Source organism: Watersipora subatra, chromosome 10, assembly GCF_963576615.1.
Source record: "Watersipora subatra chromosome 10, tzWatSuba1.1, whole genome shotgun sequence".
Taxonomy (NCBI): Eukaryota; Metazoa; Bryozoa; class Gymnolaemata; order Cheilostomatida; family Watersiporidae; genus Watersipora; species Watersipora subatra.
Genome location: NC_088717.1, coordinates 25,269,250 through 25,341,338, shown reverse-complemented (window position 1 = coordinate 25,341,338; position 72,089 = coordinate 25,269,250). Strand labels below are relative to the sequence as shown.

Here is a 72,089-nt window from a genome sequence, read left to right as displayed (position 1 = left end):
AATTTGCAGATTTATAGGCTTTTATTTATAGCATCATGGTTGTAATCTGATCTTACAATTAATCGATGCTCGTAACTCTCCTTCGATTGCACATAAAAAGCTAGTTTTGCTTGCAAACTGTAGCGTACATATGCATAAGTGCAATGAGCTTTTATGCAACACTAGCTAATGCTCGGCATTGCTCTGGTAACAAATTTTTTTTGCTCAAATCTGTTTTTTTTTATTAAATATATACAACAATTACCATTCTAACTTTTAAATTTAATATCATGAGTAAAGCGTTTTGTTCGATTGAAATTAATTGAAAAATAATTCAAAAGAAGGATTTAAACAACTGTAAGGGTGTTTGAATGTGAATAATTAATAATTAGTTGCAAGATAAAGGCTGTTTTGTTGAAATGATTACCAGGAAAAATGATTTGATCCTGATTCAATTAACATGAACTAAAAAAACGGGAATAAAAGTAATGAATACGTTGAATTAACAACATCAATCTTGTATTATTCCATGGAAAAGTGTATATAAAAAAGTTACTGTTGCAGCAAAAGCTATACATCTAAACTTTGAACACTATATTACTGGTTCTTCTTGATACAGGTATAAACTTGGTATAAACATAAAAGTAAGATATTAAAATTTTAATAAATGAGTGAAGCTTATAAAAGTACTTTGTCTGAATAAATGAAAAATGCAGAGACAGACTGTACTTAAGAGTTTCCATGCAAACCATTTTTAGTTTTGCAATTTCTAGTAAACTTTCTTTAAAAAAACGAAAATTGAAGTTTTAAATTGTGTGGTTATTGTTAACATTTAAAATTGAAACACAACCTTTGAAAGTCATAAATTAAAGAAATTAATTATTATAGCATAAAAAAAAACTTATATAAGAAAAAGACAGGCAAAAATTAATTTATATACAGAAAAGAACCAGATTTTGTTCGTAGTTAATGATTGTGGAATGCAAAATTAGTACCAAGAAATACTTATAATTTTAGGGGTTATAATCAGAATTCAGGCAATCCTGGTGTAGCTAGAAAAAATTATCTGAACCAATAAAATAAATTAAGAGAGCAATTAAAGGTAAATTAAAAATAAATAGTGAGCATAGTAGTTAAACTACAAAACAGGTTATTGGGCAATGATATAATTAATACAAACTGTGAAAATCAAATAAAAATTGGTATTTCGTCGTGATCAGTTCAAGAATCACCATTTTACTTTCAAAAAAGTTTTTGGTCAATATCCTTGAACAGAAAAAACCTTCGCTCTAGTGTGGTAAGGACGAAAGATCATTGTGTTTTATACACTTTGGCAAAAAATAATTTATAACAGAAGTATTGTAATTCGTAGGCGCAATATATCAAATAGTACATCATTTACTGTGTGAATTCGGAAAAATGGTATACAATATATAGTAAGAGCAACGGTATCGTAACCACAGGTGTCCTTTAGCGGGGATATTGCCGAAGCCGAGACCGGGCCGTAGTCTACACACACAAAAAACAACAAAGGTCCACGTAGTTCTGAGCAAAAACAAAAGTATCCATCCAAATATCTCACCAATCCGATGAGCCGCACACACAAAAACTAAACCAATCGACAGCGCCACCCATCATGTCAAAATATTCCAAGTTTCAAGTCATGTCTTGCACAACTCACCTTATGGTTTGTCCAAACTTGTCCCAAAGTCCCTATTAATTTGAGACTGTCCAATATCCGTTTTAGAAATGGTTGCCGCTAGCCTAGCCTAACGTTCTGATTCAACATCTTAGTAACTATCGGGGCATTGCTGAGTGCTCCTGATCTTTTTGAATCTTCCTTAAACATGCAAGAACCAATCAAAATTGGGTTAACGCTATTGTAAACAAAACTTAAGAGGGACTCAAAAAGATCGGGAGAACTCAGCAATGCCCCGATAGTTACTAAGGTGTTGAATCAGAACGTTAGGTTAGGCTAGCAGCGACCATTTCTAAAACGGATATTAGACAGTCTCAAATTAATAAGGACTATGGGACAAGTTTTGACAAACCATAAGGTGAGTTGTGCAAGACATGACTTGAAACTTGGAATATTTTGACACGATGGGTGGCGCTGTCGATTGGTTTAGTTTTTGTGTGTGCTGCTCATCGGATTGGTGAGATATTTGGATGGATACTTTTGTTTTTGCTCAGAACTACGTGGACCTTTGTTGTTTTTTGTGTGTGTAGACTACGGCCCGGTCTCGGCTTCGGCAATATCCCCGCTAAAGGACACCTGTGATCGTAACAACCTTTGTAGACTTGTGGTTAGATGTTCGTTCACAAATTCAACAGGACAGACCGAAGTGAAGACAGAACCACAAACACTCAGATTGATATACATCTACAGTATACATATTGGTAAATATAGGTATAATGTCTTTAAATTTAAAATAAACTAAAAACTGAAAGCTTCAACTAATTGCAAAACAGGACACAGGCTATAATATCTTTGCAAGATAATTGTTAGCATTAGACGTCAACTGGTAGTGAAATTTCTCAGTTTTTCAATGCATATTTATTGAGAGATGCTTGATAAATTAGAGGTAAGCTAGCAGATTTATTGCATATAAAAGGTTTAATATTGTTCCACTGAAAAAAGAGGGTGAAATTTAGGTGACATTTGCTTCACCCTTTAAAGCACCAATTTGATCTTCCCAAAATTCTGACTGTTTAAAAAAAAACATCTCCACCTCCAATTGACCGTCACCATAGAGCAAAGATTAAAAACAGAACACAATGACGTTCAATTAACGATTTTATAGTTTTTGAAACTTGATTAAATTTTTTCAAGATTGCTTTGCTTCAAATACGGAATAAGGTTTGAAACTGAAACTCATTGAGATAAATTAAGGAAGTCTGACAGCACTGCTAATTTGCTAGCTGTCAATATTCTAAACCCCTCCTTTCTTTTCTTTCCTTTCTCTCTCCCTCCCTTTCTGTCCTATATTTCTACCTTTATTTTGGGTTCTCACTCTTTCTTTAGTTACCTCTCTCTATCTTTCTCTCTCTTCACTGCTTTTTTCCCTCTCCATTGCTTTCCTTTTTCCTCCCTTTCTCTTGCTTTCCATTTCTCCTTTTTATGTCCCTCTTTTTTCTATCACTCTCCATCTTTCTCTTTTTTCTCTTTATTTTTTCTCTCAGTTTTCCTCTTTTGATTTTTTTCTTTCTCTTTTTCTCTATTTTTATTTTCTCTCTCTTTCTGTTCTCTACAATTTTATCTTTTTCTCTTTTTCCCATTTTCCATCTTATTCCTCTTTTTTTTCTTTTTTTTATTCGCCCTTTTTTCTCTGATTCTCCTGATTTCATGATTTCATGAACTGTTTTCACAAACTTCTGAAGCAGTTTGGGTTTTAAACCAACGTCAACCATTGTTGGTAGAATCTGCTAACCAATATTCGCTTTCCTGTTTCATATGTACATGTAAGTATTGGCTGTTATTTGAAATATGCTCTCCATCATGTTATGCTAATACTACAATTTCTAACTTCTTAGTTAGTTTGCTAAACCTTATTTGACAATTAATGCTATTTTTAATTTAACAAGTAAAATGACTAATGTTTTTTATATCACTTGTATTTTTAAAAACCAGGTTTGATACCAAAAAATTTGCCAGTAAAAATGAATTTTGATTCATGTTTTAATTTGAGTGTTGAAATATTTGAATTATTTCTAAATATAATATGAGTTCATGAAACTACTGACTAGCTAAGAAAACTGAAGCTAAACTTTATAAAGTGCTCGCCCACTGCAGTCAAAAATATTCAATAGAAAACTTTTGAAACAAACAGCTTGATTTTAAGCCACATACAATAAAATTTCACAAATTGGTAACTGGAGTGAGGCAGTCATGCTTATACGTGTTTACATACTATTTTTACCTGTGACCTGGGCGTATAAAGTCGACCACTTCTTTTTCTCTTGACAACAGCAGTGTTTGTCCTATGGCTGGTTTACTATAAATATCAAAGCCACTATCAGTATTTCGGTTCACAACCACAAGTACCGAGCCTCTCCATTCTGGTGAGCGTAAAGAATAGATAGTCAAACCAGCTTCCCAATTCAAAACCTAAATAGTCATTACTTGCCTTTATTTGTCATCAGCAGACATACAAATTTTTACTGATCAGTGACATGTAGTTTTATTAGTCATGCAGGATGTTTGCATGTGACTGCAATTATATGATTTCATGGCTTAAAGGCTTTTCATGAAAGTCAGAGCATTGTAGGCATAAACAGTTTAATGTTAATTTTATAGTTATCTAAGCCATGCTATTGTTTTGCCTTGAGTTATGTGTCAACTCTCAGACTGTGAACAACACACAATAAATACATTATCTCAAGCACTACTCAATAAATCTATACTAATTGACATGGTGTCAGGAGTGGGATCATAGGATTGCAACCGTTTTATTACAAGTGTGACATGGCTGAAGGAGGCTTAAGACCGCCAGGCAATTTTAGCGTACAACAGTTTACTGGCAATCCAAGTGAGTCAAGTCGCGACTGGTCAGCATGGCTACAGCAATTTGACCTCTATTTGATAGCTGCAGAGAAATCTACGAAAAAATACAAGTAGTGACATTGCTCACACTGCTTGGAGCACAGGGACAAGAACTCTTTCGTACATTTAACCTATCTGCTGAGAATGCTAAAAAAATAACACCGGTCAAAGAAGCTTTCACAAAACATTTTGCACCTAGAGTTCGTGAGGAATTTGAAAGGTACAAAATCTACAGTTGAGTCCAGCAAGAAGGTGAGCCTTTTGACAACTATGTCACAGTACTGAGAGACTTGCGGTCAACATGCAATTTTCATAAGGCGGAGAGTGACAAGGCACTAAGGGATAAGATTGTAATTAGAATAAATTCTGAGCGAGTGCATGAAGAACTGCTGGGCGTTGATAATGATTTAACATTAGCCCAATGTTTGAATATGCCAGAGAGCAGAGGCTACTACGAAATACATGCAAAATATTAGAAATCCGCCACCTGGTAACAATAGTAACAATTGCCACCTGCAATAGTCAACTGTGAGTCAGATGCTAACAGAACACATTCACAAGGAGAAATGCCTGATCTCACTGTAAACGCAGTAACGAGCAGACACAGCACCAATAGAAATTGGTGGCACGCTGCAGCTAGCAATAACAGCCCCACTACCGTGTCACTGGAAATCAGAAACTGTAAGTTCTGCAGAGGAAACCATGCTCGCCGTAACTGTCCAGCTTACGGCCAAGCGCTGCAAAAGCTGCCGAAAAATTGGTCACTATGCAAATTCCAAGGCCTGCAATGCTGACATTAAATCTATAGCCAGGGCTAACGAGGTTTCAATGATGACAATGTTGCATACACAATCAACACTGCAGACGTAACTGGTAAGGAATGGTTTATTGACGTTAAGCGTGAAAATCAACTAATACAGCTTAAAGTTGATACAGGGGCTGCATGTAACGTCATGCCAAAGTCTGTTTATTATTCCTTACAAGGTCAAAGCTCAAAGCTTCAGCTGAGAAAACATAGCCAACTACTTTTGTTGTTAGTGGACATAAATTGCATGTACTAGGGGTAGTATCACTGTGTATTGAATATCGTAATGTTTTTTCAGTGGATGATTTTGTGGTGACAGACTATGGACAGGTAGCTCTGTTGGGTTTGCCTAGTAGCAAAACATTGGGTGTGGTGTGCACAGCTGATAGCATTACAAATAGCGTTGCATCACAGTATCCCAGCGTTTTTGATGGGATAGGCAAATTTCCTAGTAAACACGCTTAAAGACTGAAAGATAATTGTAAGCCTGTTGTACAATCTGCTAGGCGCGTGCCTTTCAGGCTCAGAGAGCAATTTAAGGGTACACTTTCTGAGATGGAAGACAATGGTAATATACATGTAGCTAAAGCGAGGGTGTCCACCGACTGGGTCCATCCAATTGTCAATGTCCCTAAACTAAATGGCTCTCTTCGAATTTGTTTAGACCCTTCAGAGCTAAACAAATGCATTCGTAGAGAACATTTTGCTTTGCCGACAGTCACGGAGATATTTGCTAAACTGTCAAAATCTCAAATCTTTACCAGCTGGGACTGCACATCAGGGTTTTTGCAGCTTAAGGACCATAGTAGTAGCATGCTAACCACTGTTGCCACACTTTTTGGCCGATATAGATTCTTGAGGCTTTTCTACGGCATTAGCTCTGCGCCTGAGGTTTTTCATAGAACAGTGAGTGAGTTGTTTGGTGACATTGAGCGTGTCGAGGTGTATTTCGACGACCTACTCATGCATGCTCCTACTAAATCTAAACATGAAAACTTCTGGCTGCAGTGCTTGAGCGATGCAAGGCTGTCAATCTGAAGTTGAACTTGTCCAAATGCTTCTTTGAACGCACTGAACTAATATACCTGGGCCATATATTAGGCAATGTGGTTATGAAAGCAGATCCTGCAAAAGTAGAGGCCATAGTTGCTATGCCTGATCCAATTTGCAAAGAAGATGTTCGGCGGTTTTTAGGAATGGTCGCTTACCTTTCAAAATTTTGTGATAATCTAGCTACTTTGACTACTCCACTTCGGGAGCTCACTAAAAAGAATTCTGTGTGGGAGTGATCAGAGGTTCATAAACAAGCTTTTGAGTGCATAAAGTCAGTAATTTTAAAAGGGCCAGCTTTGAGAATGTTTGACACGGAGAAACCAGTGACTGTTTTGGTTGATAGTAGCCAAAATGGGGTTCGTGCAGTAATTCTGCAGGAGGGCCAGCCAATAGAGTTTGCTAGCTGTGCACTTACTGACACACAGAAGGCTTATGCCCAAATAGAAAAAGAGTTTTTGGCTGTACAATTTGGCCTTCAGTGATTTCACCAGTATGTGTATGGGCAAGCAGTGACAGTGCAAACTGATCATATGCCACTTCTGGGTATCATGAGGAAAGGCCTTAAAGACTTAACAGCACGGTTACTGCGAATGAGATTACGCATGCAGCTTTATGACTTTGAATTGGTCTACGTGCCAGGCACATCATTGTTTTTGACAGACACACTTAGCAGGGCATACTTGAACAGGGTAGGTAAAAATTCTGAAATCTATGATTTGAGAAACAATGAGCAAATACAAGCTGTCGTATATGGAATTTTGCCAAATGTGTTTTTCAGAGATAGACTGGTAGATATCACCAGCAAGGACCCTTCTATGGAGGTTCTCAAATCATATATTACAAAGGGGTGGCCAGCACATCAGAGGTTTTGCCTAGATGGAGTCAAACTATTCTGGAATCTGAAAAATGAGCTCACGTGTAACAATGGCTTGATATTATGCAACAACCAAATAGTTATTGCTGCAGGAATGCGAAAAGAAATTCTTGACATCCTGCACATTGGGCATCTGGACACTGTTAGTGTATTGAGCGTGCAAAGAATTCAGTATTTTGGCCTGGCTACCTCGCACATGTAAAAGGCATGGTTGATTCATGCTTTAGCTGCCAAGAGCATAGCCGAGCCAAATCACAACCGACAGTTCAGCCTTTTGAAGTGCCTGAATACCCAATGCAGTATGTGGCCACAGATATTTTCAATCTAAATGGCAAAGAATACCAGGTAACTGTTGATAGATACTCAAAGTCGCCAGATTATTAGGAGCTCAAAAATGGAAATTCTAGAACTGTGATCAAACTATTGCAGCACCAAATTGCAAACTTTGGTAAGCCTGAGATCCTGCTGAGTGATAATGCACCGCAATACGGTTCCTACGAGTTTAGGTGTTTTGTTGAAGAAAATGAAATCAAACACATAACCAGCAGCCCCTACTTTTTAAGGGCTAATGGGCTAGCAGAGCGCATGAACCAAACCATAAAGAATAGCCTCAGAAAAGCTTTAGAAACAGGCCAGATATTGTTAGACGTTTTAACAACCATTCGTTCAACACCCTTTGGTGATGGGCTGCCCACCCCAGCTGTGCTGTTGCAGTCTGGGAATTTACGAAACGAATTACAATTTTGCACTGAGCAGCTGCGCTATAAAAATCTAAACGCAAAGAACATTGATAATCTTTTAAGGAAGGGCCAGGGTCAAGATGTTTTTGGTAAAGCTAGTGATAAAACAACTGATATGTTTAGTGATAGGGAACATGTATGGTACAGAGTGGGTCATAGGCAATGGATTCCAGCAAAAGTCGATGGCCATGCTGGGACGCCTCACAGTTTCCATGTCGAGCTGGAAGGGGGAAAGGTGGTTAGAAGAAATCAGTCATTCCTCAGGGCAAGAAAACAAAACTTGCTTCGCTATGATGTATGCTCAATGCCTAGAGCTAATGAAAATTCTGGCCTGAACCACGAAATTCATAGACCAGCAAGTAGTGCTCCAACAGCCACCACACATCCAAGTGAGACTGTTCCAACCAGCGTGGCACAAATTACACACAATGCAAATGTCACTGTGACTAGGTCTGGCAGGGTATCGAAACTACCAATACGATATGGTCAAGACACTTCACATTAGCTATGGTTTGCATTAAGGATGTTTTATTATATTACATTACTTCTACACAAACTGTACACATACTCATTATATGCTTCTTGTAGTTTTAATGTATGATTACTCTTTCTTTCAAATCTAATAGCAGTTGTGGTTTACATGCTGTAATTCTGAACATAGCTCCTGTTGTTTTCTTTGGGAAAAGTATGATGACATGTAGTCTTACTAGTCATGTAGGATGTTTGCATGTGACTGCAATTATACGATTTCATGGCTTTAAGGTTTTTCATGAAAGTCAGAGCATTGTAGGCGTAAAAAGTTTAATGTTAATTTTATAGCTATCTAAGCCATGCAATCGTTTTGCCTCGAGTTATGTGTCAACTCTCAGACTGTGAACAACACACAATAAATACATTATCTCAAGCACTACTCAACAAGTCTATACTATTTGACGAACAGTATTGAACATGATGACTGTACACCATAAAATACGCACCGTAGAAGTACCTCGAGCTATGACCATTCGGGATAAAATATCAGCCACAACAGTTGGCGCATAATTTTCTTGCTGAAGACTGACTTTTTTTTCAGATTGGCACACCAGAGTCACCTTTGCAAGTTCTTCATATTAAATGTACATAAAGAGCCACATAAGAATGTTAGGTTCACAACCATTAATAAAATATGAAAAACGTCAGATATGTTAAAGGCCTACATATAGACTAATCGCATACAGATAATGTACCGTTATATGGTACTTAAGACCAAAGTAAACTTTAAAACTGTCAGTATGGTAGTGATTTTAGTAATGTTTCTATAACAATAGAATGATGGTAGGCACAATAGTTTTATATAAAGACCCAATATTATGCTATTGACAGTGACAATATTCATTGCGGGCTAATCTGTGATTTGCACTTCTAGCTAGACTTTAAAAACCTATCGTTATGGTAAGAAATAACAATGACCTACCATGAGCAGCAGTAAGAAGTAAAATGGAAGATTTAATCAACTGTATTCACATACACATAGTTAGTAGACTTTTCAACAACAATTGAGATTTGATTAAAGGTAATAAGTAACACGGTGCATTGGGTAGAAGCACATAAATGGTTACAAAACAACTAGTAACATCACTAACGATAATAGTATTAACTACTGTAATCAATAGTAAATAATAATTAGTAAATGAAGACAGTTTAAAATAAATGAACGCCCACTAATTTGTTGCCTACCAGATAGAAACTGCACCAATCAATAACTCTGAACAAAGCTTAGAGAGAGCTACTGCCATAAGGTCAGTGCAGTCACAATTCTATTGTTCGCAATGTTCATCCAGTTTTAATATTACTATTACTATCCAACGTCCTTGTTAGCTCTTAGTATCTGAAGATAAAATAGATTTTTAAACTTTGATATTAAGTTAAGTGGAAGAGATATCTCTCTGTTTCTCAATGCATATTTTTTAAAAGATGTTTAATAAATTGGAGGTAAGCTAGCAAATTTATTGCATATAAAAGATTTAATATCGTTCTACCAAAAAAGAGGGTAAAACAATACTTAATAATTAATACTTAATACACCATCATCTTGTGTTAATAATTCTAATGCACTTACCATCATGATACTGCCAGGCTGAATGAGAAAATATATATATGTAATAGAGACCAGCCGGCAGTGATGTGTTTGACCAGGATATAAGAGAGCAGCGTCTGTATTTAGTACAATCTATAAAGTTATACTGAGCATCATGAATCTGTAGCACCACTCCATCACCAGTTTTTTTCAGATTGCTGCAAAATTAGTTATTCAATTCTGTTTTGTGCCTAATAAAAGAAAATATATTTTTAATGGTGTTGACATCAGCACAATTTTTTGTTTGCTTATAATGAAGTCTATAATTGGAGAGTTTCTTTAGCTCTTTTACTGGAATAGATTTTACCAGTTTAGTTTCTGACTTGAAATTGAATTTTTTACTGATCATTGAGTTGCGGTAAAGAGCACTAGAAAAATGTAGAGTTTGTGTACATCTAGACAGACATCTTCAATTAGTAAGTAGGTGCAAACTTTTGTCATGTCAAAAAAGTGTTAAGTTAAAATCAAATTTGATATTCATATCAACATATCTAACTGAAATAAGCTATAGATAACGTAAAATGAGTACACCATCTGATTTTAGATGACAATATGGTTATACTCTCACCAAAAAAACTTAGCCACCTTAAAATGAAATTAAAGTTTTGATTGAACAATAAAGTTTGATATTCTTTTTCTTTTCAACGTGGTTTTAAAGTGACTTTTGTTGTTAAGGATAGTCTTACAACTACAAACGATCTGTTGGTTTCACTTTGGCTCATTTCCAAGTTTACCTGATACTGAAAGGGGCAATATGAGAGAATGAAAAAGTGAGAGAATGACAAAAAGAAATAGTGAGAGAGTGAGAGAGTGAGAGAGTGAGAGAGTGAAAGAGTGAGAAAGTGAGAGAGTGAGAGAATGGGAGAATGAGACAGTGAGAAATTGAGAGAGAGAGAAAGGTAGAAAGAGTGAGAGTGGAAGAGAAAAGTTAGAGTAAAAGAGACATTGAGAAAGTAAAAGTAAGAGAGAAAAGGTGAGTGAGAGGGTGAGACAATAAAAGAGAGAGAAAAGATAGAGAGAGAGAGGAAGGGTGAGACAGTAAAAGAGAGAGAGAGGATGAGAGAGAGGGTGAGAGAGAGAGGGTGAGAGAGAGAGTAATTTATTGAAGATAATTGAATTAACTGTGGTAAAAAAATCAAATCATAAAAAGTGAGAGAAAACGTGCTCACTATAATTTATTATCATCTGATGTTAGAACAAGGCCATTGTGCTAATTGGGTTATGTTATGTTCTTGCAAATTTTCATCAATGAAACTGTTGTTTTGCATTACTTACAGTAGACACTTTTAGAAGCCGTTTATCTGGCAGATTTATCTTTCAAAAGTTCCATGTTATATCCCAATGACAAATAAAGATTTATCTGTTTGAAAGACCCTTTGACCTTGAGAATTTTTTTGAAAAGACAAAAAAGAAAACTACAGCATTAAATGAACAAAGCAAACTAACAATGCCATTTGAACTAATTGCATTTATGATATTTTCTCTTGCTTTTGTTTTAAATATTAAAATCTGAAATGCACTTACCCATGTTCTTGTTGCAAGTATATCTGAATAGCTGTATCTTCTGTAACTTGTAACTTGAACCTTTCGTATTCTAGCTCACTTTTTCTAGGTAGATGAGTCCTTAAACGCTGCTCAAACCATCCGAGTTGCATTCTGCATATGCATACTTGGTCAAAAAACCTGAAAAATGTATGTTAGTTAATTTTAAGATAAGTTTGGTTATTTATACAAAGATTAATACTACACAAGACATGGGCTCACAAATGACTTTTACATGTAATCATGTGATGTGATGGAGAACGGCTAACCTGAGCCCGAGCTTGCTTGGTCGGGTGACTCGCTTATTGTACATAAGTAGTTGGCCACAATAATGTAAAAAAATAGTAGACAAACAAAAAGACTGGCCCAGCTCTACAAAAAGGGGCAGAGCTTGCTTCGTCAACAGAAATATGAAAGGTAGCGGCGCACTATGAAGTCATCGAGCCGTTTACACCATCTCTATATACATAACTGTGTATCTTGTATACAAAACTGTTCATGTAAAAAATGCCTGTGAAACGCATTTACTAGCTCTGCCCTTAATCTAGCAGAAAGATTGCACCATGTTTAACGTCATTAAGTATATCGCTTTATTTTAAATACAGTAGAGAACATGCATTATTAAGGAGGTGCAAAACCATTCCGCTTTTATGCTCTTACACCTGGTTTTGATGTAGTGTCTCAAAGACTTCAGCTCTGCCTTTTTCGAGTCAGTCCAAGATTGGTTTTTTGGCTATGCTGACCTAAGTGGAGCCAGTCATTTGTGTCGGAACATGCTTACCTTCCACCACGCACACCCTCCATTCAAAGCATCAGCTTCTAAATCAAAAACATTGACGATGAAATGGCCAGTTGAGCCACAGCTCTGACCTACTAGGCAACGCATTCCATTTTAGTAGTTTTTTATGCAAGAGCCAGTTCTCCTGTGTATTAGCGGTGCCTCTAATAATAGCCGTTTAAGTTTCCATGACTGACACCTGTCAGTCATCACTGTTGTGGTTCAATCCTTTGAGCCCTATCAGCCGTTATTCTAGCATTGCGTAAGGTGTGTCCAAACCCCTAGCGGCCTGATTACCAGTACTCACGTGGCTCTGTTTACAAAAGCTGTTTCTAAGTAGCAACATAAATCAATCAAGTTAATGGTTGCACAGAATGTTAGGCCAGAAATTTTACTTCTACATATTTCCCACAGTTTTTAAATGTCTTCATCTAGTTCCTTCGTCTTACAAACAATCTCATTAGAATCTTTCTGGTAGGTCATGGATGATAGTGATGTAAATGAAAAGTTTTATAATACCAACTATACTTTTCCAGTTTATCTGGAGTCATGAAATGATGATAAAAATGTGCTCGATAGATATGATGCTACTGTAAAGATTGTTATGAGTTTTTGAAAATTGTGCTATTTTAATAGTTTTAGCCAGAACAATGGTAAAATACTAGTTTCTTGTTTGATAAATTTTTCGGTTGGTTGCCAGTCTTTTTTTGCTAGTGCTTTACCAGATAGCATTGGATTATGAGCACATTTAGATATATTTAATAAAAGTTTAAAAATTTTAGATCATTGGAAAGATTGCCCAGGGCTATTGACACACATTGCCAAGAACGGCCAGGGTTCAAATAGCTAACTGCAGGGCACAACTATTCCTTTGTTCGCTCAGATACTGGCTAGCGGGGCCATTCCTATTACTTCCGCCAGTGTTCTAAAGGTTGCCATGCACTGAAGGCTGCTCTGGGTAAGAGAACGTTAAGGAGGTAACATTTTGCAGCGAGAAAGATAAGACTATAGAATCGAGTCGACCTGTTCATTTGACAGCTAAGGAAGGGCACGCTAGGTGCAATGTAAGCAGTTCTGTGTTGTGAGTGTTGGGCTACATAAGATCATCTTTGTTTGTTGGTCGTATTTTCTATTGACCAAAAATATATTCTACTCAGATTTATTCACATAGTGAACTATCTGACTACTTTCTTGAGGTTGCAGCTTCTGGTCTCTTGATGCATTCTGTCAGGAGCATAGGCTTACAAAAGTCGCAAAATGTTGCACGACATGGAGACGACAATTGCGTTGGCTCGTGGTGTAACAATGCAGTTTACACTATAGTTTATGACTTTGCAGTGAATCTACTGTTGTGTATATTGCTCCGGGTGATAGATATCAAATAGGTTGCAGTGTTTTTCATATTGTTTAATAAGCGACTGGCTGTTATCTACTTTTACTATTTTTGCATTTCTTTGCATTTTTGGAACTTGAACTAAAAAAGGCTCAACTATCTTTTTAGCCCAATTTGTATGTGTAAAGTTGATAAGACAAGCTTTGTCTGCTGAGTTTACCACTTTTAAATTAAGAGCTTTTAGCAGTGCCACTTCTATTCAGTTGTTATCCTCATCTTGAGTTTCAAGTTGTGTATTGTCAGTTTTGTAAGTGAACTTCTTAAACGCCATCATTCTATTAAGTCGACCATATAGTTTTGTCTGACTTCATTATGTTTTCAGCTAATAATTTCCTGACACTTTCTGTCAAGACACCTAGCTGACTTGGTAGCTCCTGCAGATATGTTTCTAAAATGATGTCTACTTCAATTGATAGTAGTTGATAAATTTCAGTGTGTATGTTCTTCGCATTTTAATTCTCATTGAGGATTGGAGTACTATTCATGTGGCAGCTGTGCTTACTCTCCTCTCCCTTTACATAGGGTTATTGCTGTCTATCACTCTGATGTGACTCTTTGTTGTTTAGCACAGAACACACCCAATCACCAAACTCATTCGGCTTCCGAGAAGTTCTTGTTGGCCTTGGATTGTCTCAGAGTGGATTAGGTTGGAATGAGCCACTCTGAGACAATCCAATGGCCAAACTCGGATAATTCTAGAGTTTTATTCATCATTGGGCTAGATATCTTCTTTGTGCCATTAAGTTATTCCCTCGGTTTTTTGTTTTGAAAGGCAGTGCTGGAGGTCAATAAACTGGCCAGGTTGATTCTATTTTTTTTCTGTTTGAACTGGTCTTGTTCATTTCGGGCTGGATTTTCTCAGGTGGCTGGAGCACATATTAGCTTTTTGGGCAAACTCACTATGATTTGAGATGTTTTTCACTTTGAATGGTAGACTACTCTCGCCACTCAACCAAGATTGTGTTGCAGGGCTATAAGTTGAAACTTGATATTGTTCCACAAACTCGGCTTGCAGCTTCAGGTTGTCCCCCTCTTTTTTTCTTTGTTGTTGAAGAGCCAAACAAAGTCACCAGGAGTGTCAGAGATGGCTTTTTTCTGTTCTCTTACCTGATCTCCATATAGTTTTACCCAAAGCATCATGTTTTACTAAGCACTTCTTTTTAACTTATGTACATGCTCTCCGGCAGGAAAAAACTCCGTGAATAGAAAATATCTCTTTGGTTAGTCTGGTAACCTTCTCTCTTCTCTTCCAAGCTCTCTTCTCAGCATCAACATGTTTTGTACCTACCTACAAGCCTATGCTTTTTTATTCAGCCCAAGCTGCTAAGGTGATTGCTTAATGGGTGAGATGTCCTCCTCAAGAGGAATGAAGTGTTTGACTTTCTATGTCCCTCCCAAATCTCTATCAATAATACAAAATTACTGGCATGGTAGTTCAGTAGTTTGGTCATCAACCACATCGCCTGACTTGGTATAGGGCAGTTAGAACAGTCTGTCTTGTACAAGTCATTCCAGTGTACTGGCACTTCATCTTCTGGTATCTGGCTAGGTTCTCTCAACAAGGGCTTCCATCGTTGATCGGGTGGTTTCTACCTTTGTGTGGAAGTTTTCATGTTGAATTGCAGCACCTGGCTATGATCTGGCTGTTTGGCTCTTATTGGTTTAGGCTGCTTGCCAGGGAAGTTCCACCAAAGTATTACTTAATCAAGATCATTGGGAGATACATGTAGTTCTTAGTGGTGTTACAGCAGTTGAGAGTAATGTTTGTTCAAACCAGTATCATAATGTTTCTTAAGACTCGCACCTTGCTTTGCAGTAGCATTCTGGGTTGATCCGTACAAATCAATTGCTTTCCATCTATTTAAACCATGAGTTTCCCAAACTCCAAGAAACATTGGTGAGCCAGTAACAATGGCTTTTTCATAATGACGTCCTTGCTTAGGTGGCTTACTATGATGACCTTCTTTATCCTAATGTCTCTTAATCAAATGGGAGCATAATTATTCTATCAAAAACAACCTTTTTTATCTGCTTACAGCACATGGCTGTTGCCTTTTTAGGCCGGTCTTGCACAGTTGATGTTAACCAGTCGAACCCTTAACAAGTTTGTTGTATAGCCTGTGCTCAACAGAAGCTGGATAAACCAGATTTCCGACATCCTGAAAAGATCATAACTAGTGGAATGGGGTTGGATCAAACCCTGACTTATGGCTGGGTTTTTTATGTTTCTATAATATTGAGCATTTCTTGAATCTGCAGTCAAGAGATGTCCTTCCGGCAAGTCTCTTTTGGTCCAAGTTTGACCATAGAGTCCCGGTGACTCAACTTTTTAAATCGGGAGAGTCAGTTCTGCCACTTTTGCAGCAGTGTTCCAACTGTTTCTGCTGAGAAAGAGAGGCTCAAATGTTTTGTATGTTTGGAGGCTTGTAGAGAATGATTGAATATTTCATTCTTTTTGTTTTGGCTTATGCCCTTGCTGCTTGCAGTCAGAATAAGAACGTTAGCAAATTGGTGTTTCATGGTTAGGGTGACATTTGTTTCATTTAAAGACTAGTTGTAAATCTGTGCCTCTTCTGGTGCATCATGTATGGTATATTCTTTCTGTTCAGTTTTTGCTGGTTGGCGCCACCTGTCGACTTCCTCTGGGCTCCATATGACCTTGTCTCTTTTCTCGAGAATGAAGGCGTCAGTACAGCCAGTAACTGGAAATACATGTAAATACTGTTGTAGCCTTCTGCCATTTCCCTGAGCTTGCTTCCTGGTGCTGGGCAATCCTTATGGATGTGCACTTGGCCACAACATATCCAACAAAAGGTGGCCTGAGAGCTATTTTCTTTTTTGGGGTGGGCTTGCTCCTAAATCTGGTCCACTTGGTGGGAGAGCTGTTGGATCAGCTAGACATGCTGGCAAATAATATATGTTTCTGCAGTCCTTACGGTGTTTGGTAGCCCTTATTCTACCATTCTGATTGTAGTGCCAATAGGCTGGCGTTCTTATCTCTGTATCTGGAAAAAATTTACCCCTCCCCCCTAACTGCGACCTCCAGTCCGAGTGTGGGCATGGCCAGAAGCTTTCTTTACGGAGTGGGGTGACTGAGCAAAGAGCAAAGAGCCTTTACCAATGTGTTGTCTTGGCTAGAGTTAGGGAGGTCTTTGTGTGTGATACAGACTAAACTCACCACTTCCATAGCATGTTTTTGAAGTGTAACTATTTTTTTCATTTCAGCGTATTGATTCAGCTTGTTGCTTGTTAAGTGGAGAGTCTAAACCCTTCACTTGATGTATCATACACAGCTATCCATTTTTTTTCTGGCTCATGCGCAATCCTCAGCCTAGTACTTTAGTCATTTTCCTAAGTGTAGTAGATTTGTTTGCTCTATCTAGTGGTTCACATAAGCTACTTTTTAGAACAGCTTGATGGAGTACTCAACATGCTTAGTTTTGGTATACCCAAACACCTTGAAATGGTGTGGCTGAGCTGGTAGCAGAGCACCATCATGACTCGTTTTAAGCCCTCCACCAGCTAGTTGATGCTTGGGTCGGTGTTGTTGTCAGACTTGTTTGCCATCCATTCAAGTGATTTTAGGAGTGTCTGCCATTTTCTGAGAAAATTTTTTGATGACACCCTCATGTCACCTGTATTTGGCTTGACAAGATGAGAAGCCAAGCCATATACAGGTAGCAAGTGAGATGCAATCAAAGTTGAGAGGCTTTAGGTACAACACGATCTTTCCAACTAAATTACTCAACAAAAGCTTGCCACTTGCTAAAGGTACTGTTACAATAGACATACCAAAAAATAATGCACCAAATGAAGGAAGCCAAGGAAACATAAAGAAACAATGGAGTAAAACTGATGAAAGCAACAGTTGCCTATTACATGCAAAAGGACATCAAAGAGAAGTGAGCTCACATACCTGAAAACTATGTTACAGGCTGCATTTTCAATTTGCCAAAAGTGAGGCCAGGAAGAGAGCATAACAAATCTACTGACTTGGTACAGTACTATTTTCAGCATGGGTAGACAGGACATGAAAGTAACATCCCATTTACATTCGATGGCAGCTTCCTCCAGTCTGCTTCAAAAAGAGAAGCGAAAACAGAAGGAAAAAAAGACCTGATGAAAAATTGTCTCCTCACGCCTGCTGGTAGACCCTTTAGTTTGACGGTGGTGCTGTTCCAAAGATGACCAAAAGTAGCGATTCTCCCCTGAATACCAGCAATTAAACCTCATTAACCAGCAGGATGTCAATCTCTTCTTTAGATAAATAATATCCTAAAGGGATTATCTGACAGCTGGTTCATTAGTATGCTCAACATAGTCAGTGGATATAGAAAATGATCCCTATAATCAGCCTTCTCCACATGCTCCCGCCAATAAAAATGGAAGGTCATACAAACTGGGGGAGACCACCCTGGCTATATTTTAGAGGTGTACCCTTTTGCTATACCGACGTTACTGTGATTGTACTAAACTTTGCCCTGTTGCAGTCCTGCAAAAAAACTTTCTAAAGGTTGAAAGAAACTAAGCTACAGCTGGAGCTTTCACAAGGCAAACTGCTGCAGACTATTGCTTAACTGCTACTAAAGTTACGATTAGAGAATAATGCCGCCAAAAGGTTATTGTGTGATGGGAGCCAGCCTGCCTGTGCTCGAGCCAGCTTGACCATATAATTTTGCTAATTTATCGTGCAGTTTGGTACAGACAAACTAATGGAATGACTGCACAGTTTGCGACAGAAGGCGGAGCTTGCTTCACCAACAGCATATAAAAGAGAGAAGTTGACAGCAAGGCAACAGAAGCACGTTTGTGCCTCCTCTATATATATTGTTGTGTATCTCATAAATATGAATATATGAATCTGCTCACAGCCAATACAAGTAATTCTGATATGGGTAAAGTGCTGCAAAGGAGTCAGTCATTTTTATCTACAATATAGGCACACAATGAATAAGTTTTATGCTAAATTGAAAGATTGAAAAGTTCAACTTGGGCTGTGAAGGTCACAACACGTTTTAGTACTTAGTGTGCTATGAAAACTGTAGCAAGTACTGATGTTGTTGGGCAACCGTTCTACAGCATTTAGCAATAATATGTGAGTTCGTTTTATCTGAGCTGACATATAAAAATACTGTATAATTGATTTGTAGTTTCACAAGTAAAGGTAATGTTTATGAAAACAACGGATTCACTCTGCTATCATAGACCTTTTCTGACAGATAAAATTTGGTATTAGGTAGCTATCATAGTTTCAAGTTGGATTAGTCTTTATGTTCCCATGAAAAACTGTTACACAGAAGATCAATTCATTTTTACAGACAACGAACTTAGTGATTTAACAATGTTTCTTGATGGAGGTTTATACAGGAAATTGTTTAACTGCTGGATTCCGGAACTTAGTGCTACTAATTTGTTGTGCTGGGTATTTTTTGTACTAAAAATACAAGGTTGAAAGTTGTTACACCAGTTGTTTGACTGGTGCAACTCTACCAGTCAAACAACTATCAACCAAAAATTGACAAAAAATGCAACAATATGCAAAAAAGTTAGCAAATAGTTGAGGTTGTTTTTTGTACTAAAAATACAACCTCAACTATTTGCTAACTTTTTTGCATATTGTTGCATTTTTTGTCAATTTTTGGTTGATAGTTGTTTGACTGGTAGAGTTGCAATGAACCGTTTGCTCCTTAATAAGATAAAAATACAATTTGACATAAGTCCTCAAACAAGATTGATGAGAAGCACTAAGCACATAATAGTGAGTAGAATGAACTCACACTAGTTTATATCACGATCTGGGAGAGAGAACAAAGATTGACAAATATTCCAACTCCCAGTAACACAAACATGTATACAAATTGCATTGAATTAATTTTTAAGAAAAGCTGGTTAGAATTATTTCTAGTTCAAACAACCAGAACCAGCTTAGTGCAACTACTATTTTGCTGTAGTTGTGTGTGCAATATTTTAACAAACCTTATCTAGTTTCTTACTGTTTTAAAAAAATGTTTTTCTACAGTGTACAAATATGAGACAAAATAATATTTTGTTTTGATCTCAAATAAGTTAATCTAATCAATCAAAACTTGTACATTAGTTTTAAAAAACCTAACAGAACAGCAAGGTAACTAGCGCATTAAATGTATGTTTGAACTAGAATACTTGCTTTATAAAGTCTTCCATAGAAATCCAGAAAATTCCGGCTTGTGCATCACCGATTCCATTTGCTGGTCGTAACTCAGGAAGAACATCATTCCAAGCAGGTGAATGCTCGCTCCAATTACCAATCCAGCTTTCTGTTCCCCAGACATCACGCACAAGAAGAAGGCTGTTTAAAAAGTTGCAAAGCCTCATAATTTGGTGATAAGAATGCATTTACAATTACTAACATTAGGGATGCCACGGTTGAACAATGCATTTTGGCATCCTTAATTTTCCACGTAATATATATACACTATGAGCAAAGGGTGTTAATAGCTTTATAAAAACATTTTTAACCTATAAAAAACACCAGTTTAAACAAAACACATTTAATAAAAAAAATTGTAACAAAATCATTATGAATTAAACTTATTTGGTCACAGTTAAACACAGGTTTTACTACCAACCTGTTGAGAAAGCAAGTTTTCGACCTACTTCCCATGGTAGTGAGTGGTCATTTAAAAGTGAGTACACTGTAGTTGCCATAGTATGTTGGCTGATGGCACTCGGTTGCTCTTTTTTATTATTTCAAATGCCTTTGGTTAAGAAATGTTGAAACAGAAAAATGCCTTGTGGTAAGCTGCATCAGCAATGAAACCATCCTAGTGATGCCATTCCTGATGGCTCACTAGTGCTTCTAAGAGTTTTTGAAGTCGGTGACTTGAATGGCCAAAAGATTTGCAGGTCTACCCTAATCAACGTGAAAACTGGTTACAGAGCCAGGTGAATGCAGTTGTGAAAGACGCATTGACTCCGGACCAAACAAAAATGCTCGTTTACTGTCAACCGATAAGCAAAACTAGTACTATTTTGAGCTATTAGAAAGATAACTGTTTCTTGTTGGGCAAGCAGGGCCAATAGGGCATTTGTTGGCAACCAGCTGGAACCAACTGAGATGCAACAAAAGAAATGATCGCTATTTCACAAAACGGTGACATGTTTGCATAAATTTTCAGTGTTTAGTGCAATTCTAAAAAGTAATTTTTCCCTTTTTCCTCGATAGATCAAAATCTGGACTAGCCGTCTGGCAGTGAACTGTTCAGCTTGGTGGTCCTAGTTGTTGTCCACTGAAAAGCTTCTTTGGAAAAAACAAGAAAATTTGGCTTTGCAACTTTCTCCAGCCTGTGAAAGTGGAATGTTCTTTTATTTGAATTAACCTCTGCACCAACAACCTTCTGAAGGCTCTTAGAAAGCGTGTTACCAAAGTGGTATGAATTGTGACGACTCACGCCATTGGAATCCATTATGGAACAAAACATGCCCTGGCACACTCTGGTGTGGCAAGGATAGCTAGCCATATCTTACCAACATAGTATTAACCTGGCCTGATGGTAACTAGTCAAAGATTGTGAGATTTGCCAGACCGGTATGTACGGTGCAAACAGGATGGCTGGCCACATGCAAAGGATGTATGCCAACAGGTTAGCAAACAGTTGGATGTCAATTTTGTTGGCCCTCTTTCTGCCCACCCACTTGGCAACAAATGGGTGTTGATACTTATAGACTATTTATCAGATGACAAAATGCTCTGACCATATCAGAAGCTGTGTCACTAAAGTTTGCAAGCGCATCAGATGTTAGGTTCTGGGACATATGATTGCCGGAGCGAACTCTCACCGATAAGTCGGATCAACTCAAAAGCCAAATGATGAGAACTAAGGCAACCATAGAGGATGATCAAGTCTCACATCAGTTCCTATCATCTCCAGGCTATTATGGCACTGTTGCTGACCAAAGGGATAAAATGGGAGTCTGCCTTTTCTAGCTGATGAAGGCCAATTAGAATACACTGCACCAGGTGGTCAATGAGACTGAAAGAGCGCTCACTTTAAACCAAAAGCAACAGGTTGGTTAATGCTATATCGCCATATTTCATTGTTGATGCCACAATACTTTGCTGATCGCTGATGATAATCATATTCGCCCTATCACAAATCCATGACACAGTGTTTTCATTTTTCTATTGAAATTTTTCCGAAAAAATACTAGTCCTGTAGCCACTATCATAAAAGGATATGAATAAATCATGCTAGTCCCAATTGGGAACTGCCATCGCCGAAATGGTTTGCATTTGAACGACAGTTGTCGACAGTTGGTGAAGTGTCAAGAAAGTTTGACAACTGCAAACTTTTCTAGACGTATCAGCAATGCTTCATCGATGACTTCGGTCCAAAGTTCACATAAGCGACAGTTAACGCCAAAAGAAAAACGCTGACTTACGACAATATAGTGTGAACCAACCTTAAGGCTGCGGGCCCAACTTGAAATCTTTACCTTCCTTACCGAGTGCTAGTTTGCACATGAATGAAGCTAAAAGATGCAATTAAACTAGAAAACCGCAAGCAGCCCTCTGTACGCACCAGAAGGTTTAATGGAGATGGTGACTTAAAGGTGGCAAAGGGAGGACAGCTCCAAACTTGCAGCAACGTTTGTGATGCCCTGCTATGAGGTGACAGCCTGGCAGAACAACACTTTTCTTGTGTAAAAATATGCACATTTCTTGATACAAAGTGAGAACAGGTTGGAGCTCTACAACACATGTCCAGAGGAATTGGGCTAGGCTTAAGTACTCTGGAACCATTGAGCCAAATCTACCAAGTTAATCTTGCAACAAAATGCAATCATGGCAACAACTGATTCTCAAAAATTGCTGAAGAAATGGCAAAGAAACAAGATATCAAGAGATTTCAACTCTAGACATGGCCAGAGAAGAAATGCCCTAAAAGCTACTAAACATAAAGAGCCTTTCTCACAACCACAAGCTGTGACACTGAACCTGGTCCCAGTGGACATTTGGAACAACCCCAGGCCTGCACAGACCACAAAGAGGTGTAAGTTGTATAGATAGTGGGTGTCTCATGTGGTCACGCTCATAGCAAATCTGTTGAAAATCACATCCCAACTAGTTTACAGCAAAAAGTCAAAATGAAAGAAGTGGTATTCGCACCTTGAGCAGCCAATCCACATGACACACTTTTACGCAAATGCAACATGAGCCAAACTTTTCTACACTAGCTTCTGTAGTATTTAGAATCTGATAAAGATATGGAATAGCTGGAGAGCTTTAGGGATACAGAAAAAGAGAAATTAGGGCCATTGCACCGCTAGCAGATCATTAAAACTATTTTGTTCCTGCTGGTTTGGAGTATTAGGTAGAAGCCGAGGGAACTGGTTAGTCTGATTTAGTTAGCTGGATGAACCAAACTTACCTAGTAAAATAGCAAAATGAAATCATTCAAAAAACATTTGGCGGAGCTTATACAAAAAAGGGTGATTTACATGTATAAAAAGAGCCAACCTACTGTAAAGACAAATCTGCCAAGCTGTGAAAAATGCTATCATTTCAGATTTTTTGGAATAATTTTTGCAAATATATTGTCATAACACAACCAGTCACTATATCGGGTGACAGCTGGCGTCGATAATTAATTTTTAAAGTTTTGGTGGTTCCGCGTCGATAGACTTGCCAAAATAAAAACTTCTTTTACACCATCATACACATTACGCAAGGTAACATAAAGAACAGTTCATATAATTTATATGAATAAGATGCATCACACAACAAACAACTTACAATACTATTCAAAGGATTATAAGTGGTTTATCACGCAAACAGTTATGATTCCATCTGACTCAAAAAAATACATGTTCACCAGTTTGTTAGGTTTCCGCATTTGGCCAACCAAGAAAAGAATAACTAACATTCTTATTACAACACTGGGTACACAGTTTGGCAATACAATTTTTAACCACAATTTGAGTATAACATGAGACGGGTTTCATACACAATACTGGGAGATATATGAGATTCATAAATTTTAGTGACAGCAAATATAAAAATGAGCTGCAAAAATCACATTTTATATTTGGATGAAAAGTTGATTTATTCTGAATTGTGTAATTCTTATGCTACTGAAAGCTGTTTTTTCTAGCAGTGCATAAAATACCAAGCTTTTCAATTTGAAATTATTTTTGCAAGAAATACTTAACTAGAATATTGAAACAAAACTTTGTTAGGTTATTAGAATTGTGTAAATTATTGACTACCACATTTCTACTTGCTCATTTGGTAAACTTGGTGTGTCTATCTGCGCAGTGATTTGTCTGTTTTTAAAGTTGAAATATGTATATGCCTTGACGTACTCTGAAAACATGACTGTCTGTACATCTTCAACTGTGTAAGCGTGTCCAGGTCTCAAACCCAATGCTTCATAAGTTTCAAGATTGTCTTCATCATAATTCGTGTTTACACTAATTGGGAAGCCTTGGGCGTGTGCGTCACTTATATTGAGATACAGTTCACTTCTATCCAGTGGCAACATTTCTGATTCATCTGTTAAATTACAACAAAAATGTTTTGTAGCAAATAGCTTGAATACACAACACGGTATAAATCCTAAGACACAAACTGAGGTCTTTTTAGTAAAATGATAGTAGTTCACTAGTATACTACTACCATACCTGTGAGCATAACATGTGCCTCATAGGATATAAAACATTCTATATTAAACATTTCCATGTAACACCGTCAACAATAATTTGATGAAAAGCCAAGTTAAAGAAAAGTTGATAAACTGGTAATGATAGCTGTGATTTAAATCATTTGGCTAATATATTTACTTTTCATAGCTCAGCTTCTTCCCATTGTCCAATGAATAAACAATATTTTAGCAAAATTAAACTGCAGGAGTTGAACGATAGCTGAGTGTAACTTTAATTCATTTATATAATTGCATACATTGCCATTACGACTGCTGACAACTGACTAATGACCGTGATCTGATTGATTCATTTATTTTATGTGTCTTTTTTGATAGGGTTCATTATAGTTTAAAATTGGCCTTAACTTCAGTACTTGTTAATTTAAAAAAAATGTCAGCATTAATCAAACTCATTAAGTTAGAACTATGATGCATAACAAAAACATCACATTAAAATTATTGAAAGGCAGAAGAATAAGCAGTTCTCTAAGCATTCTCTTGAAGTAGTGAATAAAGTTTTTTGCGGGCATGCAATGTTCAATCTTTTACATTTAACAGGTAGAGTACTATTACTCTGTCTAATAATCGGTATTTGCATAAAATCTTTCCTAAACATAAAACTGACTGAAAGGGCTGCTTTATTTTTAGGATATAAGTCTGTTATGGTAGTTTTGAAAGTGTGTAATTGGGAGCCATGATGCACGCACACACACGCACCCACACGCATGCACACACGCACACATTTTCTTGAAAGTAGGTCAGGAGTATGATGACTCGATGTTACGAAGTCATAAGTAATACAATACTAACCTGCACCAGTTACAGTAACAGGGTATCCTGTGAGGATTCGGATTCCATTTGCAATGGAGCCATGTGTTAATGCTGAATAACCCCCAAAGAGTTTAGCGACGGCTTTTTCTATCAGTTGAACAAAGAGCTGCTTTTTCTTTGACTAAAGGAAAAGCCAACAAAAATGTATTCACCTCTATCTGTAGTTTCTAAATATTGTAATATAGCATGAAGTTCAATCGGGTTGAAATACAAGTTTTTTTAAGCTGAGGTAGCTTATGGTTGCAATGAATAAAAAATCAAAGAAAAAACATGCCACTTTCAAAAAAGCTTAATGAAAGTTTTCAATATAAGCATAAATGGTAAATTTTTGTTTGTCAGCCGCACTGGTAAATTCAATGAATTGCTATGTTATCTTGCCTTATCAGATATATATATATATATATATATATATATATATATATATATATATATATATACATATATATTCATATACATATATATACATATATATATATATTCATATATATACATATATGAATATATATGTATATATATATATTTATATACATATATATATGTATATATATATTCATATATATATATACATATATATATGTATACAGTAGATGCAGTATGAACAGTCTCTTGCATGAAAGAGACTGTTCATACTGCTAACAATTTTATCTGATGATTATTGCATGGCAATATGAAACTATTAGTAATAAAGTTGTTTTAAAACTTAACTTTAACTTTCATTTTTACTCAATTTTACATATATATACGTATATATATTCATATATACATATATATATATATATATATATATATATATATATATATATATATATATATATAATGGAGCTTACTTTTTAGTAAGGAAATTTTTTATAGCAATTATAAGTCACATAAAATTAAATAGTTTTAAAGTTTACTGCATTAGAAGTTCATTGTAGTTTATTTTTCAATCCTATCAAATGTACTATGAAAATGAGTTTTACTGCAGGATTCAAGTTATTATAGCATTTAATACATTGTTTTAGTGTTAAACAGTAGTGGATAAAACTTTACGCAGATGATTTGCACTGTTTTAAAAGATTTTGAACTGCTTTGCGATGTTTACGCGTAAACTTTGAGCTACTTTTGTGAAAAAATGTTGAAAAACTAGCAATTTTCTTGCAACAACTGGCATAATAGATTTACTGTTTATTCCAACAACCCCGTGCGTCAACTGCACCAAAAATGCAACTGAACTGCATTTTTAAAAGTCTGTTCATTTTCAACTTTTTAGTTTGGATAAAATGATGAATTCAAACCAAAAGAGATGAACAATAAGACTAAACATAAACAATAAAACCAAAGCAGTAGTTTTCAGAAGGAGAGAGAACAATTGTTTACATATAAAGTAAGTCAATTGAGCAAACAGAGAAAATATAATAGCATGTCATCAGCTAATATATGCACAAAATTAATAGAACAATCAACAGCAGGCGTGATTGAGCTGTGATATGAAACTAATTAAAACTAAAGATCGGCCACTCATGAAAATTACAAGGTATAACATATCATATCTTGATATTGACATATTTCCATAGTTAGTAAGCGTAAAGGCGTCATTGGATTGTCTACTGCAAAGGTTCAGTAAGTGATAGCGTTTGACGCTGGAAAATCTGTTTAGTTGAGACATCTGTACAATAGCAGAAATGGTAGAAACACACTGATAACTCTTCACATTGACCATCAATATGTTATCAGAGTTGTGAAGAACACTTCTGATTGTAAATATAGCTGACATAGGAAAATAAAGTTTTATAGTATGTGTGAGGAGACTGTTTGCAGGCAAATCAAAAGTTTTCAAAATCACTCACTCTCCCGTAGCTACCACGAACTATGATCAATGATAGGCATAGCTTGAATCATGCTTTTGTGTATATAAAAATTTGTGTGAGATGCTTTGCCATTTGCCATTTGCCATTTGCCATTTGCAAATGATTTACTTCTCAAGTTTTTTTGTACAGAAGCTTATTACTTGAAAAAGAGATATGTTGTGCATGACCGTTAGTTAAGCAAATTTGTTCATAAATTGTCTCAGTTTTTTTTAACTGTATGTTTAAAGATTATATCACTATGTTTAAAATTTCTATAAGTAGCCTATATTGTTTTGTACTACATTTAAAGTACACTAAATAATAATAAAGGAAAATGCTCTATAAAGCTGTGTAAGATTGCAGAGAAACTGCACTTCTGCAAAAAAATGCTACCATATTTTTCCAACTCGTTGCTGTACGCCACAAATTCATTACCTTTGTAATTGCTTATAAAGATTGAACGGCAAACTGCTGCTTATTTAAAACTCTTAATTTAATTATAGTTGCAAAAGAGATAGAAAGAAATGTGGTAGTGCAGAAGAAGTGGAAAATAAATTGCACTGTAGTGCGGTGGAAAACCGCATTACTTGAAAAAAGTCGTGCTTTATAAAATCTAACTTATGACATATCTGTACAAACACTTTTGACAAACCCCCTACACCAATCGTGTCAAGATTTTTTACAAACATTTTTTATATGTTTTGACATACACACAACACTGTTTGTATTTACTGTTGTTTTTAGTACAGTTTTTTGCAATCAGGGTAGAGTCAGTATTTGTTATAAAACTCTGTAGCCGATGTGATGTATGTGGAGGTTGGTGCATTCATGGTAAGAGTTACTACTCTCTTTTTTATAGCCATCATGCTTTGCTCTATTATCTTGTTTCTCTATGTTGATTATACTGGTAGACAATCAAACCGAAGAAGTTCATCATAACAAATAGGTCGAAGGCATATAAATGGTATTTTTACTGTTTCTAAATTTTAAGCATACTTAATAGTTACATGATATTTGAAAAATACATTAAACGCTAAGCAAATCACTGATAATAAATCTATTAATTTAAAAATTCTTCCTACCAGAAAAAGCATTGATGCTTCATATGAGTTAATTCTCAAAATTTTAATATTATAATCCTATTTTCTGTTGATTCATGAGTCTGTGATATTTTGGGCCTTATTATTCTTTTATGACTAATATTGCCAAGATACAATAAAAATGTAGGTTTTTTCATTATGCTGTAAAACTGCTTTTTAACTTCTAATAAATTTTAACATACTCATAAAAGTTTGAGCATTCTTCAACACGTTTTAAAATTATAAGTTTTCATTAAGTCACCTCGTTTATGAAGGGTTGGGTTTATCAAAGCTTGACTTGACTCACCTCTGCAAACTTTAACTTTCCTTTGTTATTGCATGGAAAAAAGTCATCAACAATGACACCAACCCATTCTCCATCCAGACACAGCTGTACACCGTACACTCCATTCTTGTTGTAGCTCTTTGTGACCAGAACTCTGTCAAGCAATTCTGGTTTATCAGCTAGAAGGCTGATACCTGTTATCAACCTTCAAATGAAGTTGATCTGCAAGTTAGGAGTGTTTCACCAATATTTGTAATGTGCGCATTATTTGCATACACAGTGGTCCCCTGCTATATGAAATTTATCCTCCTGTTGAGGTCGAAATCTGAGAGTTTTGTATGGAGGAGTATAGGAACTAATAGTAATAACGTATGGCAAAGATTATCTAATTTTCATTCTTTTCTGTTGAAAATTGTTATAAATGTTAGAAATTATAGCTAACCAATTAAAGTTATACTGTTATATTTAACGAATTAAAGTTTACAGTAAATATTATATTAAACACAGTAAATAATATTATTATATTATTATCGATTGACTCATGCAAAATCGAACGTTTGCGAAACATGAATCATGTTTTTTTAGGCATTGTGGGAGAGATTTTGGCAAACCGCATTTTGGCATTTTTATCACTCTGAGGCATGCATCACACTGACCACCAAAGTTGAATTTTGAGTAAAATTTTTGTTGATATTGCTTGGTGAGGAAAGCTCTGTAACAAAGTGCCAGAAAAACTTTGTGTTCTACATTGCAAGACAAAACAATTATGAGGCAGGAATGTGTAACCTGAGGTCCACAGCTTGTTGTTTGGTACTTCCACATGCAAATTTGCAAAATTTTATATGAAATCAAAAGGTTTGAACACAAAAATTTTAAAGGACTTTTGGCTGGCTGTAAATATATTTAGCATTATACTGTATTTAAAGTATTCATAACATTCCCTGTGCTATATAGTATTTTGGGCATTAAATAGTATTTCTACTACTTATGGCATGTGCATAATCATATATTGTTAATGTTATTACATTATACCATATGTTTGTACAGTATTTTATATTTTATATAAAGACACCTTGTCTCTAATGATTAAAGTTATACATATAAAGTGTTCTTTCTAGTGTTACAAGAGCAAACTATATAAAAACCAATCATTTCATTTAAAAAAATAGAAACATTTTTCAAATCAATTCAAAAACATTTGACGTGTAAACTGAGCTTATATTTCTACCGTGCTAGTAATGTTTTTTTGGCAAACTGTCCATACTTGAGTTTTGTTAACTTTGGCATTTTCTGCCACTCTATTATCTATAATTACCTCCAAATCTTGCACAAAATATTTTTTAATTATTTAACATCACACTTTTTAGTTTGCAGTGTGCAAGTTAATTATTTCAAGCTATAGTGCTTTTTGGCTATTCAGGCTAGATTTGAAAAGACCAGTAAAATTCGGTATAGTTCAAAGCCCTTCAGATTAGCTAATATTTGAATCAGCTTCTCTGGTTTGGAAAAAGAGTACTGATGTGCTTTATTGCACATTTCCTGCTTTACTGGTTTCTATATGCACAAAATGGGCCTTCTTACGCTAGTCAAAACATGTATGTATAATAATTCATATCTCATAAGTTTGTGTCAAAACGTTTTGACTGACCAACACTACTATAGTTGGTTGGCATCGCACCATTTTTATATCAAGGTTATAATTTATTTTCTGTTAAAAGTTTTGCCATCTAGTCTACTCAATCTGAATTAAATTAAACTATGATGACTCTGCACAGGTTCGCATATGGTTGACGTACATGTAGTTAACTGTTTGACTGAAATCTACTGAGTATGATGTTTACGAATGACACCTTTTTATTCTTCAGTAAACCACTTCCAAATAAGTTGAGTTAATATAAACAATGTTAACCTATCTGAGTAATTTTTGTACGTTTTGCGTCACAGCTTTTTAGAAATAAAAACTCATACAAGGTATCTGGTTCATAGCCTTGAGTTAAAGCACAAGTTCAAATTTTTATTATCTTCCCATACCTAGAGGTGGAACGAGACAGGTTTTTTAAGTTTGAGACGAGACTCAAGACACTGTCTTGTAAAAATTCGAGACTCGAGACACGAGACAGTATAATAATGAGCATTTGGTGATGATTTCACTACAAGTACTGGGGGTCCTCCCATGTTTTGTGACGATTCTGACGACCCGACGACAGGGATATTTAAAAAGTGACAGACGAGACGACCATTTACCAATGTAGGTGACGAGGATTGCGTAAATAGGATTACTAAAGGTACGGCTGCACGTAACGAATTTTTCGTTGGTTCGGAGTTCTGGCCGAAATCACGAAAAACGCAGAATTAATCGGTCAAAATTCACAGAATTATTTGAGCTGTGCATGCCCACCGAGTTCGTCGACGAACGCTTTTAACAGATTAAACAAATTATTAGCGAGCACGATTCTAGCGGCTTTAGCAATTAGTATAGTCCAAAACATGTACCGTGACACACAATAAAAATACGAAAGCATTTCAACATAGAACACACGATAAAACTGTCTAAGTCGCGCTATTTTTAGTTAGCGAACCGTTTTTTAGTTAGTAGTCCGAAAACATAATGCGACACACAAGAAAATTATTACAGAAAGTTATCATAGTAAATACGATGCAACTGACTTGTTTGCGCTAGAGATGTCGACATTCTCTACCGCAAAACTTTTGCTGCTAAAAAGGAAATATAATTAAAAAATAAACAAATTGTAGCTATAGCGTCCAAACAATAAATGCATTCAATAACGCAATCTAAGCAGTTGCATCGTGTGTACTATGTTGATTTGCACTTATACTTTTACTATTGTGTGTCATTAAACGTCTCTTGGACTATACTAATTGCAAAAGCTGCTGAGATCGTGCTCGCTAGCACGATTCTAGCAGCGCAGAATAATTCTGTGTGTTTCAATCATTTCGTGATTTTGGTTAGAACCAACGGAAATTTTGTTACGTGTTGCCGTACCGTTACTAACTTATTATTTGTTCATAAATCACCACGGTCAACCGAAACTTCACTAGTTTTGGTTTGAAGCATCTGGCCCAGCATTTACAGACTGCCAAATAATTAAAGCAATGAAATGCCACGACATTGACAGCAAATCCGTTTCCAAGTCTGTGACTGACAGTGATTATTAAAGGCAATCTCGGTCTATTTTCAGTACAAGAAATATAGCTCTAAAAACCTAAGACGGCTGTTACTCTTCGCGGAGTAATCAGCAACGCTCCCAAACATCACTAATATGCTTGTGAAGGTCGCTGGTTGAGCCATGCTTTTGGTTAGCAGAAGTTTAAACCTAGCGAGTTTCAGATTTTTAACGCAACCCAGTGCCACCAGTATAGATATTTGTATTAAAATAACGAATGTGAAGAAATAGGTTGTTTTGGTTACCAATTTGAAAAAGGTGACAGCGATTTTTAAAGTGACGACAGTGATTTTAAAAGTGACGACAGTGATTTTAAAAGTGACTATTCTGACGACAGCTTTGTGTGGTAGGACCCCCAGTACTAGCGTACTTAGTATATATAAAATGGATTAACCTCTTTTTAAATTGAAATTTCACCTGGTGTAAACGATTTAAATACAACATTTAATAGTGATATGCATGTAGTTTTTGTAAACAAAAGTAACACAAACAGCTCTAAAATACCGAAGTTATATATTTCTAAGAGATTTGAGCTTGATTGATAATAATTATTATAAACATATCGCTTTGTACATGTATATTTTTACCATCTATCGAATGGGTCTTACTTTTTAATGTAATGTGTAATGAAACAGATAGACGTTGCTCTACAAAGAAATACCGCACCTAAAAGAACACACGATCACGATATTTCCTGTCTCGAGTTTGGCATTAGTTAAGTCGAGACGAGACCGATACGAGACGAGACAGGTCGATATTCGAGGCGCCTCGTGTCTCGTTCCACCTCTACCCATACCTGATTATTAGAAAATGGCTGTCTGCGTCAGTATCTACCTTTAGATTAACAACATTAATTAATTAATTAAACGGACCATTTTTTGGGCGCTGTATACATTATATATATACACAGCATCCAAACACTAAAATTGCTCGCCTGAACCAGTCGTATTATCAGTGCAGCTGAAATTTCCATATTTGGTCAATCCGTCACATTCACCAACTTTAAAAAGTAACGCTTACTGATTAAAATTTAATTATTAGATATTTCATCACTGTAGTTGGGCTGCTAACTGTTTATATTTTTGGTTATTCTAATTATATAGCAACACTTTTACTCTCACAATATAGTCATGTTTTTTGGCACTCGAATACATTTACTCTTATTAATTTACTTTGTATATTGGATAGCAATGTTTAATGTGTATGTGTATCCTTCTAACATGAAAGATTATAGCACATCATACAGAAAATAATCTTCTGGCATATGTCTCACAACAGATTGCTACAAGGGCAAAGTCTTGAAAAGTGTAAAGATATTGCTTAATGAGCTATCAATATTTTCATGACTTCTCTTTAGTCTGCAAGTTGTCTTAAAAGTGAAAAACTTGTAACACACAATCAAAATCCAAAAAGCTACGAAATATTTCCTGGTGAAGTTTTCTGATAAACATATTCTGATAATATTATGATAATCTTTAACAGCCACTGTAACTGTTGCCACACTGTTAAGTAACCAATAGAATGTTGGATTTTTCAAGTCTCCTGATGTTAATTTCTAAATTGACATTATTTTTCTGCTGTTTCATTTATCTCAGTAGAACCCGACAGTGTGAGTACACTTACCAACTCTTATATACCAAACTCAAAATAAAAAACACTTATTCATTTGATAAAAATCCCTCCATCTGTCACCCATTTTTGAAATGACAGCTATGTACAAAATTCGGTTTGACTTCTTTTAATAACACCAACACTTCATTAAGTTCCTAGTATTTAGATCAGCTACAATTACTGAATATATGATTGTATTGGCATTATATGATACCTTGAGCAAGAAAACAGTATAAAATGTTTAATTTTTGGTTTGGCCATATCCATTAGTATAGTAGTGTAGTATGTATTAATGTAGTAATGTAGTGATGTAGTAATGTAGTAGTGTAGTACTGCAGTAGTGCAGTAGTGTAGTAATGCAGTAGTGTAGTAGTGCAGTAGGGTAGTAGTGTAGTAGTGTAATAGTGTAGTAGTTTAGCAGTGTAGTAGTGTAGAAGTGTAGTAGTGTAGTAGTTTAGTAGTGTAGTAGTGTAGTAGTGTATTAGTGTAGCAGTGTAGTAGTGTAGTAGTGCAGTAGTGTAGTAGTGCATTTGTGTAGTTGTGTAGTATTGTAGTATTGGAGTAGTGCAATAGTGTAGTAGTGTAGTAGTGCAGCAGTGTAGTAGTGTAGTAATGTAGTAGTTTAGTAGTGTATTAGTGTAGTAGTGTATTAGTGTAGTTGTGTAGTATTGTAGTATTGTGTTAGTGTAGTAGTGTAATAGTGTAGTAGTGATGTAGTGTATTAGTGTAGTAGTTTATTGGTGTATTAGTGTATTAGTGTATTAGTGTAGTTGTGTAGTATTGTATTAGTATAGTAGTGTAGTAGTGATGTAGTGTATTATTGTAGTAGTGTAGTAGTGTACTAGTGTAGTAGTTTAGTAGTTTAGTAGTGTATTAGTGTATTACTATAGGACTATAGTAGTGTAATAGTGTATTAGTGTAGTAGTGTAGTAGTGTAGTAGTGTAGTAGCGTAGTAGTATATTGTGTAGTAGTAATGTAGTATAGCTTCTATGCAGTGAATTAAACTAGCCAAGATTGTTTAAGAATTGATATACATGTATACACAGAAGTGCCTCTTGTAACCAACAAAGTTTTCAATTTAATATTAATCGTTTTATTCCTTTCCAACAGCACATAAATAGTAACATTGGTCTATTTTCTAATTTCCTTTTGTTAAATGTAATTTTTTCAAACTTTTATTGATGTATTACAACAGCTTAGACAAAAATAGATTAAATTAGAAGAGGGAATCATAAAATAAATGCTTACAAAAAAAGTGAAAGTGCCATGACAGTTGACTGTTCAATGTTTATTTGTCTAAATATTAGTTAGTGTGGTTAAACTGTTTAAAGCTGACATAAGATAAATCGGTTTTCTTCAAAAACCATAAAAATCTACCAAATTCGTATTTTAGGAAAAACATTGTTCAAGTTGATGAAAATTTGATTGTGTGAATGTTAACAATGGGAGTGTGTGTTTTGTCTGTATACTGACTTTGCTATCTAAGTTTTATCAGTGTGTAGCAAGCTTGCTAGCGAAGTTTTTTAGAAAAGATTTGGTCATAGCACTTATAAGAACAGAACATATTAACTTCTTTATCACTGCTATCTACGTTTGTACTCAACAAAAAAGTTTTAATCTACAATAACCGTGTGCGCTCTGTTACCAAAATTTTAATATAAAAACATGCCAACATGATAGATTAGCTGTTGTGAGCTTTTTTAATTTTGCGTTCTGTGAACAATCATCCATTTTACCAGGTTAACGCTTGCATTAAACGCTAAACTTTTTAATTAACTTTAACAAGGTAGAAAGTCAAAACATGACAGTGGAACACTGTGAAAAAATAAACAAAGTTAAGTAAATTTTAAGCTGCATTACCAGCAATTTCCAATCTCTCCTTGAGAGAAGTCCTTTCGTTGCGGGTTATTGCATACTGTCCATTCATACTTTTCATCTTCAGGATCTACTAACAACTGCTCAGGACGCCTCCAATGATCTCCAGGAAAAAGAAGATCACTAGGATCTTGGGAAATAGAGGTAGAATTTGGTGGAAACTGAAGGTCTGCAAACTTGGTCTTGTTCTAGCAATATACAGGTAAGAAGATTGACACAAATGAGCAATATATTTGTCGTTAAAATTTCAACTAATTGCAAAAGGAATGAAAATACTTGTATAAAAAGGTTCATGAGCAGAGAACAATATCTGGATACTGAGTTTAGTTTTTGTTTAAAGATAATTTTTTCTATATATAACTAGTACACTTGACAGTCTTGTGCACTGTGAGATATCGTCATGAGTAATCAGTATGCGGAGAATTATACAGTAAATTATTAGCGCTTCCAAGTAGTGCAATGGGAGTGTACTTGTGATTAAATTGTCTGCCCTTTTTTAATGCTTTTATCTAATTTGATAACACTTCTTATATGTACATTATATTTGTTAAGGGTGCTTATATATTGTCATTACTTTTGAATTACCTTGTCTATGGAAATATTTCCATATCAAATTAATCATTATAACTAACTATCATTATAGTTATCATTAAATACTTTAGCTGATGCCAAAGTCACCTAAAGTTCATAAATGTAAAGTTGGTGGAAATTCGAAGCTGTAATCCTCTAGCACAATTAATTATTGCTAACAATCAATTACGAAAAAAAAAGTTTTGCAAAGCAAAATCACTCTCAGGATGGGTTGTTAACATATTTTCATTAGCTCAATGCATGCAAATATTTGTTTCCTTTCGTGGTGGTTAATTAGTGGTATAGTGGTAAGAGTGACAAAGTGTACATTGGAGCACTCACATTTAATTTCCACGCAAAGCAGTTTTATTTTCAGCCCTATTGGCATGGCTTTGAACAGATAGATGGAAACAACTCTTGTTATTGATTTTCTTTATATTTCGGTTTGTTTTTGATGAATTTTAAAAACAGTAAAAAGCTGTCAGCTAGACTTTTGTAGAAACATCTCCATAAAATTAGAGGTAGTTTTAAGTTTTATATTATTCTTAGAGAGCTAGTAAAAAGGGCTCTAGTTGCCAAAAACTACATCATTATGAAATATATTTCACTGTTACCACTACAATGTATAAACTATTTTATTAGATACAAATTAAACATATGTAGTTAAACTTCTGCAGGTTTAAACATACATAGTTTTAAAAGATTGATAAATTTAAGGGGACCAGGTTGAAGGTTCTCTAGGGACTAAACATTATTTACTCAAAGTTACAAATATAAGTTAGGTCACAGCTGTAAAATTCCAAACAAACATTTGAAAGAAAACTTCCAATTATGTAAAAAGTTTCTAAATTCATTGAAGGGTAAAATAGACCGCTTTAGAAACCTTCTAGCGGCTTAGAATCTATTAGATTACCACAATCATTATAATCCAGGTTACAGTTGTTAAGTTAAAACAAATTAAAACACTAGTTTTACAACTTGGAAATTTTTTTGTGATGTTGAGATCCTTGTTCGTATTTCTTTAGATGTAATAAAGGAAAATGTCGAAGGGAATAGAAGATTAACCGGTAAATACCTATTATTTGGTAAAATGTACATTATGTCGGTGAAATACCAATTATTTCATTGAAACCCATGTTTCTTATTAAAATACCAATTTAATAGGTAAGATACTTTTTTATTGTTAATATGCTTTAGAAAAATAGGTAAAATACCTTCTTACAGTAAGTATGGAAAAGTACCTATTGGTATGTAAATGCCAGCCTTTATCGATTGGCAGCCTGTCAATCGTACCTTCTGTTTATGGCCCAGCTCGGCTCATTATTGCTTTGGTTCAGTGATGCCGGCCAAAGTATCTTCTGGGCTGGCTTAGCCAAGCCATCCTCCTGTCAGCTAGTTTGCAGACTGGCCATTCCAATCATATTCAGCTTTGGGCTTGGTCATTCATATGCATCACAGTTTTCTCCACCCTATTACAGAGCAGATAGATCTTTAAGATAAAGTTGGTACAGGCGATGAACTGGCTACAAAGCTGGTTCTGCTTTGCTTTATGCTCCAGGAGACAAAGCTTCATCTAAACTGTCCCCCTGGAACAGTGTCTGGTGATGCAGATCATCAGTGGCCCTTTACCAGTCCAGCCTGATGCCGGCCATCATGTATCAACTTCTAAACCTTTTTCTTCTGCCAGTCTCGTAACAACCACCTTCCTGGCTGGCTTTTCATAATCCAAATGAAAAGGTTTTGGGAAATGCTTAACAATGGCAGATGCCCGACCGCTTCCTAATTTGCCAGGCTTGCTCTTCCAGCAGCTAAGCTGGTTTCTTCTTGGGCTGAGTTGACTTCTTTTTAGGTGGTGAGTTTGCCAAGTGCTTGCTCTTAAAGCTCTTCTTCATGAGTTTATGTCTGTCTTTTTTGACAGACCATGCCAGCTGTTTCTTCCTTTTTAGATACAGATGGTTATAGTCAGGGAGGAGGTACACGTTTTCTTAGAGATGTTCCTTGGCCAGCCATAGATATTTGATAAATGGAGTCGCTTGAGACTATACAGGTGATAGACTACAGTATTATAAACATTCACTAAATCAGCCTAATCAAGGCACTCTACATCCCCCAGTATTTTCATCAGTGGAAAACTTCCTGCCTTGTCCAATTTTTTTGTGACCATGCTTTTTTACATATTGCTACAGGCTTGTCTTTTAGGTCTAGAAGGCCCCTAGCTGCTTCTACTGTCTTGCATCTAAGTATCCGAGCCAGCTCAGCATTTTTTCTAAAGAAATATTCAACTTACAATGCTTAGACCCCATAGGAACAGAATATAAAAACTGTAACAAGCTTGAGTGAGTGATATTGAGAAGACCTTGATGCTGAACTTGCTTTTCTCTACTTCAAAGTAGAATTGATTGTTTCACAAATGAAATTTGAGTTTGATGCATTCCCTTTGTTGCGATATTACTCCGATAAATTTGCTAAGGCTTGGCTGATGCTATGCTACAACGCGTCCGCTCACTGTATCGATCTGTTTCCTGGTTGTTCGAGCCGGTCAAAAGTTATGCTGATTGAAGTCTGAAGCCAGTTTTTCTAGGCTCCTAGGTGGTTTGGTTGTTTTGGAATTTAATCTGCTTTTTCATTTCGGTTTTTTTCTGATTTTTTTTCGAGTTTGCATTCTGGGTGCCAGCTCTTATAATTTCAAAGTATCTAGCTATGAAATAGTCAATTCCATCTACTCCTCTGGCTCTCGTCGCCCTGTTTGACTTAGCTGAGATTTAACTTGTAAGATCTTCTTTGAAAGTTTGCAGTAACTAAGGCTCATTATGACTTCTCCAGACAGGCATGGCAAGGCTTCAACTAGCCTTCGTGTTTAGGTAGAGAATTATATCTGCCACTCTACCAGATAGGTGTGGTTGGCCAGACCTGTAAATGCATGACCTGGTATGGTTCCACAGATCTGGTTTGCAGCTTGGGTTGCCATCTCTGTTCTGCCGCTTATTTACCATCAAGACCTAGTTTCCAAGGGCAAAAACAGGTAGCTAATTTTGCTTCTCCTGCTAAATTGCTATCTGTGCCTGGCAGAGAGAATTATGCACTTTTTTCCATCTTTTGAGAAGCAAAACAATAAATTCATGTGTTAGCTGGGACTTTGGGAATAAGGGGTAAAAATATACTGTAGCTAGTCTAGCAGGAACAGCTGTCAATCGAGTTTGAGCAGGTTTGTCGTCCTTTTGTGGCTTAGTGTGGTGCACTCCTTATTTTCTCATCAGCTAAAGGAGCAACACCCCCCTTCTTCATAGCCTCGTTATGGCAGCAGCGCCCTGAGCAAATCACCCCAGCTGCCAATTGTTGCGCTTCACTACCTTAATGACCTGGTAGTTTTGGAGTGAGGTGCGATTTCGGTAACTGGTAACAAAATCTACTTGTTATTTTTCCGTGTCACTGGCAGATGGCCCAATATGTCTCCCATCATGTCAGAGCTGGCCAGTGTACATCTTCAGCCTTCTTCCAGCTGCTTTCGTTTCACCGTGTTTTGCATTTGGCTCTCATTGTGGTTTTCACATAGTCTCCTCAAGATTTTGTAAGACCTGGCTAGTACCACGTCAAATGAAAATGACTGGTCATCTTGCCTATCTCAGTGTAAGCCAAGGTGCGCATTTGTCACATGGTAGTTCTTCTGATAGATGGCAAGCTGACTGCATATCAGCTGAACTAGAAGTGGGGTGAAATCTAAGCTTCTAGCATTCAATTCAGCAGTATTCTGAGAAATGGTTTTTGTACAATAGCCAAAGCTCCAGTTTCTTTAGCTTCAAAGGCTCCCTAGTCCCGTCATTTTTACAGAAAAGCTTAGTTAACGGTGGCCATAGGCTCTTGCCCGGCAGTCTGTTATTTGCCCCAGATTTTTGCTGATGTTACCTAAAGGTCGTCATGTGAGCCATGTTGGAAGGTTCAAGGATGACCTTGGTCAACTTTGGGTTAAACTACATAGCTACCTACTTGAAGGCAACTGGTTGAACTAATGGGCTAGCAATATCAAACGGTTCAGACTACCCTTGACAATGCTGCTGGGATTTTCTGAAGTCTACGCAACAAGGGATGGTCCTTTATGGTGAGTCTCCTCTGGGTAGGTCTGCAATCCCTAATTTCAAGGAACTTGCACTGCTGGCAGCCTTTACAGGTCTAATGGCTTAGTCCATCATTGTTACTGTGGCATCCCTTGGTCTTACGGTACTTGCTGGCGGAGCCAAGAACCGCCGGAAGGCCAAAGTCTTTACTGTACCTTAACATGTGCCGGAGCCAAAGCAGATTAGGGTCAACATAGGACAATTCTGGTTAACATAAGGTGCCGAAAGGATCACCCTTAGTTGAGAGCCATTATAGAGAACTGCCCTTTGTTGCGTAGACTCCAGGAAAACCCAACAGCGGCGTCAGGGTTTTTTCTAAACCAAGCGAGCTGGCTAGCTATTTAGGTCAACCAGCTGCCTTTAAGGAGGGAGGTATGTAGGTAGGTTTTCTGGTGGAGTCAGGAAACTACCTGTATACCTCCCTCCAAAGTTTCTTGGCCTAGCAAAGAAACTGCGGCAAAATTTCTAACCATAATGTCATCTGATTGGATAGCTCCATCCTCCTGCACAGCCAACATATTGAGCCATGGTCAGTTCGGAGTAGGAACTGTCGGTCACATAGGAATGGTCAAAAGTGCATCGCGGCTTTGACTATGGCAAGCAACGCCCTCTATGTGACACAGCAGTTCCTTTTAATAAGCGACTTCATGCTTTGTGTTGTGCTATCAACAACGCTGTCCCTATCTTGAATTCACTTGCGTCTTTACTTCAGATGTGACACTGACTCAGATCAAAGTATCCAAAGAGGTGTTCAGAAGAGATGGGTTCTTTCAGATCATCACGGGTGGCCTGCTGAACTTTTCTGCTAATGTCCACTTATTTAGTTTTTACGTCAGGTTGTTCAAAGACTGAAGCTTGGGGTATACTGACAGTAGTAACTAACGATGCCCAGGAAGCCTGGCAGCTCTTTCAGCCATCAGGGGGTTAAGCATGCTTTGACCGTCCTTGTTTTCTTAGAATCAGTAGCTACTTTTTCTTTGCTTACCAAATGGCTGGGTAAGCAACTGGCCAGGCCCATTTTAGTCATAATGGCCAGGCCCTTGCCACTAGAAAGGTTTGCATTTGGCTGGTTTGAACCTTGTTCCTTTCAGCCGCTACAACACCTTTATTATTTTGTAAGTGTATGTGCAATGACAGTGAGTTAGAATAGCAGCGACAATTATCGACAGATATTCTTTTGCTCCCTGATACATGTACATACAGGGCTATTTACATGACCTTTGCTACATACAGTAATTGAGAAATCTTATACTTTCAGCGACATACAGACATAGAGACATATTATGCCGTCAGATATATACAGTGATTAGATGAATGCTTGGTGTTACCCGTGTAATAAAAACCCTTGCAAAAAAATTTACTTCTATTTAATGGATAATAACAGTTACCATTCTAGCTTTCAAACTTCATATTTTGAACAAGTATTTGTGCACTTGAAGTAAGTTGAGGGAAAAAATAAATAACTATTAAGGTTTTTAAATTTTCACAAACAACTGTAATTTTCAAACTTCATATCATGCGAACAAAGTTTGGTACAGAAAAAATAAGTTATGAAACAAAATAAAACAACTATAAAAGTGTTTGAGTGTTAAAGACCGATGTAGGGTTTCAACTCCTAAATTTCAATAGCTATAGCTGGACTCACCATAGTGCAAAATCACAGAAAACAAAAAACAAAAACCGCATGAACTTTGAGGTTTATATATATCTATATCTATATATATATGTATATATATATATATATATATATATATATATATATATATATATATATATATATATATATATATATATATATATATATAGAAACATCTAAGAGTGTTAGCCACATACAGTGATAAAATCATCTTATACTCTTATATACACACAGTAATATAAGAGTCTTAAAACATTTAAAGTTGAGTTGGTCTATTGAACGTAATTCAACAATAACTCAAATATTTCAAATCTCTCAAAATTTTGATATTAAAAAAATAAAATTAAGCATTTTAATTAAGATATCCTACATGTCACTATTTCTACATTATTTATTAGTTCAAATGACAATACATATAGATTTTCATCATGTACCATTGTATTAATGCAGTTTGGAACAATTTTAAACACATATGGCCGCATGAATGGTTTTATCACCACCTTTGAAATATGTGTATAACTCTTAAGTCATATCAACTATCAGTAATTTTTATTTTCTTTTCGTATGGTTAAGGCGATAGCTTTTAGTGCAAGTAGCAAACACAATATAGCTGGTGGTTTCAAGAAAAAAGAGACATATTTATGACTGCACTAATTCCCAAGGCTATAGTGCCTAAAAATTATAACACAGAGATTATTTTAAATAGCCAGTAAGATAAACATATTTGTAGTTATCATTATAGCATGGTTTCTATTAAACTTTTGCATGGTTTCATAATTCTATAATATGTTGTTAATTTATTTAGTTGGTTCGAGAATGGCTGAAAAATAAAAATCAAGACCCATTAACAAAGTTGTTATTTACCGGTGTGGCTTATTTGATGAATCCGCTGTTCAAAACTTAGCAACTTTTAATTTTTTAAATAATAAAGTAGATCTAGAATAAACAGTGATATTGTGACTCTAGAAATGTTCTATATTTGAACAATTCAAAACTAGAATAGAAATTTTAAGAAAATTTTGCATTGGATTTTGTACATACATTTGGAATTTTAACAGTCAAGCGTGTGTCAATTGTGCAGCATCAGTTTGAGTCACTATGTGAATAAGAATAGTAATACACTTTGTATATTTTTTACTTATTTCCCATTCATGTGACTTATTTTCAATATTCATGGGTCTCAAAATTACAGCAGTGGTGAGAAGCAAAAAAAGAAGTTTAAGAGAACGATGATTAGCTTGAAATAAAAAAACAGTAACGAAGTTTGGAAAAAATATTAATTCAATTGTGCTAACTCGATTCCTATAAATTTCTATTGGTAGTTTAATTTATGTTTAAAATTTTGTCTCGATTCACTACTCTCATATATGTCCATAACTGCATTATCCGGTACCTCTTTTTGTTAATGAGTAAAATTAATGTGTTATTTAAACAACTCATTTGTCGAACCAGAAGCAAATAGAAATCGAACATAATAAATTATTTTTGAGGTACCACTTTACTTAATAACGCATCAGCTTTCAATTGTATTTATATTTAATATACAGAATAATGTACTGAAGGCTTCAAATGTACACCTGGAGAAAAAAGGAGACTATCAAGTATATATACTATAGTTTACATGTGTTTTAGTGCTGTTACGAACATGTATAGCTCTTCATTTTGAATTTTGCCTATATGAGGCTAACGACTAGCAACTTGAATTTTCTTTAAAAATTACATATTTACCTTTTCACACTGTTGGTTTATTTTTTGTATTTCTGCTTTTATTGTTTCTTTATTTTGCTCTTTGTTGCACATCTCTGTATCTCCACTAGTTCGAATGTATAGATGTCTGAGGTATGAAAAAAAGAAGTTTCATCTCAAGCAGTTATTCAGAGTTTACCTCATGGGGCTATTTAACATGACAATATATTACACTACTAGAACCGAAAACAGCAGTAAAACATTGGGATTTACAGCCTGCACTGTTTCTACAGTTCAACAATGTAGCGCTTTGCAAAACAGCGGGTTTATAAATTTTGATAACAACTGATCATTGATCTAACTGTTTGATGTATTTAAAAGACCCATATAACAAAACAAAAGTATTTTTCCTAAAGTTTAGCTGTCTATGCAATTTTATTGATGCAGTTTCAATGGCAGTGTGTCTTTATATCTATTGCATAAAATAATTACAACACTCGCATGCTTCTACTATTCTCGAATAAAATTTCAAAACAAGTAAAAGCAAGTGAATTTCCATGCAGTCAAAAATAACAAAACTAAAGTTCATAAACTTTACTACATTCCAAAGTATTTATATGTAGGTCATTCTTTCAATTTGTTACTAGTTTTTACGGAAATTATTTACTTCATTAATTGTTATTTAAAGATCAGGTAAACTATTATCTTTGATTTTGTTTTTAAAAATAAATTACGTCAAAAATACATTTATTAGAATATAATATTAATTGTGATTGCATAAATCAGCTCCTACTGCATCGAAGTTAAAAAACTGTTATTATTTAAAGTACTAGAATTGTTTTAATAATGTATTAATAATTTATTACAGCCTACCTTCAAATAATGACCTTTGTAAGGAAAGCTACTTCAAATGATAATCATCAAAATTTTGCTTTCTAAGAATGCTATGAAAGACCATTTTATTGAGTTTGCAAATACAATAAAAAATGAAGTACTTCTGAAAGCAAAGTGTAGTCTATTTTATCCTACATGTAAATCCTATACCAAGTAATTACCGGCTCTTTAAGGACAATCTTTCTAGACACAAAAAGCATATCACTTGTTTCATACAAACCATATTCTGTACCCATTAATAACCAGCTCAAAATAGACAGCTCTTCTCCAAGCAGAATAATTTCATGTCTGCACCATACTATGCTTTATTCCAAATGATGACTAGCTTTTAACAGCTGTACAGCCTTTTAAGTTCACTACAAGCTTTAAAATAGTTTTAATACAATGAAACTACCATGAGGTTTTTAGTATTAATTTGACCTTTGAACATATTTTAACATAATAAACCGGCACTTCCTGAGGTGATACTTTAACAACACCTTACATCCAGAACACCGACACACTTGCTATCCACTTGAAACCCCCAAACTATAAATTCCTTTTCACATTCAAACTTGAAGTCTACAGCTTGTTACAATCTAAAAATATATGGTGCGTCTACTTCATCTAATTTATGCCGCCATGAGTAGTATATTAGTTTATATTTTTTGTTACCCATGTAGTACCAACTCAGCATTTTTCATAGCTACTAACTACTTAAATGACCGTTACTGCAAGAAGCCCCTGCCTTTGTGTCAACTTATGGTGTATTTTTGTAGGTAGGCTTTTCCAACTTTTTCCTCATAAGAAAGTGATTAAATTGAATATATTAACTTGAAACTAATGATGCATCTACATAACAACCAGCCTCTACCGCAACAATAAGTCAAAGTTGTCTCTCGTGGAAAAACAAATACAAAACTTAATTGACCAAACGAGTAGAAATGAAGTTGGCTGATGCAAAAGAGAACTTTGGTAAATACTCTAAAACCCTTAGGTTTAAAACTAAAATATGTTAAATTACATGTTGCAGTTGAACCTGCTAAAAACGCTTGGGTATTTGATTATCTTATTCAGCTTATATTCTTTAGAACGATATTTCTTGATTATTGACTATTTCATGATTAATCAAACATCAAGTTAGTTTTCCGTTTCTATCATATCAGTGTTTAGTAAAATCAAACTGATCAATAAGGTCTAGGGTTTAAAAGTATTGGAATAGTTTGTGAAGTCTGCTTTTAGCTTGAGGGTGTAAAGTAAAACAATTACAGCGTTGGCAATGCATTTGGTTTTAAACATTATGGAAAGACAGTTTTTCATAGCAAATAAAAAACTGAAAATTTTCCACAAATATCAAATCAAATGATTCTTACGGTTTTAATAAAATTTCAGAGTAAAATAAAACAGCATCAAATAATTGAAATAACCAAACGAAGACTTCATATGACAGAGTCAGACAAGTAATGGCAACTCTTACTTGATTTCTTCTGCATATGTTTCGATTTTCTCACAAGCGTCACAGCTTTTTGCCAGCCCTAAAAATTAACTTTGGTTATACAAAAACAGTGGTATCAATGACAATCTTTAGCCAATCAGCTTCTACCTGCATATAATTTACAAAGTTACTTAGAATTAGTTCAACTTACAAAAAATGTATTTTTTGTCTGCACCAAGGATTTTCTACTCACTCATGAACTTTTGTATACTTTTCTCAATAATATTTTGCTATTTGTGGTTAATCAACCCATTTTCATTGATAGTTACCGTAAAACCTCTATTTTAATGCCATGGCAATTTATTTGTTAACCTTTTCTTTGTAGTGGCTTTTAATTAAATGTGATGTTTAAATAAACTGTGGTGGTGTATTTTTAGACTATCACATCAGATTTCTGGAACAATAAATTTATTCCTTTCGATGCCAGCTATATTTAACACACTCTTTTTGACAAATCAATGCTGATGCCGCCGGCTTTCGCATTGCTTATAAACTAATTTTCATAATACGTACCGAAGTATCACACCAAAATTAAAATGGAACTGTTTTGATAATTTGTTTACAGTTTACGGTCACAGATAACGGTTTTAAATTTTAAAGATGTTTGTTCTGTTTAAAGTTGGAATATATCATAATAATTGCTGCTACTACATTATACTGTGTTCTTGAACTGTATTCTCATTCTTCATCAAAACACTTCAACTTCTTCAGATACAATTGAAACTTCATCATGAACCAAACAATAAAGATGATTTAGATTTTAGTCACTTTGAATGATACCGTAGTCCTGATGATAGTGACGATTGATCTTCTTTGGTACACCATCATTAAAATAATTTCAACTACTACAGCAACAAAAAGTTAATTGTTATTGATGTAACCGAGTCATTGTTAGTACTGTTTCGTAGACAATTTCACTAATCATCTCCTATTACGGGTTCGTAAAAATCGAACAACGTCAAAGTGGAGGTCAAATGGAGGTATCGATCAATTGAAAGATAGTGCTGTATTGTTTAACCCTTCTCCTAGAGTAGCATTCTATTAGAAGTGGCGTTCAAATAACGGTGGCATTTAAATAGAGGCTTTAGGATTAACTGCTTGATCTTAGATTTTCTAAATGTGTATTTTAAAATTGTATGAATAAATATATAAATATAACAAAAGAAAGTTAAATTTTGCAATTTTGAATACATTGAATACACACTAAAATACTGTAGAAGATTTGTGCTGTCAGCTTTACTAAATCCAAATGAATGAATAACTCAGACTTTTAGTTGTTGTAATTGTATTTGCTAAGGTTATGATTACAGAGTAGAGCATTCAAAAGTTCATGATAAGTGTTCATTTCTAAAACCAGCTGTTCCCATAGTTACTTTCAATATTTTTGTTCTGATACAATATTCTAGCCTCAAATTTAATTGTGGAAATTTGTTTGGCTCAAAACAAGTTATTTTCATTTTCATAAAGTGCAATGTACTAAGTTACTGATTTTGTTTTAAATTCAGTTAATCTCATGGTGACTTTTAATGCGAAGTCAGTTATTTTAGCAAATAATCCTGTTGGTTAAAAATGTATAGGCCTCGATCGTTATAGATTATTTTTTTCACTACAATTAATTTTGCTTGTTCTGACAGAATTAATAATGGCTGAAAATTTTTGTCATAGAGCTTTAATTTAAACTAGCTTAGAATCTGCCGGAAATTCTATCCAAAAATCAATACATTTGACAAACAAAAAACATATTTATGTTTTTTTTTCAGATTCGTAAGTGGCTCCAAAAAATTTTTTATAGCAAATATGTGTTTTGATCAAAATGCAGACACATATAATTCATTAACATGAAAATATATTTATTAAAAATTTTTAGGCTTGATATTGGAGAGTTGGATGAGCAGAATTCCATTTTGGTCTTTGTTTACGTTTTATATTTTTGTCTATCGTGAATTGTAAATAAAAAATAAAAACTGTGTTATTATGCCAAAAGTTCATAGTAAAAATAAAACTAGCCAGTTGGTCTTTCAAATAAAATGATAACCTGATATCCTAAATTTATCAAGCCAAAGCTTTCGGTTGCTTTGAGATCTCTAATCAACTTGTTGTATATGTAGGCAAATGGGGAGTTGTTATAAAAGTGCAGTAGATTTTGATTAGCTGATTATGGGAGGTTTTCCAATCCCAGACTCTCTGTTTGCAGAGATTGCAACTGCAATTTTTTTTCTGTTTCCAAAAGGAAAATACCACCTCCTGTGAACTCTGACAAGTGAAAATGGCCAGGAAGGTAACACTGCCTTTCTAGTACACTGTTTTGCTGGTGCATTTTAGAAAATTTCCAGCCTGGTCACTTATTTACAATGATGCTTGCTGATGCTCTGTATTGCTGGTGCAATTTCAGGAGATTGATTACTTAGTCACCTGTTGGCAATGATGTTGGTTGGTACACTGCGAGGCTGGTGCAGTTTGAGGTGCTTAAGTAATCTGAAAGACTGCATAAGCACCTCAAATTGCATAAGGCCTAGTTGCTTATTGAAAATGATGCTTGCTGATGTGATGTAAAGGCTGATGCAATCCAATTAAAGTCTAGCTAGTTGATTATTGTAGAGATGTCTAGAGAAGATTGTAGTTTTTGTTGTATTGTGCACAAAAATGAATATAACTGTACATGCACAGATACGTGTACTTACATCCTATAGGGAAGGACTTGGCAAGTTCAACAAAGTAAAGAGGATGGCTTGTTATAGATATAGAAGAGATAGAAGAGTTACAATGATCTGTAGTTAGCAGCAAACAGGCCTTCACCATTAAATACATCATTATATAAAGATCTGAGCCAATATTTTTATATATATAAATTTCTAAACTTGTGCGTGTGTGCATGTACTTTGGTTTGTTCAGCTGGGGCTATTAAAATATTGGAATGGAAAATCTGTGTCGCAGAAGAATTGACCTCAGAACCTCTCATTCACCAGGTAAATATTGTACCAATTAGGCTAGACGAGATTGCTGGATGCATTGACAATACATGTCGCTATGTGGGTGAAATTACGCTACCAATCTTCGTTATGGCACAATGTAAATTTATGCTTGCTCTCACAGCCTTTACTAGTAAGTTTACTCAAACTAGCCATTGGCAAATTGTAAAGCTAATGACAAGTAGCAGCCAACTACATGTTCCAACCTTTTACTGTTTATAAGCTGATTTTTAATACCAGAGCAATGTCGGGTATTCTGCTAGTTCTACACATATAATGGTTATGCACACAAAAAGGAATAATAGTTTAAAAGTAGTTTAACAAAAAGGAATAATAGTTTATTGTTTATACCAGTATACATCGATAGCTTTCTAGCAGAATGAACCATATAGGCAATCCTAATGAGTGTATGAGGAAGTTATGCAACAAATAAAACTCTACACATATCATGCTACACGTAGGTTTCAAACAAAGAGGCCTCGTCCGCTATCTTTTTATATGGTCTTCAATTGAGACACCACAAAATTAGCAAACAAAAGTTAAACTGCCACATCTGTTGGGACTGCTCGAGCAAGAGATGATTGGGCTGGAGAAATGATCAAAGACTGCAGCAGTAAGATTGACTACTGGTCACATGAAGGCACCCAACTCACAAGTTTACACACAAAAAAAACAAATTGGTTGGTTCACCAAAAAATTTGAGCTAAAATGGACTCATGCAAGGAGATCAGTAAAGTCAAAAGATGGAACAAAAAAGAAGAAATTTCCTATGGCCTCATGCACTTAGTATGAGGCTCTGAAGAAGTTCAAATCCTGTCCTATGAATATAACCCTGCCTGACAAAAAGGTCTAATTTATCTGACATGGCTCAGTCTGTTTTAGCCTTAGCAATTAAGGGCAGAAAAGGCAGAAGAGAAAAATAAAACAGCCAACAATGGAGATCAAAACGGATCCCTTCTCAAGATACAAACAGCTAGGCAAAACGTTTGACCAACGTTTGCTTTGATGCTGAGCTGTTATTCGATGGCCCAATCAAACTGCCTGTCTGGCTGCAAGATGTAAAGACATAATAAATTTTTGTAGCAAATCACATCAGCAAAAACGGAATTTTAGGAATGCCATTCCTGATGGCTCATCAGTGCACCATGCAATTTCAGCAGCCTGTAATGTTGATCAATAGAAAGCACCTAAAATGTATCAAAAACACACGGGGCACATGCTGTTGAGCTAAGTTGGTTTTGAGAGAGGCATAGCAGTTGCATTAATGACAGAGATGATTACTTTGTGTTGGGTCACCACAATTAACTACTACCATCGAGGTTGATAGAGTTTCGTCTGAGGACTCTATTGGCCACTAGATTAAAACGACCTGGGCCAAATGAAGGCATGTTCATGAGCTGTCTGAAAAACTAAGCAATTTTGTTACTAATAACTAGTACAGCTACGGTGTGCACCTACATTGGATTACTCATTAGGTAGACAAGGAGCTGCTACTTTTTCTTTTAATGAACAACTGAACTGGAGAACAAAAAAGTTCAGAAAGTTCAGGCTCAACAAAATAAGAAGATAAGTCACCACTGATCAAAATGTGCATCAAAAAACCCAGGACCAGGTAATGGCAGCACTTGAAGAAATATTGAAGAACTGTGACATATCGGCTAAATTAACAACAATGAGAGATGTCTCATGCCCTGGAACAGTCTGTTGTTTTTGCGTGTCTCTGCACATGGCAGAACATAACTAGGGACCACTGGTTTTGATATCATTTGGCAAAGGCTGCAGTCATGAGAACATGTTTTATCATCACCTTCAAGGAGAAATGTGTTTAAAAGCCGAGCTTTTTGCAACAAACTGCAGCAAACTGTCTTCATCTACTCCTCATCGAGTATTGCTAGCCAACCACTAAAAAGCTAAAAAAAGCAGCAAATCAATAGGAGGAAGCACAGGCAACCACGATTTGAGTCACCCCACCAGGAGGCCCAAGCCAAAAATGTAGAGCCAGTCCTGGCACTCAAGCAACGGTCTTTGTTGTATTCTGGATTGCAGGTTTACTGAACAGGTGCTGAAAGAGCGCAAGCTGGTGAGGGCTCGGCAGCTCAGGAAGTATAGTGAATATTGGGCAGACACGGCCAAGGCTACCGCCGATGTTGCTACTGACCCGTACCTATGCAAAACCAGATAGAAATCTAGTACCTCAAAAGGTTTGATGTTTGGAGTACGGGGCCCATCAACACTCATGTTGGCTCAGTAAGTACTGCCACAATATATTGTAATAGAACCTTCCCATGATCTTTAATGGCGAGGAGAATGTTGCAGATATGGGCTGGTTGTTTATCTGGTCTGGTCTAAAAGATGTTGGCCCACCTACAACTCGATGCTCCCTCAGTAGACTAAAAGTTGACACTGGCAGAACCAAAAACTGGCAAAAGGCTGTTCAGAAAAAAAAATAACCGCCGAGCTTGAATCCAGAGTGGGAAACCCTCTAGGAGAAAAAGCGAGCTAGGGCAGCACACATCCCACAACTGCAGTAGCACTCATCATATAATGTTATCTGACGTACTGCACTTTATGTCACAAAGCTATATTCATATTGGTTGAATACACTTTAACCCTCAATTCAAAGTGTTTAGTTTTCTCAAATAAAGAGGAGTAAAGAATACTTGTGGATTATCTACATTATTTCCTAATACAGACTAATATTTCTTAATATAATGATGGATTATTGTCACAGTGTGTGCTCACACTGAATTTTAGTGACTTTACCAGCTTCACAGCTAGCTGAGTCAGCTCATCTTTAGATTATAATATTACCTATGCTAGCTATGTTTTATCATTTGCTTACACACATCCTACCATGCAGTTGACACTCAATATAACCTTATTACACCGACAAATACTAGTCTTATGATAACTACTTAAGACATTTTCTAGAAAATTAACTCCTACAGATAGTGCACACTTACCTGTGTTAACAAAGTCGCATTTTGAACAAGTCCAATTCTCTGTAGCCTCTGCTTCAAAATACTCGCCACAAGTAGGAGAGTCAAGAAATGTGTTACAAAGCTCACATACTATGTTAACATAGTTACTTTTGAAACCACAGACTTTGCAGATTTGTTTTTGCAGCAATGGAAACTTTGTATTGACAGACATGCTCTGAAAATGATCAGAAACATAGTTTGTGTTCGGTTCACGTCAGCTAAGATACGAGGTTTATAGTTAGTTTTATTTATACCAATATAGGTAGGGTATGTATACTTATGCTAAAATAAGTCATGTGCATGCAGTTCATTTTATACTAAGATAGGTCCTGTAAATCTATCTCTCTTATGCTAAAGTAAGTCTCGTATATTCAACTACAACTACTGGCCATTGTTCAGAGTGAATAAATAATGTCTACTCAGGCTATGTTTGTTATAAAACTAGCCTTGGTTCTACTAAAATATAAAAATTATTGTAATAACTTTGTATGACAACATATTGACTTCATGATTGATAAATTTATAACTGACTCAATGGTTTTTCATAAACATTTGCTAATCAAAAAGTTAATTCGAGTAAATCTAACAGGAAATACCCAACTAATATTATTTTAGCTATTACAATTAGCCGTATAGAAAATCACAAGCAATGTCACTCATCTTGATGATTGCGATTAAAATATTAACTCACAATTTTACAATGGAGCTTGCCTGCTAAAATGCTAATTGATTAGTTTTCAAGCCAAAAGTTCAAAGTTTATCTTGACAGCATTACATACGTATGACAATTATGCCTCTTAAAAACAAAGATGGAGTTCTCAAGTCAAAAAGTTAAAGTTTATCTTGCCAGCATTACTTATGATAGTTGATTGTTTCTGGAAAACAAAGAACAAAGAAAACGCACAAAATGACAAGAAATTGAATCTCGTAGTGACGTCGTTGTAATACACATGGCTTATTCTAATAAACCATTAATAAATAACACTTAAGATTTACGATTGCACTTCGGTTATACCTACGTGACTTTTTAAACATAGGTTTAAAAATTTTAGATACATGTATTTTCAGATTAATATGTAGTCTTCTTACTCTGCCTATGCTAAATATTTATTTTACTTCAATTCAATGTTTCAAGATTTTTCATGGTTTGTGTCCTCGTTTTTTAGATGACAATTACAGGTTCTTAACTCATTTCAACTTACGTGATATGAACAAATTGCATACAATCACTAACAATCATTTTGAAAATGTCATTGCCAGCTGCTTTAACAATCTTCTACCAAATATCCGTTCTCTTAGCAGAGAAAGGCATTTTAAACACTATTTGTCAGACTATTTATTCAATTTTAATGGCTAACTGTTGCTTTTTTCCCTTTTTTTTGTTTTACTATTGCTGTATGGCCTAATTTGAAAAACATTTCTATTTGTGAAATGAAATTATTGCCAATAAAGTACTATATATAGTCCTAATTAAAAAATGTATACCTATATCAGCCCTCAGAAACCTATGTTTTATATATAACCCAAAACTATATAAAACAGCAGGACTGGCTCTAACCACCTCCACAGCAGATAGCTGAACCAAAGATATTTGTTACAAGCGGCAAGCTCAGAAACTTTTGATTTGAAACCTATTGCCATTCAGGGCAAAAGTGGTGCTGAACTGGTCAAGGCCCAGGCTTTGCCTCGACCCCATTTAATTAGCTTGTTTCTTCCAGAAAAGCTAGAGTTAATTTCAAAGTTAGCTTTAACGTTAAAATGTTATTTTTATTTTTGCTTAAAAATGTTGTCTACAAGCAGCTGTCTAGCCGCATGTATATGATAGAATAAATTTATATAACTTACTGACTCAACAATATTTATCCACTCAATGTTGCTCTCCGAAGTAAGTGGATGGCAGTCTCGTCTTCCATCATCTTCTTCATCTGATTCACTCATGTTTAGCTTTTCTTGACGTAATAATCCAACAGCCTTTTCTCATGAACTCTGCATTTAAATTAAAGCACAAAAATAACATTTTTTCAGTTACCAAATCAAAGGGAGTAACAAGGCAAGGCAACAATAATAATATTATGTAACATCAGACCTTTTGAGTTATTTTTTATCTTTAATCAAATCTTTAACCAAATATTTGAAATATGTAAACTACACAAATTACCATTAATTTTTCACATTTGTGATGTTGTAATTCCCTCTTTTTAAATACCTTTTAGCAAACTATTGGAAAAATTGTGCTTTGCAAATGGTTTAAATTTTAATTTCAGTTAAAATTGAAATATTTTTAAAAATAATTCAAAAAGTTAAGTAATTGAAAAACAGTAAAAACCATTAAACCCTAACATGCGTTAGATATATTAATTAGCCACGTTTAATACAAGTACCAACAGCATACATCTATATGCATCTATATGTTGATACCCGATGCTGTTGATATATGTACGTACCTTTTTCCAATAAAACATCTTTGCGTATCTCAGACAAACAAGTTGATCATGGTTAAAACATCACAGTCCACAAATACTTTTGTTCCTGTTTTAAAGCTATTAGTCTTAAGATTATACAAGAATAAAACAGCAAGGAGCACAAACTTACATCATTACAAAATTAATGTTATACAAAAAAACCGATCTTGAAAAATAAAAAGATACCTTTGGTATCAAAGCGCTCTTATGATTCTCCATGCTAACTGCTAGTACAATGCCAGCCAACTATTGGCTGTCGTAACTGGCATCAACTGAGTAAACTTAACCGCTATGTTAATGTTACATTATGAGTTATATTATCACTGAATCCCCTTGTTGCGAGTCTTAGTTAATTACTAGCAGTAACCCGACAATGCCCGTAATGTCTTTAACTTTCTAGCAGATAGCTCACAGCGCATGTATGAACTTGTAAACAAATTGTTACGCAGGATTCATGAAAAAACTTCATGAGCACCTTCCTTGAGGGACTTATCCATAATTTCTGTGAAAGTGCATTTTTGAATTTCTAATGAGATTCATCAGAGCACATTTATCTAACGAAAGCTATAAAATTGCCATTTGAGTCAAGTGTTGCTCAGAACAGGCATTTTATTTTTTTCAAATAAGCCAATAGGTAACACATAGAGGTAACACATTGAGCCCAGGTTGTCTGTCTTTATAAATTTTTCTATATTTGTTCTAAAACAATATCAAGAAAGTCTATTGTGAAAAGCTATGTGGTTTTTCTCTGTAGTTTTGTTTTTGTGTCCAACCCTACCAGTATGATCAGGGCATTGATGTAAATATATAGACTGGGAGTTTAGCTGACATATCATCAAATTATCAGGTTGCACATACCAGCATTTTAGATACCAAAAGCTCTATGACCTTAGTACAGTTATTTGAGAGTAATTTTACAAACTAAAGTGCTTCTTTATAAAAATAAAATTTTCCAAATTCTTTAGGAGAGTCTTTGAATATATGTTTTACCTACCAACTCAGGAGCGAACAACACAAAGTTGTCCAGAATTGAAACATTTTTCACCTTGATGAATGATTGTCATTGCTATGACTTGTTTTTAAGGCACACACATGCATCAGGTTGGTGCTTAACAAGCTGGTTCTCATGAAACACATAAAGCAGGGGTGGGCAAAGTTTTTTCTCAAAAAGCAATATTTCAAAGTGGCAAAATTTTTGGGAGCCCCATTATTTGTGTATCAGTATAACATTTCATACTGATAATACAAGTTTGGTAGTGATATTGTGATTAAATTAGTTTATTAAAATACTTTTACAATAACATTGAATAATGTTGAGGTGAGCCTAAAGGGTTTTGTATAACTTAAAGTTTAGTGAGATACCCGGAATTATTAACAGCTGCTTTTTATCTCTTGTAGTCTGGCACCCTGCCGCAGTATGCTTTTCTTAGGAGCTGACACAAGTGATCTTGGGCCAAAGTTGATCTCAACTTGCACTTGATAATATTCATATATGAAAAATTGTTTCCTCACCCCAGTTAACCCGTATGGGTGGTAATTTCTGCTCTAACTTGGGTATCTTACCAGAGACCTGGGAGTTTGAGCACTCGCCTCAAGATTATAGCTGTTCCCAATAGCGCATTTTTCTGCAACTCACCTGAGTTGATTGCTGTTGGTATTTGAGCAAACCACATTTTATGCGCCGGTGTTATTGCGCCCAGTGCCCCAATGCTTACTAGGATTACAGTTGTTCTTACATCCCAGTGGCAGTTTTCCTAAAAAGTGGTATTGCCTTGACTTTACCAATCACATCACGCTTATCTGGCAAAAGTGTTTGCACAGCCTCAACCATGCATGCTTTTACAATCTCAGCATGAAAATAGGGAAGCATTGCTTTTGCTAGAATCTTTGACACTTGTAGGGAAGCTTCTGTAGCCCGTTTATCAGCAGCAGTGAATAAAACTAGCATATTTTCTGAAGAAGTTAGTATTTTTTTAAGTTTATCTAGCTTTAGGTGTCTAGCTAATAATCCCCGTAAAAATGTTGCACTAAACACTGTGTGCTTCGTTCCATGATGCCGTTTGATGTTCATCTTCTTGTTAGCGGAGATTGTTTCCTGGCACAATAGCCATTGCGATTTGCCATGCCTAATGATGAACGCATATGCCAGGGTCCACTCATCCTAGAATTCTCTTGTAGATTTGCTTCTATTTCGCTAACTTTGTGAGACTCCCATCGTAACTGTGGAAATAGTTTCTTTTGTTGAAGATGCCATTGCTACCCCCACTGCATTAATTGGCTTAAAGAATAGAGAAAGCATAATATTATTATGCTTTATTATTTATCTTGAGGTATTGACTGATGTTCTAAAAAAAGAATCAAGGAGATTGACCAACCAGAAGCTGATATAGCCAGCCAAACACAGGTTTACCAAAAGACATAAGTGTTTTGGTAATCTTCATATTAGCATCAATATATGACGTACGAAATCGACTTGTAGGCCATTGGTCAATTAAGCCAACTAATGCGCTCTCCTATAACAATCACAGCGTTTTAATTGGTTTAATTGTTGGAAGTATAGAGCAATCAAATCGGGCCTAGCAATCATTGCTCTGAGAATTCCAAAACAGTCCCTCCGACTTGTAGATTAGTTTTACCACGAAATAATTACACGCATCTATTATTTCGCAATATTTCGCTATTTTGCTAGTTCAGCTCAGTTTTGTTGTTCTCCCACTTAGCTTCCCTATTCAGACTCATCTTTAGCACTGTTCAGATTTTTTTATCTATAGCTAATAAATGGAATCAATTAAAGCAATCATCATTCTCGGTTATCATTTAAAATTTTCTACAAATTATATTAGTTACATCATTTATTCTATACACAGTTATATTATTATTTAGTATAATATGCATTATGATTATTATATTAATCATAAAAAATAATTTTTTAATTTAATCATAAAAATAATCATAGATAAGATAATAGATAAATAGAAGAATCAAATCAAAAGTTATCGTTTTCTTTTCTTACAGCAAGAGCAGCACGGTCAAGTTATTATTTTTAAAATTATGGCTGTAGTGAGCTTACAGTCTGTTAATAGTGACGATAATCATGCAAATCAACTGAATGCTGCAGTAGGTACACAGTAGAAAGATGATGAATGAACAAAATTTCACATTCCCATTTCTTATTCTAAACCAGTGGTTCTTAACCAGAGGAGAATTCCCTCCCAGAAGAGAATTTTGGGATTTTAGGGGGGAATTTGGCACTTTGCCAAAGGGGATTTTCGTGGCACCGATATTTCTTATTTAAAGGGCGGCGAGGAGTGAATAAATTTCAGTAATTTCAACAAAGCCAAGATCTAAAACTGGAAAAAGGTAAGGATTGCTACACTACATGCATATACATACCTGCAATATTAATTGTTCAGTTACCGATTCGGTTTGCGTAAACGTATAACATTTTGACAATTTGCTTTGTAGCCTAACATATATATGATGTTTTGCTCATGTAGATATTGAAAATATTCAAATATTTTGATTGCATATCCCATATTGTAGGTGTTAGAAATGCCAAAGACAAAAAGACGAACATATGATAATTCTTACCTTAACTATGGTTTCACTTGTCTGATTAAAAGCGGCATTGAAGTACCACAATGTGTTTGTGCATGAAAGTGCTCGCTAACAACTCCATGAAACCACATAAACTTAAGCAACACCTAAAAAATAAACATGCAGAACAGATGGATAAATCAAAGCCGTTCTTTGAAGCTAAGGAGAGAGAACTCAAGTGGGCAAAACTGGATTCCACTGGCAGATTTCATATCCAAGCGCAGGCCATTACCGAGGCATCCTATGCTCTGTCTTACCATATCGCCAGAGATAAGAAGCCACACACCATTGGTGAAGCATTAGTTAAAACTTGTCTGCTGGAGTGTACTAAGATTATTCTCAGAGACACAGCCACTCAAAAGATAGCTGATTTATCCCTCTCAGACAGCACAGTGAAATTGAGGATCGATGATATGTCTGTGAACATAAAGAGGCAAGTAATTGAAAAAATCAAGTCATCTCCCATGTTCGCCATTCTACTTGATGAGTTCACTGATATTGCTAGCATTTCACAGCTGATGGTGTTTGCACGCTATGTACACAGAGAGACAATTAAGGAAGAATTTCTGTTCTGCAGTCCTCTACAGAGACCACCACAGTTGCTGATGTTATGAACCTGGTTTCCGACTTCTTTAGCAATGAAAATCTGGACTGGGGCAAACTAATTAGAGTTTGCACTGATGGTGCTCTAGCCATGCTTGGCTGTTGTGCTGGATTTGTACAGTTGGTAAAAGAAAAGAATCCTTTAGTGAATACCCATTTCTTCATTCACAGACTAGCGCTAGCAGCAAAAACTCTTCCCAAAGGATTGCAGGAACACTTTTTTTCAGTGATTTAAGTAGTAAACTTTATCAAAGGCTCTGCCTTGCAAAAGCGTCTCTTCCACAAGTTATGCAAAGATATGGGTGCTGTGCACTCATCACTATTGTTTCCCACCGAAGTTCGATGGATATCAAAGGGTAGCAAGCTTCTGCGTTTCTTCAATCTACGAGCAGAGGTCAATAAGTTCTTGAAAGCTCGTAACAAACCCAAACTACTGGCTTCAATGCAGGTGGAAGGCTTCCATCAGTGTCTTGCTTACCTGGTTGACATTTTTGGTTCAATCAATGAAGTGAACACAAAGATGCAAGGTAGAGACAGAAATGTGTTGAATATAACGGATAATATCAATGCATTCAAGGACAAGCTCAAACTCTGGGTAGAAAGACTAGCTACTGGGAATGTAAGAGTTTCTTTACCAGTTCTGCATTCATTAGTTGACAAGAAAGCTCTTTCCGCTTCTTTGCTAACCGACATAAAGCATTACTTGAACAGTTTGCTAGCAGATTTTGAGAGATATTTTCCAAAGTTACATCCTAGGACCGAACAATTGATGAGCCTGACCCGAGACCCTTTCAGGCGCAATGTCCACGAGATTCCGGAACAGCTTCAGGAGAATTTTTGGAGCTGACAAACAACTATGCATTAAAAGATGATTTCAAGGAGCTATCAATAGAGCACTTCTGAGTTCAGCCCCAAAGATTGTATCCCAACATAAGCCTGGCCACTTCCAAGATGCTCATACCATTTGCTTCCACATATCTTTGTGAGTCAGCATTTTCTGCAATGCTAACCATAAAGAGCAAATCTGGAAACCGCCTGGAAGTAGAAGCTGACCTACGGTGTGCCCTATCTACAACAACTCATAACATCAACACTCTGGTCAGCTCAAAACAAACACAGAAATTGCACTAGTCTGCTGACTATCTTACAATGATAGATACAGTCAAACATGGGTAACTCGCTTTCGGATAGCTCGAACACATGGTTAATTTGAACGGTTTCTTTGGTCCGTTCCCACGTAATGATAAATTGCTATAGATAACTCGAGCTCAACACTGTCAACTCGAACTGTTTTTTGCTCAACGGCTACCAAAACGGTTGTTATCGCTTTAGAAAATCACTTTATTCCAAGTCATAGAGGTAAACCTCAACTTTTCGTAATTCATAAGCGTCGTTATTACCACCATCGGCAAAATATTTTTGTCAACGACTTTTCTAAAGGTTTGGTGAAAATTGATTTATACCAAACATCCGCTTAGCGATCGCCCTTCGGAAGCAAGGAAAGTGGTATTCATTAAGAGCAACACTCCGAGGCAGTTCAATTAGAGGTTTTACGAGGTTTTACGATACATTGTATATCACTCTATCACTCACGCTTTTTGAATGGATACTTATTGAACGTACATGTATTCTGTGTTTAGGTAAAACGATGAATAGTTTTCGGACGTTGATTCCGTGTTGAATCAACGTCGGAAGGTTGAATGTTTAAAACGTCTAAAAAATTGTTGTAATTAAATGTATACGTTGTCTTAGCTAAAAAAACTATTCATCATTTGACCTAAACACAGAATACGTGTGTACATTTAATAATTATCTATTCAAAAAGCCTGAGTGATATACAATGTACCGTGAAACCTCGTAAAACCTTTAATTGAACTGCCTCGGAGTGTTGCTCTTAACGAATCCCAGGTAAAATGAGGTATCTTTGCATAAACTTCAAGAAAAATCGGCAAAATTGATCGTGGGTAAAACGCTCAAAAGAAAAAGATGTCTTTTCTTTTGAGCATTTCAACAACGATCAAGTTTTGCCAATGTCAATCTAAAAAACGTCCTGGAAACAACATCACCTCAAACAACAAACCAATCTCAAGTGATCGAAAAATCTCTATACCTTTTGATATAAACGTTTTAAACTTTACATTAGAAGCCTTTAATTTGAAACAAGCCATTTGTGCTTTTGATTTATATTATAGTTTGTATATGTACATGTATCTACTAATAAATAAGTAAATATATGAATTTGTGACAATGCTCTGATAACTTGAACGCTCTGATAATTTGAACACTTTCGCTAGGTTCTGTGAAGTTCGAGTTATCCATGTTTGATTGTATATTGAGTTTCAATATACATATATTTTTAATATTCCGTGTAAATGTGACTATAATAAATGCATATATACAGGTATATATGTATATAAGTTATATATGTAAATAAAGCTCACTATCTAGTTGCAGTGCATTATTTGAAGGAGTTGGGAGGAGGAGATTTATGCCTTTAGGTTTGGAAAAGAGGGAATGGGGCAAAAAGCTTAAGAGCCACTGTTCTAAACAAACTGCAAATCACGGATATTGTATAATATAGACTATACACGCGCCGTTCGTTGAACAGAGAATTTTTGGAGCATATCCAGGAAAATCGAGTTAAAATTTGAGGCTCAATAATGAAAATCTGCCTTTACCACACAATGTCTGCTTGGTTTTTCTGAGAAACCAGAGCTAGTCTGCAAATTCTTTACTATCGCGAGAAGCATTTCACATCTCGTAGCCTAAAACAATCAGTATACGTAATGGCGGTAAGGGTGTGCAACTCCGGCACATGTTCAATAAGTTGATTTCATCTGTCACAATTCTTGGGATTTTCGAAGAGTTTTTCCTCTGATTTGTTATTAGGTATACCTGTGTTTGGCTGGCCATATCTTAGCTTCTGGTGGGTCAATCTCCTTGATTCTTTTTTTACAACATCAGTCAACACCTCAAGATAAATAATAAAGCATAATAATATAATGTTTTTTTCTATTCTTTAATTGCAAATGACACTTTCATCTAAGACACACCATCTTATATAAGCCAACATTATAAAATATTGATGAAATGACTTCCTGGTGAACCTTTCTGGAGCAGTTTAACTTTGTCATCATTAGGTCAGCAACGGGCGTTATTACATCAGAAAGCTACATGCACATGATGTCATGAATTATGACTCATGATGCATGTGTAGGCTATATATATAACGCAGTAATAGTGAACTTTCAAATAAGCCTAATATGTCACAATGCATGTAGTTTTGTGCAGAATATTATAAGGATATTTTTATAAACATGAAAATAATTTGAATTTTCACAAAGTTGAAAAAGCCGCGAAAGAATTGCAAAGAGCCGCACTTTTCCCAGCTCTGACATAGAGTTTTGAATCCAATTAATTTTGGCAACCTGGCGAGTATGTGAGCCTTAAAGCATATGCATATCAAGTCGTGTAGAAATCGGCAGACAAATGTGAAACGCATACTATTCACGCAGGCTAATGGAGACTTACACTGAAACACCCACACACGCTCTTTCACATTAACAAAATGAAACATTTTGGTTTGTTGTTATAGATATACAGAATAATTGGTAGAACTAAAATTCTAACTAAATAAAACTAACTAAACACTTAAACTACATGTACTTATGCAGTTATGTACTTATACAAATATATTTAGCTGTAAGTCACTCTAAATCTGCTATCCAAAATACAACATATTAGCAAAAATGCAACTAACATGTTATATACTACTATATAAGATGTTATTTGACCTTTACAGAATGCATTTACAGTTGACCTATAGAAGCATTATATAGAATGCATTCTAGACGGTTTGAACAACGTTTAAGGACTTATCTAGCCAAGTTAAAAGTTACAGAAGATACAGTTACTCAAGTACGCTTACAACAGGAACGTTACGGTAGTTAGTTATAATTTCATTTGTAATATTTTAGCATAAACATAATAAAAGTATGACAAGTGCAATTAAATCACAACGATTTTTAGTTTGTCTTGTAGTTATTTGTTTGATTAATCGATAAAGTTAGAAGGTATAATACACTTTTAATTGGATAGCTCTTGTTGGTCTTTAAACTCAAAAACAATTATGGAATGGTTGATATCTGGGTAGAAAACTTAATACATTAAACTCCTTACAGCCTAAAAGATTTTTAACCTAATCAATTTGTCACCTCAAAAGCTTCCATTTGCTACTATTGAGTGCAAAACTCCATATATTTAGGTGAATTAAAGAATTGGTTTATGTGCTTATAGGAAACAAAAGTAAATACTTTAATTTTGACTTTGCAATTATTAGCTCTGACAAGGGAACATTATGCTTTAGAGAATTTTATATTTGTGACCCCGGCCGTCAGAATGTACAATCGTGCGGTAATTCTATTGTTCACAATAGCGCGTTACGTGCGCTTCACGCTATTATATGACTCACCATCACTATTTTAGTAAACAGTGGTTTACAGTGCATTCAACCCCACTCTTTCACATGATCTTGTTTATTTTTGTGTCTGACCAATCATAAAGCCAGAATTGCCATTTAGCTATACCCATATCGGTGGTTGCTATGGAATTAGACAAATCAAAAGTTTTTGATTTGTCTAATTTGACATCAGAACTAATTAAGCTATTCATTTTATTTAAAAAATTGCTTCAGTGACAGTATATTAAAATTATAATAATCAGTTAGCTAATTATCGCAAATTATAACATTTGAAATACTCAAGAAGTGGATTGTGGTGGACGCCGGCCCATGTCATTACATTTCTTATTTTATTGTATGTGCTGTGCTTTTTATCGTTGTTTTACTCGCTGTCGTTACTCATATTGTTGTCTTATTTTATTGTACATCATTTTTATTATATCGTTGTTTTACTCGTTATGCTATCACTTATCGTCACTTAAATTTTGTCAGCCCAATGAACTAGCGATCCTGTTTATTCACCTTGTTAGCCAGTATTCTTACCGTTTGCCATTAGCCGGAATGGGTGATGTTGTTGTATATATAAAGGAGCGCACTCACTTAGTTGAGCAGAGCAAATAGCTGTACGCTCCTCGGCTAGTGGATTTCCTTCTCTAATAAAGATTGAACAAATTAGAATTTTGAGTTGGATGTTATGTTATCATTTGTTACTCCTTGAATGAAATTTAACTTTCCAAAATCTTGAGCAGCTAGTTAAAAAATTGAACGCCCCCTTTTATTGAACATCACCTCTAATTAAACGCCATCACAAAGAAAAGTTAAAAAATAGAATGCCACGGCATTTGAATATAGGTTTTACAATAGTAAATGAAAGCTCTGCAGACAGGCAAATCTCTGTAAAACGGTACAAGTACTTGGGGATTATGCAAAGCAACATCAACCACGAAGCCGAGGTACGTCACAAAACCATCACCGAATACAAGAAACGCCTTCGGCAGATCCTACGAAGCCAGCTTAATGCCAGGAATCAAATCATGGCAATAAAAGCTTATGCAATGCCAGTAATAAGATATCTAGCAGGCATAATAAAGTGGACTGAAGAAGCCATCAAGGAAACAGATATAACAATTTGTAAACTGCTGACCATGCATGGAGCACTTCACCCAAAATCTGACACTACTAGATTGTATCTCGATAAGAAATATGGCGGTAGGGGACTTGAAAGTGTACAGCAGACAGTGAAAGAGGAAAAACAAAGCATCAAAGCTTATGCAGCTTCCATGGCCACTTCAGATAAGTTGCTAGCTGAATTTCAATCGGCTGCTCTTACAACGGACCTACGCCCTGATGATGAGAAAATTGACTGGCACACGAAACCTCTTCATGGTGCTTACCACCAACAAATATCTAAGGTTGGCGATCTTTACCAGACATATATGTGGCTAAACAAAGGTAACCTAGTAACCAATACAGAGTCGCTACTCATGGCAGCCCAGAAGCAAGTGCTCCCAACAAGGCTACTCCAAACAAAAATCTATCACACTAGAGACGATCGTAGATGCAGATTGTACAAAAACGCACCTGAGATCATCCAACACATCATCAGTGGATGCAAGCAGCCAGCAGGAAACTCATACACTGAGCGGCATAATCGTGTCACAGGTGTTGTGTATAGGAGTCTATGTGATGAATATGGCCTTAATAAACCACAACACTAGTGGGATGCTCCTGGTAAGGTGAATGAAAATGACCGCGCTAAGATCCTCTGGGACTTCTACATCCAGACTGACAAGCATGTCCTAGCAAACCAACCAGATATAGTGGTGGTGGACAAGGAAACCAACAGAGCTACTATAATATTGTAGAGAACTGAACATTTATACTTATATATGCCACCGTTAGAGTGGCACCATCAACCAATATCTGTGTCCTATTCTTATAACCTTATATACGCCTACCTTGTCTTGTCTTTGTTATGTAACATTTTGTAGCCAAGCCTGTCACGCATGCATGCCTTAATTAAACCATGTATTATTATATAAGATTCATTACACTCCTTTTATTGACAAGAGTAGGCGGAGAGTGCCAGTATATAAGGAGGGGCACAAGTCACCTCAGTGGGATTGTTGAGAGCTTTATGCTATTGTACACATATTCATGCTTATAGATAATAAATAGACTGAAACCTTACTGATTACATTTATGCCGGCCTGGGTGGCTTAAAGAGGACAATTTAACCAGGACTGGTCTGACTCCGGATAGAACTGCCTGAGAGATACCTAAGGAAGGCTAGGGGTTGGTCTACGCTACAACTAAACCTGGTCGGAAATGCAATAGCATAGGAGATCAAGCCTTAAAGCGAGCTATTCCGGGACCTAGACTAGCCACTGATAGGGATGCAGAAGGCAGGCTGCATTGGGGTTCCGAGTGAGCCTGAGGTTGGGTAACTGCCACGAACTGATCTGACCACCAAGTGTGTCAGGCAGGCCCGGCAAAGGGGAGGCCCAGAGTTCAGGCTACACCTGCCTGTTAGTACAGTAAAGCTGGCTCAGCTACCGGGGCCAGGCCTTTACACTGGTGGCAGCAGTGGGATTGATATAAACCCACAAAAGAAGGACTAACAAGCCGCAAGCATGGCCAGGCGCACTCGCAGCACAGAACGATCGGGAGTCCCCCAATGGAAAGGACTAGATGGTCTAGAGCGACTGACGAACACGCTGGAGAGAATGGTTGTGAACCATGAGGTGCAGAGAAATCAGGGACCCCCGGTTCCCAGAGAGACATTCAAGGCTCCCGAATACGAAGGGGGCAGTGATGTGGAGACTTTCATCAGAGAGGGCAATTATGTAGCCATCGCGAATGACTGGGGAGCCAGATCCGCCCTACTACACATCCGAGGAAGGCTGAGAAAGCAGGCCAAGAAATGTGGACATGGACAGACGTTGCAGGCGGCATTTACCAACCTCCAAGCAAGGTTTGACATGACACCCAAGGAAACGAGAACTGAGCTACAGGGCCTCAGAAAAGAACAACACACTACTCTATTTGAGCATGCCACTCGAATAGAAAAACTCATGAGTATTGCGTTTGAGGAACTATCTGATTGCATGAAGGAGGAGATGGCGGTGGACACTTTCTGCGGGTCGTTAGGGAACATATACCTACAAAACACCTATTAGCAGTACCCATCCCCACCCTGGAGGTAGCCGTGAAAGTGGGAAATGAGTATCTACAGATACGACCTGACATGACTCCTAGGCAGATCCACCCAATGAGATCCGGAATAAGGGCAGTTCAGCCGGAAAAATTTGAGGAGGCCGAGGAGAAGCAGGCCTTCGGAGAGCAGGTTGTAGTGGCCCGGATTACACCTGACCCTCTAGGGGCACCGCTGACAACCATGAGAGACTTAACGAAAGAGGTGGCTGACCTGAAAAAAACCAATCTATCAGCCACGACCTCTTCCACGGCAGATGACAAAGGAAAATAGTGTGGTCAAGTGCTGGGAGTGTAACCAGGCAGGTCAGAAAGTTTACTTTGGAGTTACTAAGAACTTCGGAAAATACCTAGCATCTGGAGGGAAGTGTGACTAGAATGAACAACTCCAAGGGATCTGGGCCACAAGGGTCAGAACAGAGAGCAGATTCGGCATCAGCTGGAGCTCTCGGGGGACCTAAGCACAGATCGAGATGGAGGGAGAGTTTAGCCTCGGTTGAGCACTTCAGGAAACAGAATGACCTAAGTCGGGGAGAGAAAGCCCAGCAGGCGCTGATTCTTTCTAAAGGTCTGGACAGGGCGGATCGAAAATGAGAGCCAGCTCAGCAGGGTCTGAGACTCTCCACAGATCTGTACCCTCCGGATCGGGAGCGAAAGAAGAACCAGCAATAGCTGAGCATCTCCAGAGACTAGGATGTTACAGATCCAGAGGTGAGGAGGGCCTGGACAGAGCCTACTCTCCCATGGGATCTGTGTCAAAGGAGGGACGAATGCCGAGTCAAGTCGGCCCTCTCCGGGAGGGAGACCCAAGCCAACGCATGAGTCCGGTGTCGGGTCCGACAGGCAGGTACGGAGAGAGCACAATGCCAACTATTCCTGAGGGAAGCCTGGTGGACCAGCTCAAAAAGAGTCTGCCACCAGACAGGCCTCGGGGACCTCTACGAAAAAGAGACTCCAAAGGGGCGTATAATGACGCCACCGAAGTGGAGGGGTTACCAAGGATTGCGGCCTTAGAAAAACCCCATAAGTCGAGCTATTTCCTGCCGAGGAATGTAGAAAGACAAGACCTGCTTTTCCTCGCAGACACCGGCTGTAATACTGACCTGCTGTCCAAAAAGGTGTTTGACAGGATGCCAGATAGGGTGAAAGCGCAGCTAGAGGAGAATGACCGGTATGGACTCATGGCGGACGGGAGCAAGCTGCAGTTCTACGGGCTAATCCGGCTATTGGAAAGGATCCGAGACGTACCGATTGAAGACAATTTCATTGTGAGTCAGATCAGTGAGGATGCCATTCTGGGAATGCCCTTCCTTATCTCTCACAAATGCGAGACTGAATTCGGCCAATCAATCATCTCTTTAGGGGACAGAAAGCTCACCTGCAAGAACAAGTACAGCAGGCTAATGGTGTCTAAAGTACATATGTAGAAAAAGGTCACCATTCCACCATTGTCGGAAGTGAGGGTGGCAGGAAGAATCTCAGCCAAAAATTACGTGCCAGTGGGTATAATAGAGGGCTCCGACTCACACATTCCCGTGGCGTGTAGCCTGAATCAATCCGGGGACCAAAGTGATGTGGCCATACAATGCCTAAACCTGCAAAATCACCCCATAGAGCTGGCGGCCGGACACGTGATAAGCTCATACCTCGCCATCAGGGAAGAAAATGTGCAGACCAAGCTCTGGTCGGAACGAGAACACTCCGACACCGAGGCGCCCGGAGTGGAGTGTGCGGCTGTGCAAGCCGGGAGAGCAGTCCTCGAACACCTGGTTGAACTATACTATCAGGCTATCCAGGGCTGTTCACATGACCAATAGAGACCGAAGTTAACCACCCTATTGGCCAAATACCAGAACGTATTCAGTAGATACGATGGTGACGTAGGGCGAACTAATCTGGTGGAACATAGCATACCACTGATAGAAGGAGCCAGACCCATTAAACAACCTCTTCACAGGTCGGGACCCCTCAAGGAGGCAGAAGCAGACAGGCAGGTGAACGAATTATAAGAGAAGTGCCTGATCGAGCCTGCCAATGGGGCGTGGAGTTCTCCGGTTGCCATGATAAGAAAAAAGGATGGAGGATGGAGGTTCTGCGTCGACTATAGACAACTGAATGCCACAACCCAACAGGATGCCTACCCGATTCCAAGGATTGACGAGAGCCTAGATGCCCTGGCAGGAATTCAATTTTTAGCACACTAGACCTGACCAGTGGGTACTGGCAAGTACCATTGGATCAGGAGGCACAGGAGAAGTCTGCATTTGCAACGCGGAGCGGACTGTAGAAGTGGAGGGTGCTGCCGTTTGGCCTGACATCGACCCCCGCCACTTTCTAGAGACAGATGGAGTCGGTGCTGCAGAGATTCAACTGGAAAACTCTCCTGCTCTACCTAGATGACATTATAGTCATTGCCCCTGACTTTGAGACTCACCTGGCCTGCTTGGAGGAAGTCTTTCAGAGACTGGCAACTGCCTGGCTGAAGCTAAAACCCTCTAAGTGCGAGCTCCTCCAGGAAAAGGTGAGATACCTTGGCCATTTGGTGAGCCCAGAAGGAGTATCCACGGACCAGGATAAGGTTAAGGCAGTGGTAGAATGGTGAGTTCCCTGAAATGTAAAGGAACTACAGGCCTTCCTGGGAACCACGGGATATTATAGACAATATCTGAAGGACTATGCCACTAACGCCAAACCCCTCGCTGTTTTGACAGGAAAAGGGAAGCCATGACAGTTCGGCGGAGTGAAACAATTAGCGCTCAAGACACTGCGGAGTGGCCTGATCACGGCACCCGTGTTAGGGTATCCCGATCCTAAGACCAAATATATTCTGGACACCGATGCCAGCAATGTGGAGGTAGGAGCTGTCCTGTCTCAGAGCCAGAATGGTGGGGAGACGGTAGTGGCCTACTACAGCAAGACACTTAGTCTGGCAGAACAGAATTATTGCGTGACCCGCAAAGAACTCCTGGCAGTGGTAAAAGCGGTCAAGAATTTCCGGCCGTACCTGTACGGACAACATTTTGTACTCCGTACGGACCATGCCTCCCTGAGATGGCTGTGCCAAAGAAGGGAGCCGTTGGCTCAGGGGGCCTGATGGCTAGAGATCCTATCGGAATTGACATATCAGTTGGAACACCGGCTAGGAGTCAAACATGGAACCGCTAACAAACTAAGCCGACAAGCCTGTTCGGACGACTGTCAGCAGTGCACAAGGATAGAAGAAAGAGATGGGGGTCCTAGCAAACAAACAATACTGAAGGGGGAGTCCGACACAGTAGCAGCCGTCAAGCTACCCGGAGAGAGAAACTTCCGACAGCTGGCACAGAGCCAGATGGAAGGCAACCGAGAGGTGGCCAAGTTGTACTGGGCGGTACAGAACGGCCAGGATCTGTCGTCGAAGGAATTGACCCAGGGGAGCCACGCACTCTGAATCCTGTATAGAAGACGAGAGGCGATGAGACTGTCAGTGAACAGGATACTAGAGCTCAGGCTATCTGCAAACAGTCATGCTAGGTGGTGTACCATATGCCTCAAAGCTGACCGGAACCGGGTAACCTGAGAGACACATCGATTGGCTCATGCAGGGGTACAAAAGATGGCGAAAAGGTTACTACTAAAGTGGTACTGGCCGAGGTTGAAAGCGGATGTGCGACAACGCATCAAAACCTGTGAGGTCTGCCAAGTGGCAAAAGCCGGTGGGAACAATGTGGCAAAAAGTAGGCACTGGTTATATGCCGGACGACCTTGGCAGAAGTTGGCAGTTGACCTGGTGGGACCAATGCCGGAGACTGAAAGAGGGAATAAATGGATCCTGGTAATTAGCGACCATTTTTTCAGGTGGCAAGATGCCCTAGCGATCCCAGATGCAACTGCCCCGGTGGTAGCCACTGCCCTAGATGAAAGGGTTTTCTGCTACTTTAGCCTACCCGAGGAGTTGCATCCTGATCAAGGGGCCCAGTTCGAATCCAAACTCATGAGCGAGTTGTGTGGATAATAGAACATCAACAAGACGGGAACAACCCCGTACCACCCCCAGGGAAATAGTACTGTGGAAAGAAACAATAAGAGTTTAGGAGACTCTTTGAGAGCCCTACTCCTACGTCGAGGGTCGACCGAATGTGACCTGCTATTGCCCCAAATAATGAAGACTTTCCGAGGCACTCCCCATCCAGCCACGGGCGAGACAGCCAATTTCATGATGATGGGTAGGGAACTCCGACTATCCGACCAGCTCTCGAAACCAATTACAGCAGACAGTCAGGCCGTACAGCCCTTTGTCCTAGAATTGGCCAATTGGCTGGAAGAGACCTACGAGATCATTCAAGAACGGCAAATGAAGGTCCGGATTGAGGATGACAAGGAGCCACCACTGTTTGAGGTAGGAGACCTGGTATTACTGGGGAACAAAAGGCGGAGAAGGGGAGAGAATCCTAAGTTACAACCCAGGTACATGGGACTCTATACAATCACCAGGTGCCATGCCAACAATACCAACCAGGTGGAAAGGCAGGGCCAAGTGTCCATACAGAGCGAGGAACGCCTGAAGCCATACTTTGCGTGCCCGGAGGCTGATGGTAGGGCCCCGGCCACCAGGGAACCTGCTAGTTGACCCAACATGTGGTGTGCTACTGGCAAAAGGGAAGCTTTAGGGAAGAACTAGTGGAGCTGCTGCTCACCCTAAAATTCAACAGGAGAGAAGCTCCTCCCCGACCACCCACACGACAAGGAGAAACGGACCTTCGTCCCACCGCAGCAAACACGGATATGTTTCGGAGACGTTATCTGGAGGCTCTGTTGGAGGGAGAAGGTTCTATCTCGGTAGACCACGGTACTACGGGAGGGCACGATGACGCCACCAACCAGCCAGGTGCCACGGAAGCACAGCGGGACACCCAGAACCTGAGTCTGACCCTATAACCCCAGTTAAGCCTACCAGGCCAGGTTCAATGGGGGAAGAAGTGGGTGGGACGTCGGCACAAGAACCCCAAGTCCTAAGAGCACCCGAGCTGGTGGCTCAGTCGCCCCCGATGACTCTAGAGAGAGAGTCATCGGAGTCATAGGGAAGAGACTCGGGCAGAACCAGAGCTACCCAGGAGAGAGAGGCCCATGGAAATGAGGAGAGACGGGAGGCCCAGCAGGAAGACGGGACCATCCATACAACATGGACAGGCAGTATGCCACCGGGTTGAACCCGAGAGTGGAGCCCTAGGCAATCCACTACAATCTAAAGAGGCCGGGGGCTATATATCAGCCAGAGAAAAATATGAAACAGTAAGAACCATGGTCGGGGAGCTAGAGAAACTGTTCAAAGAAAGAAATCTTAGCCTCGGTAAGGAAGCAAGAACACAATACCGAACCCTGAAAGAACCGATGGCAGAATAGGAAGAAGTATTAACCACTAAAGACCAACCCGCAAAGACTGTAAAAGAAGAGCGAGAAGTCTTGGGGGAAGGGGCGAAGATCGAAGAGGCCCTGAAAATATCGGAAAAAGGGAAATTTTCTGGCCGGAAACGATCTGGTCAAAAAAATGCCGGCGACAGAGTGGACCAGGGTCAAGGATTATATTCCACCAGAAACTGGCCGCCATTGAAATCATTCAAATTTAGCGCTACTCCTGGACAGTCCGTTCGCACCATACTCCAAAATTATCAACTACTTTTGCCAGTAAAAAGCTATCTCGACCGAGTTTACATAGATAATAAAAACTTAAACAACAATACTACAGAAAACAAAGAACTACAACAATCACTAGCCAAATTAGACAATACACTAGAAGAGACTGAGACATCGACAACATTTGAGAGATCAGGCCAAGGAGATAGATCAGGCCCATCTTCCAAAAACATGAAACCAGGTAGGAACGTAACACCATTGCATACAAAGGGATAAGACCAGAAGAAGGCAGTACGGCCAACGTACGCGTAATACGGGCACCCACTGAGCAAAACAAAAAGGAACAGTCACGAAGCCTGACTCTTGAAAAATCGGAGAAAATAATACAGCCAAAGGAATTACTAAGGGAGATAACAAAGGAGAGCGGGGTGCCCCAGGGTAGGGCTAGCCTAAACAAAGGTAAACCTGATACCACGGGCCAAAGTTCTCGGGTCGGGAGTGGATTGGCATTGCCCTTGGGTAAGCCTCCATTAGAGATCAAGGATAGACGCTGTCAAGAACCCCCATCCAACACCAGGATAGAAAAAAGTGACAAAAATATGGACAAGCTAATACCAATAA

General features: G+C 37.2%; 4 protein-coding genes and 1 pseudogene across 4 annotated transcripts; 3 read left to right on the top strand and 2 right to left on the bottom strand.

Moving 5' to 3' along the window:
• Window positions 1-3,030: 3,030 nt before the first annotated feature.
• Window positions 3,031-3,390, bottom strand: LOC137406918 (uncharacterized). The gene has a single exon (XM_068093519.1). The coding sequence runs from the start codon at window positions 3,388-3,390 to the stop codon at window positions 3,031-3,033; it is 360 nt and encodes a 119-aa protein (XP_067949620.1).
• A 30,199-nt stretch (window positions 3,391-33,589) lies between these two features.
• LOC137406916 (dynein heavy chain-like) lies at window positions 33,590-53,459 on the bottom strand (annotated as a pseudogene).
• Window positions 53,460-57,624: 4,165 nt separating this feature from the next.
• On the top strand, window positions 57,625-58,194 carry LOC137406915 (protein FAM200C-like). Its single transcript, XM_068093518.1, has one exon. It carries the CDS (start codon window positions 57,625-57,627, stop codon window positions 58,192-58,194), a length of 570 nt encoding a protein of 189 aa, XP_067949619.1.
• A 287-nt stretch (window positions 58,195-58,481) lies between these two features.
• LOC137406914 (protein FAM200A-like) lies at window positions 58,482-59,030 on the top strand. Its single transcript, XM_068093517.1, has one exon. The coding sequence runs from the start codon at window positions 58,482-58,484 to the stop codon at window positions 59,028-59,030; it is 549 nt and encodes a 182-aa protein (XP_067949618.1).
• Window positions 59,031-69,996: 10,966 nt separating this feature from the next.
• Window positions 69,997-70,772, top strand: LOC137406913 (uncharacterized). The gene is made up of 2 exons (XM_068093516.1): window positions 69,997-70,412; window positions 70,547-70,772. Exons 1-2 carry the CDS (start codon window positions 69,997-69,999, stop codon window positions 70,770-70,772), a joined length of 642 nt encoding a protein of 213 aa, XP_067949617.1.
• The last annotated feature ends 1,317 nt before the right edge of the window (window positions 70,773-72,089 follow it).

What these genes read in the sequence shown, in the direction of transcription:
- LOC137406918 (XM_068093519.1), bottom strand. Translation starts at nt 3,390, where the DNA reads ATGGTTGACGTTGGTTTAAAACCCAAACTGCTTCAGAAGTTTGTGAAA.
- LOC137406915 (XM_068093518.1), top strand. Translation starts at nt 57,625, where the DNA reads ATGTGTTTGTGCATGAAAGTGCTCGCTAACAACTCCATGAAACCACAT.
- LOC137406914 (XM_068093517.1), top strand. Translation starts at nt 58,482, where the DNA reads ATGGGTGCTGTGCACTCATCACTATTGTTTCCCACCGAAGTTCGATGG.
- LOC137406913 (XM_068093516.1), top strand. Translation starts at nt 69,997, where the DNA reads ATGAAGACTTTCCGAGGCACTCCCCATCCAGCCACGGGCGAGACAGCC. An exon ending in CGCCTGAAGCCATACTTTGC is followed by an intron (nt 70,413 to 70,546) that starts GTGCCCGGAGGC and finishes AAAATTCAACAG; the next exon opens with GAGAGAAGCTCCTCCCCGAC.